Raw genomic sequence first — 72,089 nt, 5'->3', positions numbered from 1 at the left:
TAAAAATATGCAAGTGTTCGGTAAACAGGAAGTTGTTGAGTGATGAATCTAAAAACGCATCACACAAATCCTGAAACCAAATTTCAGAAATCCTTGTATAGTAGTTCCTGAGAAAAACGTGACGAAAATTTTCAACTTGGTTATCATGTGTAAAATAATTAAAGTTTTCGGTAAACAGGAAGCTGTCGAGTGATGAATCTGAAAACGCATCACACGGTATAGCAGACTTATATAAACCTTGAAACCAAATTTCAGAAATCCTTGTATTGTAGTTCCTGAGAAAAATGTGACTAAAAATATTCACGGGACAAGACAGACAGACAGACAGACAGACAGACAGAGGTAAAACAGAATACCCCCTTTGAAACGTACAATATGTTATGTATATCGTGAAAAAAAATCATAATTCCACAATTAAACTTTTTTTCATACTTTTAATAAAGATGAAGTGGACCAATCTGAATAAATTTAAATTAAAAAAAAACAAACTGTAGGTAGGTATTAATATTAGAAAGTTTGATCATATTTATATGCTATTTGCGTCAAATTTACCATGCTGTAAAAATAATAAGAATTCACTGAAAAGAGCAAGTAAGGAATACAAAAAAGAAATAAACAAATGTTTTCAAAACTATCAGTTGAAGACAGAAAAAGAGCTTCGTAATATATCAACAAATAACCCGAAAGAATTTTGGAAAGTTTTAAATAGATTCTCTCCGAAACAAAAAAACGGAAAGTCCAATTTCACTAGAAGTAATGTATGCGCATTTTAAGAAGCTTAACGAAAGTGTGGCAAATGAGGAGGAAGAGTTTCAATTACCTAACCTAGAGTTAAATGAGTTTGACGAAAGAGCCATGGCCAATTTGCCGGCGATTTGTTTCATTCGATTAGATAGGTAAATCATGCTTTAAATAGCCCGATAGATGTTAATTATAGTACATGATAATACGTCACGTCATCTATTTTCATACAGGTATTCCTACATAAACAAGGCCAAGACTATTGATTTTTAATATTGATTTTATTTTATTATTAACATCCTTTATGCAAGGTGCCATACCACGTAACATGCCAAGGAGCCAAATAACACGGATCAAATTCAAATCTTGATTGTCTCATTCTAAATATATGTATATCTGTACTTTTCCTGGTCTTGTAAGGTTTTATCGTCTATAAGATAAGATACTACATGTTTATATTTTAACCCGAGAACATCTTTAGTACCGTCAGTAAGTCATAGATCACCCTGTGTTACTGACACATGTTATATTGCCTTTTCTGTCATTTTAACAAATCGGACCTTCGTTGTGATACAGGTGCAACAGCTTCTTGTTGTTTTACCTACAATCACGATTTGTAGTGTAATTGATTGTTCTGTTGTGTTGTTTTATTTTCTGATGACTGAAGTACCGGTGTAGGGACGGTGGTAAACATTTCAGAACTAGTATCTAAACAGTTTGTGAATTGGCGACAAAGTTGTTGTTGACTGCATTTGTTACATATGATACCATGTTCAAAAAAGGTTTCGAAAAATAGTTTGTGTTGTTTTGAAACTTGTATACAATGGCCTTATTTTAAGTTATGTGTATATAACCCCCGCAACATGTAGTTTTCATTGCTATAGAATTAATTCTCGTGTTATTGGTTATCAGTTTGACGGCAGTTGGTCCTTGGATATATGTAATAAATGTAACCACATTAATAGAAAGTAAGTCAAGAGTATGGATAGTCTAGGAATGCACACAATAAGCAATACATTAGTTTTTTTCTTTGATACATGTAAAATGATAAACTAGTAAACTATATAGTCAAAATGAACCAGAATGACTCTATGAACTAAGCAAACATCCGAAAAAATATGATAGAAACATTAAAATTTAATATAACAATACAAAAAATGCAAATATTCTGAGCGAGATTCGAACCCTTTCTTTAAAACCATCATTTATTAGTGGCTCTGTGCTCTACTAATGGAGCTACGGCGATGCTTATACATATCTCTCTTATTAAGAATCTATATCGGTACAATTTATCGATGTTACAATTTTTTCTTTAAAAAGTTGTTTTTTTATGTAATAAGGACACTCTAAACCAATTTCATTTTTAAGTGAACAAGTTGTATGAATAACAACAGTCATAAAAAGTATAACTTTTTTATGGTTTGAAATGTCCTTCTTAGGGGATTCCATGTTTTTCTCACCTAAAAACACCTGAAAATCCGCATATTGGACTTTCATCCTTTTTTAGGGTCAAATTAACTTTTGATCACACATGTCATAATATATGTAAATCGAGATATTGATCAAAAAGCATTTTTATTTTTTGTTTTTATAGTAAATTTTATTCTTTCGGCACTTTTTGAAATAGGCCCTTCTGTGAAAAAAATCATCGATAAATTGGCCATACCTCTTTTAAATGGGCCTATTACCGAGGAAGAAATTATCAAAGTCATTAAAAAATAAAAAAATAACAAAGCCGCTGGATATGATGGAATAAGAAACGAGTTTATTAAAAATTCCATGTCTGTATGTTTACCTCTTTATGTAAAATTCGACACAGAGATTATACCCGAAATCTGGTCAATGGGAATAATTAATTCCATTTATAAGAATAAGGGAGCTCTTAACGATCCAGACTCGTATCGAGGTATTACACTGGTATCATGTTTAGGTAAAGTATTTACAGCTATACTAAATAACAGACTAGACAAGTTTGCCCAAGAAGTAGAATTACTCTCAAAATGCCAAGCGGGATTTAGGAAAGGGTACTCCACACTTGATAATATATTTAGTTTATACTGTTTGATTCAACTTTATTTACTCTCTGGAAAACGTTTATTCTGTACATTTGTAGATTTCAAGAAAGCCTTTGATACTGTATGGAGGGTAGGACTGTGGCAAAAGCTTATTTCTAGTAACATAACCGGCAAAATATTTAAGTCTATTTATAACATCTATTCTAATGTCAAATCATGTGTAAGACATAACTCGAGTTGTTCAAATTTCTTTCCGTGCGAAGTTGGAGTTAGGCAAGGTGAAAACTTATCACCCTTTCTTTTTTCTCTTTTCCTTAATGATCTTGAAAGCTACTTTATTCAGCATGATATAACAGGTTTAGAAAAGGTAAATGAATACTGTCTAAATGAACTAGGCATTTATAATCGAATTTTCTTGTTATTATATGCTGATGATACAATATTATTGGCAGAATCAGCTAACGATTTACAAATAATGTTAAACAAGTTTGATGAATACTGTACTGACTGGAAATTAAATGTAAACATTGATAAGACAAAAGTAATGGTGTTTGAGAAGGCGAAGCGTAAAAGAAATATGAGATTCATGCTAAGGGGCGAGGAGTTACAGCTCACCGACAGTTATAACTACCTGGGATTATTAATAAGATACAATAGTAATTTTAATTTATCAAAGAAAAAACTTGTTGAACAATCACAAAAAGCACTGTATGCATTAAACTATAAGTTAAGAATGTAAACATCCCTTCAGATCTGCAGTTTCGACTATTTGATTGTATGGTCGCTCCAATTTTACTTTATGGGTCGGAAATCTGGGGTCATGAAAATGTTGACATGATTGAAAAGGTGCACTTGAGTTTCCTAAAAAGAGTCCTGAATGTTAGATCAACAACACCAAACTATATGGTCTATGGGGAAACTGGCAGATTTCCATTAAAAATTAATATCAAAACTAAATTACTATGTTTTTGGTCAAGGCTAGTGCAAAGCAGTGGTAACAAATTATCTGGGATCTTGTATCAGTTAATGTATAACTTACATAGCTCAGGCCAATACTCATTTAAGGTTCATCATAAGGAATTGAAAAATATGGCCGTGTTTACACCTCCAAAATTACTATGAGTACAGACAAACTGGTACATCCAGGAAAGTTTTAAGGCATGGCAGGAACTAGATATATAAAAGTTATATGAAGTCTACGTTTCAGAAAATTAAAAAGTTACCTGGATTTTGATGTTCATTTTTTTCCAGTCTGCAGAAGATAGCAAAATAAACAAACACCCGAGTTTCATTTGATACGGTCCACTCAGTTACACAGTTTAAACCTGTTAAATAACCTATTGTTTACAGGTGTCTATTGTCCATCTATTGTCCATTTAAATCAATACTACTCACAACATTGATTATATGAGGGGAGCTTCTCAATCGTTTTTACTACTTAGTTAATTTTTGCACCTTCTGCAGGAACGAAAAAAAATGGATAGCAAAATCTAGAAAAGTTTATAATTTTCTGAAACATAAAATGCATTTAAAATTTATATATCTAGTTCCTGCCATCCCTTAAAACTGTTGCAGGTGTATAGGTTAGTCTGTACTCAGAGTAAAATTTGGGGTGTAAATACGGCCATTTTAGCCAAAAGGTTATGATGAACCTTAAATGGTTATCTTCCTTGAAACAAATTTTAGATGATACAGGATTTTCTTTTGTCTGGAATGCACAGGGTGATATCAAAAGTTCGGATATTAAAAAAGAAATAAAACAGAGATTGGTTGACCAATTCGGACAGAGCCTATATCTGCTGATATGACAAACTCATCTAGAGGTGTGTTTTATGCTTCATACAAAACAATGTCTTGTTTAGAGCCATATTTACTCAATCTTAATGTGGCAGATCGATACATCTACAGTAAATTTAGATGTTCAAACATCAAAATCCCTATAGAAGTTGGTCGGTGGAAAAATACACCAAGAGAAAATCGTATATGTTGTCAAGTGCGATTCAAATACCATTGGTGACGAATATCATTATTTTTTTGTATGTTCCAATAAACAAATTATGTCTTTAAGAGAAAGGTATATACCTACATATTACATAAAAAAATCCTTCCCAATTGAAATTTATTGGTCTATGATCACACTGTAATGTGCCAGTGCTAACAAAAGTGTGCATGTTTCTAAGACATATTGACAAAAATATTTTCATAATTCATAGCATGTTACAATAATTTCAAACCACGTTGCAATTAAGAATTTTGCAAACAAATCAACCAAATATATTTCAGTTTTATTGTATATCAATTATTAATCTATTTGTGACTTTCTTGTAAATGTATAAGTATGTATGTAATTTTTAATGTATAATTGTTATCGTCTTGTAGCACCATACGTGTGCCTAAGTTGTAATAAATTGTCTTGTCTTGTCTTGTCTTGTCAATTTTTTTTTTAATATTAAAATAATGCATATTTTTTCAACTTCTTTGTTGTAAATGATTGAAAAAATACATATCTAAGAAATTTGAAAAAAAAATGAGGGATATAGGATGTACATGATTCTTGTTAAATCATTTTTTGTATCTCTCACCCATTTTCTCAAAATGTTGGCTAAAAAGACAGACTTGATTGGTAATAAAATTTGAAAAATGGATTACTCAAAGACTACCTAGACGGGAGTACTGTAAATACACCATTTTTTCACAGAGTTAAGTTTGATTATAACATTTTTTAAATTCATTAATATTTTCCCCTTGTATCACATATTTTTGGAAATAATTCAAGAACGAGATTTCAAACGAGACTGAATTGTCAATCAAAGAAAAACAAATGACAGCATGAAAAAGTCGAAAAAGTATGACATACAAATAAATCTTCTTAAAATACTCTACCGAAATTTGAAAACACTACAAAAACCAGTATGGTGATAACCGTTGCTCAGGAAGGGTAATCAATCTTAATTAATTTGAATTATTAAGTTTCAGTCATATCTAATCAATCAACTAATAAAGTATATGATAATGGTTTAATATTAAAAGGAATTTGCAAGATCTGATATTGAAAAGCAGATGGTACAAATAGTTTTCGTTCGAACATTGAAGGATAATTAACTTCGATTCATGTCTTTCAACATCGGAAAACTTTTTTTTCCAAAATACACCTTTTTTCCATTAAAGTTCTTCCAATACCTTGTTTTCAAATATGGTTGATAATTATCTGCCGATATTGGCAATAATATCTTGCCAAAAAAAAAGAAGCAAAAAGATCCACATTTGCAGATGGTGTATTTTAGGACAACTGCAAACGCTTCATTAGAAGGCTAAATTTAGACCTATATCATATAAGTTGCCGCTTTAAAATGATGAAAAAATTCCCTCAGCCTATAAAAGAGGGACGAAAGATACCAGAGGGAAAGTCAAACTCATAAATCGAAAATAAACTGACAACGGCATGGCTAAAAATGAAAGGGACAAACAGACAAACAATAGTACACATGACACAACATAGAAAACTAAAGAATAAACAACACGAACCCCACCAAAAACAAGGTGACTGTGATCTCAGGTGCTCCGGAAGGGTAAGCAGATCCTGCTCCACATGTGGCACCCGTATAAAGGATACAGTTATCCTTTTTTTGACATATAAATATTCAAACTTCAGAAAATATTTAGATTTTTTTGCAATTTTATGATTTTTGAAAGTTTTTTTTCTGTGAATAAAACTCAATCAACACTTGATTTGAATTTGATTTGGAATTATGGTAATTTGATTTATATGGGCGTCAAGTTGGTTACCTATTCCCTATTCCCTATTCGTTACCTATTCCCTATTCCCTATTCGTTGCCTATTCGTTACCTATTCCCTATTCCCTATTCGTTACCTATTCGTTACCTATTCCCTATTCCCTATTCGTTGCCTATTCGTTACCTATTCCCTATTCCCTATTCGTTACCTATTCGTTACCTATTCCCTATTCCCTATTCGTTACCTATTCGTTACTTATTTGATTTTTAATATCCTTCCCCCTTTTTAATTATGGCATGGAATAGTTTAATATGGCTGCCGTTACCATGGAAACGGCACAATTGTGAAAAAAATGAGCTTTTGGTTTTTGGTGAACTGTTTGGATATGCTTCAACTCAGAATCATCATATTTTAAAACAATGTAGGTGCCCACTATATACAGGTGTTGGATGATTTTGGCGATCATTGGAACTACTATGTTGCCATGGAAACTACACCAAAATTTTCAAAATTCTCAAAATGCTCAAAATTTCATGAAACTTCACAGTAATGATGAGCAACATTGGAGTTGGAATTTCCAAAATAGGTCTTGTTACCATGGAAACAATGCAAAAAGGTCAAAAATTTCAAAAATAAGAATTTTCCGCAAACTGGATGAAACTTTACAGGAATGGTAACTGGCATAGGCAGAGTTGGATTTTGAAGTTAGAATTTTCAAAATGGCCGCCGTAACCATGGAAACAGCAAAAATATCAAAAATTCAAAATGTTCAAACTTAATGAAACTTTGCAAAAATGTTACTAGACATCTGTAGATGCTCTCTTTAACTTTGGAATTGTCAAAATGGCTGTCGCTCACCTGGTAATAGGGGGAAGGGGTGCCTTCCGTTATTGCTAGCAATTACAAATCTAGTTGTTAATAGTCTTACATATGGTAATAGTTCTGAATTGGTTGAGGTAAAATGATCTTTTTATGACCTATTTATATGTGTTTGTGCTCAACCGATCCTTTTACTTCATGTTCGATACGCATTTGTTCCTTACTTGTTTTTTATACGTTCTACCTTTTAACTGCTTTATGTCCGTATGTTTGAAGATGGATCTTGGTTCGACGGGATGAAATCACCGTGTTAGCGCTTGCGTAAAAACGAAGATGTGGTATGATTACCAATGAGACAACACTCCACATTAGACCAAAATGACACAGAAATTATCAACTATAGTTCACTGTACGGCCTTCAACAATGAGCATAGCCCAAACCGTGTAGTCACCTATAAAAGGCCCAGACATGACAACCTCATACAATTCAAACAACAAAACTGACGGCCGTATTTCATATACAAAAAAATAAACGGAAATATGTAACACAAAAACAAACGATAACTACTTAATTTCAGGCTCTTGTCTAGGGACAGGCACATACTTACATAATGTGGTAGAGTTAAACATGTAAGCAGGGTGTACATCGTTTCGGAGCATGCTATTACCTTGTTTAATTCGTTCCATCACTCGCTTATAATTCGCTTATAATACGTGTATCTTACGTTGCACCTTTTAAAACATGATTTTCAATTGTTTTGTTGTCTCTGGTGGAAGATTTGGGCTCTTAGAGGTGATATAACTCTATAAGTGCATTTGTATCCGTTCCAGCGGTCGGATAATACCCTGTTAAATATTCGTTACTAATTCGCTTTTAAAAAATTTGTTGTACGTTGCACCTTTTAGAAAAGGATTTCCAATTGTGTTCATATCTCTGGTGGTAATAATGTGTTCTTATAGATGAAATACCCCTATAAGCGCATATGTACTCGTTCCAGCGATCGGTTAATACCCTGTTACCTATTCGTTACCTATTCGTTACCTATTCACTTATAGTACGTTTGTTGTACGTTGCACCTTTTAGAAAAGGATTTTCAATTAAATTCATATCTCTGATGGTAACAATGTGTTCTTAGAGATGAAATGACCCCATTACAGCGCATGTACCCGTTCCTGCGCTCGGTAAATAACCTGTTACCTATTCGTTACTTATTCGCTTTTAATGCGCGGGGTATACGGTGCACCTTGAAATAAATCGTTTTTTAATTGTGTTCAGGTCTCTGGTGGTAAGAATGTGTTCTTAGAGATGAAATTACCCTATTAGCGCGCATGTACCCGTTCCAGCGCTCGGTTAATACCCTGTTACCTATTCGTTACCTATTCGCTTATAATACATTTTTTTATACGTTTCACCTGTTAAAAAAGGATTTTCAATTATGTCCAGGTCTCAGACGGTAACAATGTGTTCTTAGAGATGAAATGACCCCATTAGAGCGCATGTACCCGTTCCAGCGCTCAGTAAATAACCTGTTACCTATTCGTTACCTATTCCCTTTTAACGCTCGGGGTATACGGTGCACCTTGAAATAAATCGTTTTTTGATTGTGTTCAGGTCTCTGGTGGTAAGAATGTGTTCTTAGAGATGAAATGACCCTATTAGCGCGCATGTACCCGTTCCAGCGCTCGGTTAATACCCTGTTATCCATTCGTTACCTATTCGTTACCTATTTGCTTATAATACATTTTTTTATACGTTTCACCTGTTAGAAAAGGATTTTCAATTATGTCCATGTCTCAGGTGGTAACAATGTGTTCTTAGAGATGAAATTGCCCTATTAGCGCTCATGTACCCGTTCCAGTGCTCGGTAAATAATCTTGTTACCTATTCGTTACCTATTCGCTTTTAATGCGCGGGGTATACGCTGCAACTTGAAATAAATCGTGTTTTAATTGTGTTCATGTCTCAGGTGGTAACAATGTGTTCTTAGAGATGAAATGACCCCATTAGAGCGCATGTACCCGTTCCAGCGCTCGGTAAATAACCTGTTACCTATTCGTTACCTATTCGCTTTTAATGCGCGGGGTATACGCTGCACCTTGAAATAAATCGTTTTTTAATTGTGTTCAGGTCTCTGGTGGTAAGAATGTGTTCTTAGAGATGAAATGACCCTATTAGCGCGCATGTACCCGTTCCAGCGCTCGGTTAATACCCTGTTACCTATTCGTTACCTATTCGTTACCTATTCGCTTATAATACATTTTTTTATACGTTTCACCTGTTAGAAAAGGATTTTCAATTATGTCCATGTCTCAGGTGGTAACAATGTGTTCTTAGAGATGAAATGACCCCATTAGAGCGCATGTACCCGTTCCAGCGCTCGGTAAATAACCTGTTACCTATTCGTTACATATTCGCTTTTAATGCGCGGGGTATACGCTGCACCTTGAAATAAATCGTGTTTTAATTGTGTTCATGTCTGGTGGTAACAATGTGTTCTTAAAGATGAAATGACCCCATTAGAGCGCATGTACCCGTTCCAGCGCTCGGTAAATAACCTGTTACCTATTCGTTACCTATTCGCTTTTAATGCGCGGGGTATACGGTGCACCTTGAAATAAATCGTTTTTTAATTGTGTTTAGGTCTCTGGTGGTAAGAATGTGTTCTTAGAGATGAAATTACCCTATTAGCGCGCATGTACCCGTTCCAGCGCTCGGTTAATACCCTGTTACCGGTTCGTTACCTATTCGTTACCTATTCGCTTATAATACATTTTTTTATACGTTTCACCTCTTAGAAAAGGATTTTCAATTATATCCAGGTCTCAGACGGTAACAATGTGTTCTTAGAGATGAAATCACCCCATTAGAGCGCATGTACCCGTTCCAGCGCTCGGTAAATAACCTGTTACCTATTCGTTACCTATTCCCTTTTAATGCGCGGGGTATACGGTGCACCTTGAAATAAATCGTTTTTTAATTGTGTTCATGTCTGGTGGTAACAATGTGTTCTTAGAGATGAAATTACCCTATTAGCGCGCATGTACCCGTTCCAGCGCTCGGTTAATACCCTGTTACCGGTTCGTTACCTATTCGTTACCTATTCGCTTATAATACATTTTTTTATACGTTTCACCTGTTAGACAAGGATTTTCAATTATGTCCAGGTTTCAAACGGTAACAATGTGTTCTTAGAGATGAAATGACCCCATTAGAGCGCATGTACCCGTTCCTGCGCTCGGTAAATAACCTGTTACCTATTCGTTACCTATTCGCTTTTAATGCGCGGGGTATACGCTGCAACTTGAAATAAATCGTGTTTTAATTGTGTTCATGTCTGGTGGTAACAATGTGTTCTTAGAGATGAAATGACCCCATTAGAGCGCATGTACCCGTTCCAGCGCTCGGTAAATAACCTGTTACCTATTCGTTACCTATTCGCTTTTAATGAGTGGGGTATACGGTGCACCTTGAAATAAATCGTTTTTTAATTGTGTTCAGGTCCCGGGTGGTAAGAATGTGTTCTTAGAGATGAAATGACCCTATTAGCGCGCATGTACCCGTTCCAGCGCTCGGTTAATACCCTGTTACCCATTCGTTACCTATTCGTTACCTATTCGCTTTTAATGCGCGGGGTATACGCTGCAACTTGAAATAAATCGTGTTTTAATTGTGTTCATGTCTCAGGTGGTAACAATGTGTTCTTAGAGATGAAATGACCCCATTAGAGCGCATGTACCCGTTCCAGTGCTCGGTAAATAATCTTGTTACCTATTCGTTACCTATTCGCTTTTAATGCGCAGGGTATACGCTGCAACTTGAAATAAATCGTGTTTTAATTGTGTTCATGTCTCAGGTGGTAACAATGTGTTCTTAGAGATGAAATCGCCCCATTAGAGCGCATGTACCCGTTCCAGCGCTCGGTAAATAACCTGTTACCTATCCGTTACCTATTCGCTTTTAATGCGCGGGGTATACGGTGCACCTTGAAATAAATTGTTTTTTAATTGTGTTCATGTCTGATGGTAACAATGTGTTCTTAGAGATGAAATTACCCTATTAGCGCGCATGTACCCGTTCCAGCGCTCGGTTAATACCCTGTTACCTATTCGTTACCTATTCGCTTATAATACATTTTTTATACGTTTCACCTGTTAGAAAAGGATTTTCAATTATGTCCAGGTCTCAGACGGTAACAATGTGTTCTTAGAGATGAAATGACCCCATTAGAGCGCATGTACCCGTTCCAGCGCTCGGTAAATAACCTGTTACCTATTCGTTACATATTCGCTTTTAATGCGCGGGGTATACGGTGCACCTTGAAATAAATCGTTTTTTAATTGTGTTCAGGTCTCTGGTGGTAAGAATGTGTTCTTAGAGATGAAATTACCCTATTAGCGCGCATGTACCCGTTCCAGCGCTCGGTTAATACCCTGTTACCTATTCGTTACCTATTCGTTACCTATTCGCATATAATACATTTTTTTATACGTTTCAACTGTTAGAAAAGGATTTTCAATTATATCCATGTCTCAGGTGGTAACAATGTGTTCTTAGAGATGAAATTACCCTATTAGCGCTCATGTACCCGTTCCACCAGAGACATGAACACAATTAAAAAACGATTTATTTCAAGGTGCAACGTATACCTCGTGCATTCAAAGCAAATAAGGAACGAATAAGAAGCAGGGTATTAACTGAGCGCTGGAACGAGTACATATGCGCTAATAGGGGTATTTCATCTAAAAGAACACATTATTACCACCAGAGATATGAAATGAATTAAAAATCCTTTTCTAAAAGATGCAACGTACAACAAACGTAAGTTAAGTGAATAGGTAACGAATAGGTAACAGGGTATTTATCGAGCGCTGGAACGGGTACATGCACGCTAATAGGGTCATTTCATCTCTAAGAACACATTGTTACCACCAGAGACATGGAGACAATTAAAAATCCTTTTCTAAAAGGTGCAACATACAACGAAAGTATTATAAGTGAATAGGTAACGAATAGGTAACGAATAGGTAACAGGGTATTCACCGAGCGCTGGAACGGGTACATGCGCGCTAATAGGGTCATTTCATCTCTAAGAACACATTGTTACCACAAGAGACATGGAGACAATTAAAAATCCTTTTCTAAAAGGTGCAACATACAAAAACGTATTATAAGTGAATAGGTAACGAATAGGTAACGAATAGGTAATAGGTTATTAAACGAGCGCTGGAACGGGTTCATGCGCTCTAATAGGGTCATTTCATCTCTAAGAACACATTGTTACCACCAGAGACATGAACACAATTAAAAAACGATTTATTTCAAGGTGCAACGTATGCCTCGTGCATTAAAAGCAAATAAGGAACGAATAAGAAGCAGGGTATTAACTGAGCGCTGGAACGAGTACATACGCGCTAATAGGGGTATTTCATCTAAAAGAACATATTATTACCACCAGAGATATGAACTGAATTAAAAATCCTTTTCTAAAAGGTGCAACGTACAACAAACGTATTATAAGTGAATAGGTAACGAATAGGTAACATGGTATTTACCGAGCGCTGGAACGGTTACAAGCGCGCTAATAGGGTAATTTCATCTCTAAGAACACATTGTTACCACAAAAGAGCTGAACACAATTAAAAAAACGATTTATTTCAAGGTGCAACGTATACCTCGTGCATTAAAAGCAAATAAGGAACGAATAAGTAGCAGGGTATTAACTGAGCGCTGGAACGAGTACATACGCGCTAATAGTGGTATTTCATCTAAAAGAACACATTATTACCACCAGAGATATGAACTGAATTAAAAATCCTTTTCTAAAAGGTGCAACGTACAACAAACGTATTATAAGTGAATAGGTAACGAATAGGTAACAGGGTATTTATCGAGCGCTGGAACGGGTACATACGCGCTAATAGGATCATTTCATCTCTAAGAACACATTGTTACCACCAGAGACACGGACACCATTGAAAATCCGTTTTCTGAAAGGTGCAACGTACAACAAACGTATTATAAGTGAATAGGTAACGAATAGGTAACAGGGTATAAAGCGAGCGCTGGAACGGGTACATGCGTGCTAATAGAGTCATTTCATCTCTAACAACACATTGTTACCACCAGAGACATGGGCACAATTGAAAAACGATTTATTTCAAGGTGCAGCGTATAACCCGCGCATTAAAAGCGAATAGAGAACGAATCAGTAACAGGGTATTATCCGAGCGCTGGAACGAGTGCATACGCGCTAATAGGGGTATTTCATCTAAAAGAACACATTATTACCACCAGAGATAGGAACTGATTTAAAAATCTTTTTCTAACAGGTGCAACGTATAAAAAAATGTATTATAAGCGAATAGGTAACGAATAGGTAACAGGGTATTAACCGAGCGCTGGAACAGGTACATGAGCGCTAATAGGGTAATTTCATCTCTAAGAACACATTGTTACCATCTGAGACCTGGACATAATTGAAAATCCTTTTCTAACAGGTGAAACGTATAAAAAAATGTATTATAAGCGAATAGGTAACGAATAGGTAACGAATAGGTAACAGGGTATTAACCGAGCGCTGGAACGGGTACATGCGCGCTAATAGGGTAATTTCATCTCTAAGAACACATTCTTACCACCAGAGACCTGAACACAATAAAAAAACGATTTATTTCAAGGTGCACCGTATACCCCGCGCATTAAAAGGGAATAGGTAACAAATAGGTAACAGGTTATTTACCGAGCGCTGGAACGGGTACATGCGCTCTAATGGGGTCATTTCATCTCTAAGAACACATTGTTACCGTCTGAGACCTGGACATAATTGAAAATCCTTTTCTAACAGGTGAAACGTATAAAAAAATGTATTATAAGCGAATAGGTAACGAATAGGTAACAGGGTATTAACCGAGCGCTGGAACGGGTACATGCGCGCTAATAGGGTCATTTCATCTCTAAGAACACATTGTTACCACAAGACATGAACACAATTAAAAAACAATTTATTTCAAGGTGCACCGTATACCCCGCGCATTAAAAGCGAATAGGTAACGAATAGGTAACAGGTTATTTACCGAGCGCTGGAACGGATACATGCGCTCTAATGGGGTCATTTCATCTCTAAGAACACATTGGTACCACCTGAGACATGAACACAATTAAAACACGATTTATTTCAAGTTGCAGCGTATACCCTGCGCATTAAAAGCGAATAGGTAACGAATAGGTAACAAGATTATTTACCGAGCACTGGAACGGGTACATGAGCGCTAATAGGGTAATTTCATCTCTAAGAACACATTGTTACCACCTGAGACATGAACACAATTAAAACACGATTTATTTCAAGTTGCAGCGTATACCCCGCGCATTAAAAGCGAATAGGTAACGAATAGGTAACGAATGGGTAACAGGGTATTAACCGAGCGCTGGAACGGGTACATGCGCGCTAATAGGGTCATTTCATCTCTAAGAACACATTCTTACCACCAGAGACCTGAACACAATTAAAAAACGATTTATTTCAAGGTGCACCGTATACCCCGCTCATTAAAAGCGAATAGGTAACGAATAGGTAACAGGTTATTTACCGAGCGCTGGAACGGGTACATGCGCTCTAATGGGGTCATTTCATCTCTAAGAACACATTGTTACCACCAGACATGAACACAATTAAAAAACAATTTATTTCAAGTTGCAGCGTATACCCCGCGCATTAAAAGCGAATAGGTAACGAATAGGTAACAGGTTATTTACCGAGCGCAGGAACGGGTACATGCGCTCTTATGGGGTCATTTCATCTCTAAAAACACATTGTTACCGTCTGAGACCTGGACATAATTGAAAATCCTTTTCTAACAGGTGCAACGTATAAAAAAATGTATTATAAGCGAATAGGTAACGAATAGGTAACGAATAGGTAACGAATAGGTAACAGGGTATTAACCGAGCGCTGGAACGGGTACATGCGCGCTAATAGGGTAATTTCATCTCTAAAAACACATTCTTACCACCAGAGACCTGAACACAATTAAAAAACGATTTATTTCAAGGTGCACCGTATACCCCGCGCATTAAAAGCGAATAAGTAACGAATAGGTAACAGGTTATTTATTGAGCGCTGGAACGGGTACATGCGCTGTAATGGGGTCATTTCATCTCTAAGAACACATTGTTACCATCAGAGATATGAATTTAATTGAAAATCCTTTTCTAAAAGGTGCAACGTACAACAAACGTACTATAAGTGAATAGGTAACGAATAGGTAACGAATAGGTAACAGGGTATTAACCGATCGCTGGAACGAGTACATATGCGCTTATAGGGGTATTTCATCTATAAGAACACATTATTACCACCAGAGATATGAACACAATTGGAAATCCTTTTCTAAAAGGTGCAACGTACAACAAACTTTTTAAAAGCGAAATAGTAACGAATATTTAACAGGGTATTATCCGACCGCTGGAACGGATACAAATGCACTTATAGAGTTATATCACCTCTAAGAGCCCAAATCTTCCGCCAGAGACAACAAAACAATTGAAAATCATGTTTTAAAAGGTGCAACGTAAGATACACGTATTATAAGCGAATTATAAGCGAGTGATGGAACGAATTAAACAAGGTAATAGCATGCTCCGAAACGATGTACACCCTGCTTACATGTTTAACTCTACCACATTATGTAAGTATGTGCCTGTCCCTAGACAAGAGCCTGAAATTAAGTAGTTATCGTTTGTTTTTGTGTTACATATTTCCGTTTATCTTTTTGTATATGAAATACGGCCGTCAGTTTTGTTGTTTGAATTGTATGAGGTTGTCATGTCTGGGCCTTTTATAGGTGACTACACGGTTTGGGCTATGCTCATTGTTGAAGGCCGAACAGTGAACTATAGTCTTCAAACATACGGACATAAAGCAGTTAAAAGGTAGAACGTATAAAAAACAAGTAAGGAACAAATGCGTATCGAACATGAAGTAAAAGGATCGGTTGAGCACAAACACATATAAATAGGTCATAAAAAGATCATTTTACCTCAACCAATTCAGAACTATTACCATATGTAAGACTATTAACAACTAGATTTGTAATTGCTAGCAATAACGGAAGGCACCCCTTCCCCCTATTACCAGGTGAGCGACAGACATTTTGACAATTCCAAAGTCAAAGAGAGCATCTACAGATGTCTAGTAACATTTTTGCAAAGTTTCATTAAGTTTGAACATTTTGAATTTTTGATATATTTGCTGTTTCCATGGTTACGGCGGCCATTTTGAAAATTCTAACTTCAAAATCCAACTCTGTCTATGCCAGTTACCATTCCTGTAAAGTTTCATCCAGTTTGCGGAAAATTCTTATTTTTGAAATTTTGGACCTTTTTGCATTGTTTCCATGGTAACAAGACCTATTTTGGAAATTCCAACTCCAATGTTGCTCATCATTACTGTGAAGTTTCATGAAATTTTGAGCATTTTGAGAATTTTGAAAATTTTGGTGTAGTTTCCATGGCAACATAGTAGTTCCAATGATCGCCAAAATCATCCAACACCAGTCTGTATATAGTGGGCACCTACATTGTTTTAAAATATGATGATTCTGAGTTGAAGCATATCCAAACAGTTCACCAAAAACCAAAAGCTCATTTTTTCACAATTGTGCCGTTTCCATGGTAACGGCAGCCATATTAAACTATTCCATGCCATAATTAAAAAGGGGGAAGGATATTAAAAATCAAATAAGTAACGAATAGGTAACGAATAGGGAATAGGGAATAGGTAACGAATAGGTAACGAATAGGGAATAGGGAATAGGTAACGAATAGGCAACGAATAGGGAATAGGGAATAGGTAACGAATAGGTAACGAATAGGGAATAGGGAATAGGTAACGAATAGGTAACGAATAGGGAATAGGGAATAGGTAACGAATAGGCAACGAATAGGGAATAGGGAATAGGTAACGAATAGGGAATAGGGAATAGGTAACCAACTTGACGCCCATTTGATTTATCAGGTCTAGATAATTTTTAGAAAAAAAATCCATACAAGTAACAGAAAATGGCATTTTGTTTAATTCTGGTAAACTTTAGGAAAGTTCAATTTTAACCTTTGACCTTGATTTTTACAAAAATTGCACCATACGAATTATGGACGACCGGGCAAAACAACTAGAGGCTCTAAAGAGCCTGTGTCGCTCACCTCGGTCTATATGCATATCAAACAAAGAAAACAGATAGTCAGATGGATTCATGACAAAATTGTGTTTTGGTGATGGTGATGTGTTTGGAGATCTTGCTATACTGAACATTCTTGCTACTTACAATTTGTCTATCTCATACCTGTCAACCTGTGACGATGAAAATGCAGGTCATAACCTGCATTTAAGAATCAAATCTCAGGTCATAACGCGTACGATCTTTTTCGAGCTGAATTTCAGTATTTATGGTACATTTTCTTATAATGTATATCAAAGATACCAAAACATCAATGCATGTTCACTTTGTTAAGTCATTTTAAATCTTATTAAATATTATTTCATTGCACTTTTAAAGATTTTTATAAATTGTGTAACTCAGTCTTATGTGCTTTACTTTTTGAGAAAAAATACTACAACCAACAAACACTAGAATTTAATGTAATTCTTAAAAGTTTGAGTCTATTCACTATGTAGCCTATAACCATAATATTTTCGGTTTATTAAGGAAATTAGACTATGATAAAATATAGTAATACAGTTAAAGAAAGTATAAATGTAAAAAATAATTTTCAACTTTTTAAAAAAAATTGTATAAAGGTATAAAAATAATGAAAAGTTATTTTTCAATATTTATTTGAATTTTATATTTTTATGATTTAATCTTTGTCACCCATTAGACGTAAATATAAGGAATAATTTTGAATGGTGAAAAATAAGGGGAAGTAACTCTAGTACAGTTTGTAAACCAATGGTGCAATTTATTTACGACCTAAAGCTAAGGTAATTGGTGTTAATTAACAGTGTGTGTTGACACCAATGCTGTCAGGTGAAGCCATGCACTTAATGGGTCACTTAATTTGACAGTTTACATAGCTAGATGAACTTCTTGTTCATGGAAGAATTACGAATTTGCCGGAGGAATATTACTTATGAAATCGATCTCAAGGCTAAGAAATACGGGTGAAATCGGGTCATTTTCGGAATTCCCGGGTTATTTCAATGACCCGGCGGGTGTTCCGGGTGATCCCTCAGAATTGTGAAAATCTCGGGTCACACCCGCAGAATACGGGTCAGTTGACAGGTATGTACTATCTATAATGAACTTGGTTGGCCCTTTAGTTCCAGAGGAAAATATTTTGTAAAAACAATTAACTAATGAAAATTGTTAAAAATTGACTATAAAGGGCAATAACTCCTTAAGAGGTCAACTGACCATTTTTGTCATGTTTGACTTATTTGTAGATCTTACTTTGCTGAACATTATTGCAGTATACAGTTTATCTCTATCTATAATAGTATTCAAGATAATAACCAAAAACGACAAAATTTCCTTAAAAATTACTAATTGGGGGGCAGCAACACAACAACCAGTTGTCAAATTCATCTGAAAATTTCAGGGCCGATAGATATTGACTTGATAAACAATTTAACACCTTGTTAGATTTGCTCTAAATGCTTTGGTTTCAAAGTTATAAGCTAAAACCTACATTTTACCCCAGTCCTATTTATAGTCATGGTGGCCATCTTGGTTGGTTTGCCGGGTCACCCGACACATTTTTGAAATTATATGTCCTAATAATTATTGTGGCTAAGTTTGGTTAAGTTTTGCCCAGTAGTTTTAGAGGAAAAGATTTTTGTAAAAGATTACAAAAATTTACGAAAAATTGGTAAAAAATGATTATAAAGTGCAATAACTCCTTCAGGGGTCAACTGACCATTTTGGTCATGTTGACTTATTTGTAGATCTTACTTAGCTGAACATTATTGCTGTTTACAGTTTATCTCTATCTACAGGTTGCACTTTGTAAATACAGCTGTTTCTCAAAACACGAATATTCATAGAAAATTAATTTTGTTTACATACTGGTTCCCAGTTATGCTCTCTGTGTTCCATATCGCAGAGACAGAACTTGGGAATGTTACCAGTAAATAAACACGTGCATATTGTTTACATTGAAATCTGTGGTAACCTTTCATTCGAGGTAGGGGTAGTTAAGAAAATTAGTGTAAGTTTAAACTCTGAGAAGTTCAGGTCATATAAACGTTGAAAATATGCCGCACAGCCCTATATTTTGACCTTTGAAAAAAATTGTGGTGCATATGAACTTTCAATTCTAGGATAAGATTTTTTTCAAAACTTCATAGTAAAAGTGGTACAGTTTTAGCTGTAAAAGGAGTTCCTATGGGAAATTGCATTGTCAATATTTACAGAAATGCAACCTATAATAATATTCAAGGTTATAACCAAAAACAGCAAAATTTCCTTAAAATTATCAATTCAGGGGCAGCAACCCAACAACTGGTTGTCCGATTCATTTGAAAATTTCAGGGCAGATAGATTTTCACTTGATAAAACAATTTTACCCCATCTTAGATTTGCTCTAAATGCTTTGGTTTCAGAGTTATAAGCCAAAATCTACATTTTACCCCTATGTTCTACTTTTAGCCATGGCGGCCATCTTGGTTGGTTGGCCGAGTCACGCCACACATTTTTTAAACTAGATACCCAAATGATGATTGTGGCCAAGTTTGGTTTAATTTGGCCCAGTAGTTTCAGAAGAGAAGATTTTTGTAAAAGTTAACTGCGACGCACGCCGACGCTGGACGCCGGACGCAAAGTGATGAGAAAAGCTCACTTGGCCCTTTGGGCCAGGTGAGCTAAAAAGTACATGAAATAAGCTTTCGAATGATATATAATACAGCTGTATGTCAGGTAGGTGCATTAAAGTTGTTAACTAGGCGTCTTTTTGAAAAATGTCACTTGCCTATCATTCTCGAAGACGAAATAAAGTTTCATAAAAAAGTTTAGCCATTGCGACCAGACTATTATTCCTAAGGTTGTATGCTGCGACTGCTGGTGAACAAAGCGACTAGATTATTATTCCTAAGGTTGTATGCTGGGACTGTTGGTGAACAAAAAACAAATAAGTAAAAGTTATCATTTTCAGTTCTTTAATACTTGAACAAATAGTAAAAAGAAAATGCATATATTTGCACAATAAGCTGATTCTCACAATACTCATCACATCAATATTTTGACTAAATATACTTAAAGCGTGTACTTTATAAACCAATAACATTCAAAATAGCTTTAATTGAATCAGCATGCTATTATCAATTTAGAAGGTCTTAAATAATATTTAACTTTAAAAACATTAACACATGAGGCCTTTACATATCAAACACAGATTCATAGATCCATTTCATAAAATAAACATGTAGCACCTCTAAGTAAATGGAAGAGACAATAAAACTTGTTTTATAACTTCTCAGTGTAGTATCAGAAATTCATGAAAAGCACAATAGAGGTTATCTGAATACATATAAACCAGTCACCAATGTCATGATATCTGCTCAAAGCTTTGTCCAAAATCTGGAAAATCCCCTTTTTATAAATAAAATCATATAACTCTGAAACCTAAAATCTAAAATTCATAAAAATCAAAAGGGAATTCACATCAATATATATGAACAATTCACTAAAGTTTCATAAGAATTGGTTCAAGCATGTTTGAGTTTTTGTCCAACATGTTGATGAGAGACGGAAGGACGGACAGACAGACAGACAGACAAGGGTTTACCATGACGTGTCCTGTAAATGGGCGTATAAAAACCTTCAACACAAATTTACATGTTTTAAAATTACAAAAGTATTACAACTATTGCACAATTTTAATTCCTGAATGGTTATTCATTTATTTTTAAACATATTTTCAAGGCAAAAACAAGAGTGCACACGTTAAAAAGTCTCAATTGTTTTACTGACCATTGATTTTATGTTGCAAGTCTTTAAGATAAGGGTTTTACTACAAGTATCACATAAACTTGACATTTGTAAAAGATGCAGGTCAAATAATTCCTCTCACAATTATTCTATACACCAAATATAGTTGATCTATTGCTTATGGTAATTAAAAAAGTCTTGAAACACGTAAAACTTTACAAATTTAGAAAATTAGTCAAATTCAGATTATACATGCCAAACAGACATTTTCACTGAATAATCATGCCATGCACCTATCATAGTCGACTTACTGCTTATAATATTTGACTAGAAGCTCTAAAGAGCCTATGTCGCTCACCTGGGTATATATGCATATTAAACAAAGGACACACATTATAGACAAGAATAGAATTGATGACAAGATTCTCTGTTTCAGTGATGGTGACTTGTTTGTAGATTTTACCTTACTGATTATGCTGTTTACAATTATCTCTATCTATAATGACATTGGCCTAGTAGTTTCAAAAGCTAGATTTATGTAAAAATTTACAAAAATTCATTTAAAGGGCAATAACGCTGGGAGGGGTCAATTAACAATTTTGATCATGTTGACTGGTTGTAGAACTTACTCTCAGTCTTCATGGTCTTTGCATATCAAATTTGCTGTTTACAATTTATGTCTTTCTATTATAATAAATATTTAAGAAAATAACCAAAAACTTTAAAATTTCTCAACAATGCAGGGGCAGCAATCCAACAAGGGGTTGTTTGATGCCTCTGAAAACTTCATGGCAAATAGGCCTTGACCAGAGGAACATTTTTTTTCCTCAGATTTGCTCTAAAACCTTTAGTGTCAGAGATATAAGCCAAAAACTGCATTTTACCCCTATGTTCTTTTTTAAGCCATGATGTAGGTTACCATTAATGGCCAGGGTCATCAGATACATTTTATTAACAAGATACCAAGTTTGGTTTAATTTGATCAAGTAATTTCAGGAGAATATTTTAGTAAAACATTTTTTTTAAAGTTAACGGAAGACGATGCCAAGTGATGAGAAAATTTCAGATGGCCCAAAAGGGCTAGGTGAGCTAAATAACAGACCAGAGTTGTAACATATACAATAATGAATACAGCTGTCTTAATTAAGTAAATCATGATTAGTGTATATCCTTAATATAATATCATTTTAAAGGCTTTAAATACAAAAAATAAAGCAAAAAATAAATGAATGTTGGCACACACCTGGGATCTTTAATAATATTTTACACATTATACAGAAGGTATGTACTGTAAATTCAGAAATTATTGTGTGCATTTGTTATTGCGATTTTGTCATTTAAGACTTAACTGCTATTTTAATTTTTACAATTTTTGGAAAAATTCTGCTTAATTCATATAAAATATTTTAAAATGTGAGTTTAAATGATTGCGTTTACAACTCTATCGCAATTTTCGCAATAAAAACCTCGCAATCATTTCTGAATTTACAGTATATAAATATTTCATTATTATCTAAATATCAACATATACTTTCACTTTGTAAAATACATTGGACTTAAAAAAAAAAAAAAAGTTCAACGTCTATCGGAGATGAGAATTAACAAGTGGCATTTGAGATGTTTGATTCTAACATTTCTGAACACAAGTTGATATTGCATAGCGTGATATATAAATGACTAGTTCTACTCAGCTAATTATTTATGTTATTTGTGTTTAATCAAGAGTGCAAAAGCTGAAATGTCTCCTGCTTTACTGACCATGATTGAACTGAAGTCTAAAGTCTTAAACAAAAAGATTATACAACAAGTATATCATAAGTGTATATTATAGTTGTCTTTAACACAACTCATCTTGTCAGACAATGATCTGTTACTGAGGTCAGACCAGATGAACCCTTTTAGATGGAAATTTTTGTTACATATGTTCTGCTCTGTATTGATCTGATGATTGCAGCTGATTTTTAATAGTTTGTTCATCTGTTGTGCTGTTACACCACTCTTGAATGAATATCTCTGATTTGCAACTACTGTTATACATGTAATTGAAACTTGAGAATCCTATTTATAGTTAACTTAAAAAAACGTAGAGAAATGCTCTCTTCAGTTGGACTATACCTTCACCAAATTAAGTTTGCTTTCTAAGCGATGTTGTGTAGTCCCCATAAAATTAATCAAATGTATTGGTACAAATGTATGCAACACAAGTGTTATGAGTACAGAATAAAATAAAAACTCAAACAGTATTGAAAGTAATAGTGTTGGTGTTAAACCAAGATGCAACTGGATGTACTTATGAACTTTACCAAAAAGAAGTTGTTGTTTAAATAATGAATTGAGGATATTGGGACAGAGGGTGTTTGCTGTTTGTCAACAAAAAAACGACAGCCATCTAAGATCTAAGGTAAAACTAAGGGCTTGCTATAAAATGCATATGTCAATAAAAAAAAAAAAAAAATCGGGAAAATTTCCCGAATTTTTCATTCTACTAATGAACTCAAAATCGTTAACTTTTTTTTTCAGATCTACTTCCTGTTCCGGTTTTCTCCGCTTTTGTGCAGATATCTGTCTTGTTTGCATGAGACTTTGAAAAAATTTATATTTATCAGTCTAGTAAAATATAAGATTGGATCTCAATACAAATTCAATTTTAATAATTGTTTGATATGAAAAAACGTTACCTGATGAAAGCGTTTCTTTTGTTTACATCGAATATGACGTCATAACTTAAAGAACGTCACAGCTAATTCCCTTACAACAGAATCAAAATCGGGAACGTTACGTACAGTATTTCGGTTTCTTTTATCAACGTGATTGAATTAAAAAAATAATACATACAGACTTCGTCCCCATTCACAGGTTATGCCTGCCTCATATTAGACTTTCTGTTTAGCTCAATATACGGTCATAAATCTAACAAGTTCGTGCTTGTGTCAATTTCTTTAAGCCAGTCATGCTTTTGTACCAGTGTGTTCCACGATTCTTGCGCTTTGGATATCATTCACAGTCCAATTTCCTGACACAAAGTCATTGTAATAAATAAAAATAAGAACGGTTTTCTAATCTTTTGTGACATACCGCGATTTGCGTTTTTAGACACATCGTTTTACTCATAACCCGAATATTTCATGCCCTTCTCGTAATCAATCTCTATTTTCGGTAGATGTTGATGTTATCATTGAGCAGCAGAATATATGTCGACTTAATCATTTTCGCTAGATTACTCGAAGAAATACAAAACCAAAGTTTGAAACAGGAAGTTTTGAATGAAATGAAACTATAGATGGTTACCGGTAACGGACATGAACAAAATCCGGAAATCGTAATTTTTTAAAAATAAAAAAATTCGGGGCGGGACGATTTCAGAGGGGCGGGCGGGGATGAAAATCTATCAATTAATTTTAATTGGCCTTATTGGAGAAGCAGCAAATACCAATTTTAATATGTCTTTGGTTTAACCCTGCCAGGTTTTGAACCCACCACCTCCTGCACAGGAGACAAACATGCTACCATGAGACTACTAAGGTAGTTATATTTTTTAACAGAAAAATTTGTTGTTCATGTTGTGCACTTTTGCTCCTTCTGCTAAGATGGTAAATGTTCTTTTCTTCCAATTTTAAAGAGTCTTTGTAGCATCCTAACATACACTTTGTCTTCAAGTCCTTTATTTTTTGTTTTTTTATAGTTGTAGTAGTTGATTGGAATCAATGAAGCAAACTCATAAGGAATACACTCAGGTCCATCCACAGATACTGGAATAACACGGTAAAATTTGTCTGAATCAGATAATGAATTCACTAAAAGGCTTTCATTTTTAAAACATGGCATCATTTCTGAACTGGACTTTTTAGTTTAAAAAATAAATATATATCTTGCCACATCAAAAAGGTTCTCATCACTGCTGATTTTACTACCTTTAAATAACATTTCTCGACTAAAACAAATCTTTATATCTAACTGCCATTCTTTATCTAACTCTTTAATATGCTGCAAGAATTCATCTGCTTCTTTTTCATCTTCTGTATCACATACTATTACAGCATCATAGATTTCTTTTTCTAAAAAAAAAATATAAAGATAATTTAATTTCAGTTCCATTTGTTCTTTATTATTGATTACTGGTTTATCTAACAGCATTTGTGTTGTTAAATAGCTTGTGGCTATTAGAAAAATATACAACCATTGAAAGGTTAAGAGTTTTAGATAATTAATGCGTAACAGGACTTGATAATTGGACTGGAAATCTGAGAGTGTACAGTTTTTATCATTGATTTTTACAAAGGAAATAAAACATGATTGTCTGTCCCTCAGGTTCTTATTGCAAATAAGAGGCTCGTAAGAGAGTGAATCGCTCATCTGTAATTTTTTGCTTTTAAAAAAACTTTCTTTAATGATTATTTTTGCTTTTAAATATATATTAATGAGTGGCTTAAAAATTTAAATGTTCTTTGAATCTGTGATATTTTCTTCAAAAGCAAAAAATGCATTTTACCCCTTTGTTCCATTTTAGCCACATGGCTATGTTTCTTGACAAACAAGGAAATAAAATACAGAAATTAATACTAGATACTCTCAACTCATTAAACCTAAGTTAGGCTGAATTGATTTAGCAGTTTAAAAGGAGAAGATTTTTTCAAAGAAATCAAACTAGATAAACAAATTATGAAAAATTGTCTCTGAAGGGCATTAACTCCTAAGGGGTCAATTGAAAGTTTTGGTCATATAAACTTATTTGTAGATCTTTATTTTGCTAAACATTAATAAGGGATTAAAAGCCTTTTTAAAGGACTTTATTGGTTTATAATTTGACCAATTCACTCACAAACAAATACAAGTTCAAAGGACTTTTATGATATGTTTGTGAGTGACTTGGTCCAGTTTATACACCAATAAATTCCTTTAAAAAGACGTTTAATCCTTATAATTCTTAAAAATGGGAGATAAAGAATATTTTTTTTTATACTAGTGCACGAATATATTTTTTGGTTAACGCAAAAATATGTATTCCATGAAATTTGCTATCTGATGAAAAATGAAATACAAAAACTCTTAATCCTTAAAATTATTGTTAGTGTTTATTATCTAATTAAACGATTAAAGCGAAGTGAAAATAAATGTTGTTAACATTGAGCCAGAATGTGTTATTATCCCCACCATCTTTTTAACATTTGTTATGAAAAGAAGTTTGGTCAAACAACGTCAAGAACAACTTCCGGAAGTCCCCTGGACTAATCATAACAACGCATTACCTAATATGCAAATCATATACAAATTATTGCTGTTTACAGTTTATCTTTAATTATCATCAATAGTATTATAGGTATTAACCAAAAACAGCAAAATTTCCTTAAATTTACCAATTTAGTGACAGCAACCCAACAATGAGTAGTTCGGTTTGTCTGAAATGTTGATAAATCTTGACCAGTTGAACATTTTCACCCAAAAACAGATTTGCAGTACAATTTCAGAGAGATCCATACACTTCAACACAAGTTATTGTCTGGAATCTAGAAAAATGCTTGTTTTTGCCCCCCCCCTCTTTTATTATTTAACATATTTATTTATAGTAAATTGGGAAACAAATCATTGCAAACTAGATACCATTGAGCTGGGAGCCATCTCTGTGGGCCCCGCTGTCAATAACGTGGGGTAAATAAGTTGTATGGATAATCTGATATGAAGCATTATTTGAAGTTATTACATAGTCTCCATACCTGCCAACTTTTCAAAATGCCCATGGGAGTTTTGCGTTCAAGATGGCTGTCATAGTCCTAAAAAACCTTCAAGGGGGCCTGCAAATACATTTTAATGTTGTTTTTTGGCTTCTTCATATTTTTATAAGCCTACAGTCATTGTAAAATTGTTTTGTTTAAATTGTGGACAAAATTGCTCTTTCAAATTTTCGATTTGTAGCCTCCATGGGGGAAATCCCCCGCAAATAGTGACAGTTGGCAGGTATGAGTCTCATGTGTGATTTTATTCTAAGATTTTAAGTTAAAACTGATAAATATTCTCAACTTACTTTCATAGTATAATAGTGATATGACTGCATGATGTGAACTCATTGTTGACTACTCTAAGGTGACTTTTGGATATATGGATTGATGTTTGAACAATATGTTTAAAGGTGCTGCCCAATTGATATTTGTCACATATTTTTAGAATTATGACTTCAATATATTATGTCCCACCAAAAAAGAATGCCAATTAAATGTTAAAAAATTAAAAATTGCTGGGGGGCTTCAACTTTTTGAAAAATATGGATTTTACTTTAAGAAAAATATAACACAAAGAAGCAAATTATTTCACCCTCTGGTGTTGGTTAAAATGGATGTCAAGTATAATATTTGAAATCATAACGGTTCTCAAGATACAGAGCGGACATGATCTTCACCACAGGACACGGGGTTGTTAACTGCTACCAACGTTTTTTTTACCTTGACCTTTGACCTAGGAAGTTGTACATACATCATGACACGCCCTCTGGTGGTGGTTAAAATGGATGTCAAGTATAAACTTTGAAATCATAACGGTTATCTAGATATGGAGTGGACACGATCTTCACCACAGGACACGGGTTGTCAACTGAAACCAAAGTTTTTGACCTTGACCTTTGACCTAGGAAGTTGTACATACATCATGACACACCCTCTGGTGTTGGTTAATAAACATGTTAAGTATTAAGTATAAAATCATAACGGTTATCTAGATATGGAGCGGACACGATCTTCACCACAGGACACGGGGTTGTCAACTGAAACCAAAGTTTTTGACCTTGACCTTTGACCTAGGAAGTTGTACATACATCATGACACACCCTCTGGTGTTGGTTAAAATGGATGTAAAGTATAAACTTTGAAATCTTAACGGTTCTCAAGATATAGAGCGGACACGATCTTCACCACAGGACACAGGGTTGTCAGCCGAAACCAAAGTTTTTTTACCTTGACCTTTGACCTAGGAAGTTGTACATACATCATGAAACGCCCTCTGGTGGTGGTTAATAAACATGTAAAGTATAAAGTATGAAATCATAATGGTTCTCTAGATATGGAGCGGACACAAAGTTAAAGTGTTATGGACGGACGGACGGACAGACTGATCACTATAGGGCGGGGCCCTAATTATATTAATCCTTTTCCATTTTGCTACCCCTCCTTCCTGAACATTTGGGGCAACTAACCCCAATATTCAATCCCAGCTTTCTTTTTCTATTATGCTACATTGCATTACAATTTCAGAGAGTCAATAATCCATACACTAAAACAAAAGTTATTGTCTGGCAACTACAACAAGAGGCTGTCACAACGACAGCAAAACGGATTTATTAACATTTATTTGTGTCCTGCCAATATCAAAAGAACCATAACCGATGAACAGTGAAAGTGAAAATTGTCAATATCAAATTTGACCTAAATTTTGTCATAAGTATCAACATATTAAAATTTAAAATGCTTAGGTTGAATGGTTCATGATTAAATGCAACAACATGAATGGAAACGCCATTTGTCGATCTTTCAAGAACCATAACTCCTGAACGGTAAAAGACAAAATCGACATTATTGAACTTGACCTCCATTTTGTCATCAGTAACAACATATTAAAATTTGGGAAGCTTTGGTTGAACAGTTCATGAGTAAATGCAACGACACGACTGGAATAGTCATTTTTCAATCTTTCAAGAACCATAACTTCTGAACGGTAAAAGTCAAAATCGTCATTATTGAACTTGACCTCCATTTTGTCATCAGTAACAACATATTAAAATTCGGGAAGCTTTGGTTGAACAGTTCATGAGTAAATGCACGGACACGACTGGAAATGCCATTTTTCAATCTTCCAAGAACCATAACTCCTGAACGGTAAAAGTCAAAATCGTCATTATTGAACTTGACCTTCATTTTGTTGTCAGTAACAACATATTAAAATTTTGAAAGCTTTGGTTGAACGGTTCATGAGTAAATGCACAGACAACATTTGGTTGTGACCGCCCGACAGCCTGCCGTACATCTTCAAATCAATAACCGACCATTTTTCTCACAAAAATCCGGTTAAAAATGCTTATTTGGGCCCCTTTCTTGCCCCTTTTTCTTAAACTGTTGGTACCATAACCCCCAAAATCAATCCCAACCTTCCTTTTGTTGTTTCAAACCTTGTGTTTTAATTTCATAGATTTCTATTAACTAATACTTAATATATTGCCCAGAAACCAAATGTCTTTGGACTATCCAGACAACGACATGATACTTATAAAAGACAGCAAAACAATTTGCTTTTGTGGTTGTATAAAAACTAACTTGACCAACATTTTTAACCTAAAGTGGGACAGATGGACAGACAGACCAAAAATCATTATGCCTCTTGATGGGGCATGAAAACGATGATATTTTTTTTACTTCAGTTTGTAGTTTAATTAAATCCCATTACATTCCATTCCTGGTACTTGGCTAGTCAGAAATAAATAAAGAACAGGTTTACAAAACAAAACAAAAAAAAATTATTTTGCACTGGATTTTGGTTATTTAGATATCAAATTACATGCGTTTAAAAATTTAAACTCATTATATTTCCCTTTTTACCAAGTCTGACTGAAGTCTTGTCCCACTATCTAAATGAACTCATACTAACGACTTTGGTCAATATGGGTTACAAATGGTTAGTTTTTTCCGCAGTTTTAGTAAAGACCATTCCATAACATGAAGTTTTTACCTGTTTTTTTCAATGAAGGGCTTTCCGTCTGACTTGTTCCAGTTTCTTCTTCAGAAACAAATATATTGTTTTTTGAAGCACATGCATTTGTATCTGTGATTTCGGTCTTTTCTGAAATATAGACCTTGTGTAAATGCAAGTATAACTTAACTATGCAAGATAATAAAATAAACCAGATGCTCTGCAGGGCGCAGCTTTATACGACTGCAGAGGTCGAACCCTGAACAGTTGAGGCTAGTATGGACACAACATTCAAACTGGATACAGCTTTGAATTTGGATTGTGATTAAATAGTTGACACAGCATAGGTTTCTGACACAGAATGAATGTGGTCTAATGAACTTAAAATGTTTTTTTTTGCTTTTGAGCAATTCACTATGCTGTTGGATATTAATCCTTTGATATTTGAAGAAATTTTCTTATTCATTTCTGAAATCTGAAATAAGAAAAATTGAACCCCACCAATTTTTTTTCACCTTCCCCTTTCCCTTATTCCAAAAATGATCTCAATTCAAATTTCTAATGTAGTTTTCAACAATAACTATTCATTTAAATACATCATAATCTATAAAATGTCATACAGTCATGATTTAAGTTGATTCGACTACTATTCTGGACAAAGAAAGATAACTCCAATATATTGGCAAATTTACAATGAAGTTCATTAAACTAAAGTTTTTTGCAAATTTCCAATGAGTTTATTAATAACAAAGTTTTTGGCAAATTTCTAATATACATAGTTTAAGAGCAGTTTAGGTGAGCTATTAAAATGAGTTTCAATTACCAACCTTTTAAATTATGTTTCGTACTTAAGTAATTGTCCATAAACCTGGAAACCCTTTTCCCCCCTTTTTTGCACGTTATTCCTAAACAGTTTGAGCCATAACTCCCAAAGACAATTCTTACCATCCCTTTGTGGTATTCCAATATCCAAAATCTAAATACATGGTTAGATTCATCATATCAAAGAACCCCAAGGCAAAAATTCAATTTTTGTTAAAATCAAATAAAGTTCAATTTTGGACCCTTTAGACCTCAATGTGGACCAATTTGATAACCGGTCCTAAATATTAAAAATCTAAATACATGGTTAGATTCAGCATGTTGAAGAACCCCATATATTGAATTTTTGTTGAAATCAAACAAAGTTTAATTTTGGACCCCAATTTGGACCAACTTGAAAACTTGGCTCATAATGAAAAAAATAAGTACATGTTTAGATTCAGCATATCAAAGAACCCCAAGAATTCAATTTTTGTTAAAATGAAACTGAGTTTAATTTTGGAGTCCAAAATTTGGACCCTTTGGACCTTAATGTAGACCAATTTGAAAACGGGAACAAAAATTAAGAATCTAAATACATTTTTTATGGTCATAAATCTTGTGTTAAAATTTCATAGATTTCTATTAACTTATACTAAAGTAAGTTATTGTGCAAAAACCAAGAAAAATGCTTATTTTGGGACCTGTTTGTGCCCCTAATTCCTAAACTGTTGGGACTTTTACTCCCAAAATCAATTCCAACATTCCTTTTGTGTTCATAGACCTTATGTTAAAATTTCATAGATTTCTGTTTACTTATTCTAAAGTTATTGTGCGAAAACCAAGAAAAATGCTTATTTGGGCCCTTTTTGGCCCCTAATTCCTAAACTGTTCGGACCAAAACACCCAAAATCAATCACAACCTTCCTTTTATGGTCATAAACCTTGTGTTTAAATTTCATAGATTTCTATTAACTTTTACTAAAGTTAGAGTGCGAATACCAAATGTCTCCGGATGACGACGACGCTGGATGACAATGCCAACGTGATACCAATATAAGACCAAAAATTTTTCAATTTTTGCGGTCGTATAAAAATTACCTCTCCTAATGTCAATTTCTATTTTGTAAAAGATTGAAACTTTCATTCCTAAATTGTATACTTGTTTTCATCATCCATTGTTATACAATTAATCTAAAGCATTATTCAGCTGCTTTCACCATGGTAAGTATTGGGTCAACAGTTGATAAGCATGCTATATCAAAATAACGATAACAAAAAATATGATTGCCAATGAGACAACTATCCCACAGTGTGGGAACGGAACTGTATGGTTTTTTAATATTTTGATCATTTGGGAGACTGTCAAGCAGGCTCTGACATTTGAACAAACAAGTTACTTGATGAAAATTGATGTACTCAAATGTTACTATACAACATTTCTCCTGCAAATTTCGGTAATCAAAACATTCTATATGTGAATATGAACCAATCAAATTAAAAAAAAAACAATATATATGCATTCAAGCGTTTTCCTTAGAATGATGGAGCTATGAGTAAATCCATCAAAATTGTCACACAACAGCAATAAACAAGAATGTGTCCCAAGTACACAGATGCCCCATCCTCACTATCATGTTCAGTGGACCTTGAAAATGGGATTAAATCTCTAATTTAGCATTAAAATTAGAAAGATCATATCATAGGGAACATGTTTACTAAGTTTCAAGCTGATTGGACTACAACTTCATCAAAAACTACCTTGACCAAAAACTTTAACCTGAAGCAGGACGAATGGACAATTGGATGGACGAAAAAACAAACAGACGGACAGACACACAGACAAGAAAACATAATGCCCATAAATGGGGCATAAAAATGACCAAAAAACAAAAACTTAACTTTGACCACTGAACCATGAAAATGAGATCAAGGTCAAATGAAATCTGCCAGTTGGACAATTGTACACCTTACACCAAATATGTAGACCTAATGACTATTGAATCTGATAATATGGACTTGACCTAGAAAACTTAACCTTGTTCACTGATCCATGAAATGAGTTCAAGGTCAGATGAAAACTGTCTGACAGTCATGAGGACCTTGCAAGGTAAGCACATACTAAATATAGTTTTCATATTACTCAATATTAGAAAGAAATTAACATTAATTACAAAAATCTTAACTTTATCCAAAGTACCAGTAGTCACTGAACCATGAAAATGAGGTCAAGAACAATGATCATATGACAGACATAAATTGGTAAAAATCATCATTAAAGGACAATAACTCTAATAAAAAGTTGTATGACAATGTTAAACTTGTTAAAGTCATATGAAACGAGTGACTTGTGAAAAATAATGTTTATCCAATTCTTGAACCAATGCATGTATTATATCATAAACTTAGTCCTCTGTGCACGATTTTTTACGCAAATATATAGTATAATCGTAATTTTTTTTCTTCTCTGTCTATTATGATTTAACAAATATTGCTGCTCATTAAATGCCGTGTTTTGAAGCCGAAGTTTACTGATTGTCACCTTATAGTAAACAATCAACAAAAAGCAGGGAATTGAGCACCTGTTTAACATGAACAATCTGATAATTACTTATTTAAATGACAGATCCATGCACATTGTGATCACCAGATTTTTTAAGAGGAGGGTCACGCTAAGGTCACTATGCATACGGAACATACTTCAGCGAATTGCTTCCTGGCAGCAAGCACTTAAAAATAAGTGAACTTCTTCTAAATGTGGACAAATTGAAGAATTTTCCTCAGAAAAAAAGTATATGTACATAAGTTGTATAATGAAAACTACCCATTTAGTAAAAAACATAAGCATCATTTTTTTTAATTTGAGGTTTCATATGACTAATATTTTTTGTGTTTTTATAAATTTATGGTCATTTTTTATCATTTTTTCGGATAATAGGCCAATTGTTTTATTTAGGCAATAACTCATGTAAGAAGTCGTCTGACAGTTTTGACATAATGTAAATAAGTAGTTTTTAACATTCTGAATATTTTTGTCCCCTTTTAGGAAATCAATCTAGGAATACTGAATAAGTAAATGATTTCTGAAAAAAAATGCCTTAAATGTAAGATAAAGTATGATATCTCTAACAACCAAACTGGAAAATTAAAAGAATCACAAGAAGCTTCTTTTCAACATTTCATACATCGTTGAGTGCGGGATTTGTAAATAATGAGCTGCACCATGAGTGCATGATAGGCAGGTAGCTTTTTCAACGAAAACTGTTCCATAACTCCTTCTTTCCCAACCATTGATTTTATGTTGATAGTCCTAAATATAAAGCTTTAATACTTTTAACACATAAACTTAACATGATCCAAGAAAATGAGGTCAAGGTCAGATAAACCAAAGAGACATACACAAACACCTTACAATCATTCAATAAATTAAACATGGTTGACCTATTGATTATTATAGTTCTAAGAAACAGTCTTAGTAAAGAAAACTTAACATTGACCAATGAACCATGAAAATGAAGTCAAGGTCAGATTAACAACGCAAGACGGACATGCGCACCTAAAAATTAATCTATGCATTAAATATAGTTGACCTATTGCTTATAGTATCTAAGAAACAAACTTAGCCATGAAAACTTAACATTGACTAATGAACCATGAAAATGAGGTCAAGGACAGATGATACCTGCTAGACAGATATAATACACCTTACAATCCTTTCATACAACAAATACAGTTGATCTATTGCTTATATTTAAAGAAAAACAGACCAAAACAGAACCAGTTGCTTCGCAGGGCGCAGCATTATATGACCGCAGAGGTTGAACCCTGAACGGTTGGGGCAAGTATGGACACAACATTCAAGCTGGATTCAGCTCTAAATTTGGATTGTGATTAAATAGTTGACACAGCATAGGTTTCTGACACAGAATGAATGTGGTCTAATGAACTTAAACAAAAAATTTTGCCTTTGAGCAATTCACTATGCTGTTGAATATTAATCCTCTCAAAAAAATGTTTGAAGAAATTTTCTTTTTATTTATGAAATCTAAAATGAAAAAAATTGACCCCCAATTTTTTTTCACATCCCCCTTTCCCTTATTTCAAAACTGATCTCAATTCAAATTTCTAATGAAGTTTGCAACAATAACTACTCATTTAAATACATCATAAAATATTAAAATGTAAAAAAAGTGCTTGTTATTACTGAATGGTAAAGATTGTTTTAATCTATCAGTTGGTAGTAAAAGTGAATATACATTGTATATTGTATAAAACAATGATTTAAGTTGATTCAACTACTATTCTGGACAAAGAAAGATAACTCCAATTGGAATTTCTTGCTATTGCACAATATTGTGCAATTAGATATTTCTTGCTATTGTGCAATACTGTGCAATTGAAAATATTTGCTATTGCACAATACTGTGCAATTGAAGATTTCTTGCTATTGCACAATACTGTGCAATTGAAGATTTCTTGCTATTGCTGAATACTGTGCAATTGAAAATTTCTTGCTATTGCACAATACTTAATATAATAATTTTGGATCCTGATTTGGACCAACTTGAAAACTGGGCCCATAATCAAAAATCTAAGTACATGTTTAGATTCAGCATATCAAAGAGGCCCAAGAATTCAATTTTTGTTAAAATCAAACTTAGTTTAATTTTGGACCCTTTGGACTTTAATGTAGACCAATTTTAAAACGGGACCAACAATTAAGAATCTACATACACAGTTAGATTTGGCATATCAAAGAACTCCAATTATTCAATTTTTGATGAAATCAAACAAAGTTTAATTTTGGACCCCGATTTGGACCAACTTGAAAACTGGGCCAATAATCAAAAATCTAAGTACATTTTTAGATTCAGCATATCAAAGAACCCCAAGGATTCAATTTTTGTTAAAATCAAACTAAGTTTAATTTTGGACCCTTTGGACCTTAATGTAGACCAATTTGAAAACGGGACCAAAAATTAAGAATCTACATACACAGTTAGATTCGGCATATCAAAAAACCCCAATTATTCAATTTTTGATGAAATCAAACAAAGTTTAATTTTGGACCCTTTGGGCCCTTTCTTCCTAAACTGTTGGGACCAAAACTCCCAAAATCAATACCAACCTTCCTTTTATGGTCATAAACCTTGTGTTTAAATTTCATACATTTCTATTTACTTATACTAAAGTTATGGTGCGAAAACCAAGAAAAATGCTTATTTGGGTCCCTTTTTGGCCCCTAATTCCTAAACTGTTGGGACCTCAACTCCCAAAATCAATACCAACCTTCCTTTTGTGGTCATAAACATTGTGTTTAAATTTCATTGATTTCTATTTACTTAAACTAAAGTTATTGTGCGAAAACCAAGAATAATGCTTATTTTGGCCCTTTTTTGGCCCCTAATTCCTAAACTGTTGGAACCAAAACTCCCAAAATCAATCCCAACCTTCCTTTTGTGGTCATAAACCTTGTGTTAAAATTTCCTAGATTTCTATTCAGTTTTACTAAAGTTAGAGTGCGAAAACTAAAAGTATTCGGACGACGACGACGACGCAGACGACGACGCCGACGACGCCAACGTGATAGCAATATACGACGAAAATTTTTTCAAATTTTGCGGTCGTATCAAAATTGAATTCAATTTTTTTAATCACATCCCCCTTTCCCTTATCCCAAAACTAATCTCAATTAAAATTTCTAATGGAGTTTGCAACAATAACTACTCATTTAAATACATGATAAAATATTAAGATGTAAAAAAACTGCTTGTTATCACTGAATGGTAAAGATTATTTTAATTTATCAGTTGGTAGTATTAAGTGAATATACATTGTATATTGTATATAACAAAGATTTAAGTTGATTCTGGACAAAGAAAGATAACTCCAATTAAAAAAAAATCTTGCTATTGCACAATATTTTGCAATTAGATATTTCTTGCTTACTATTCTGGACAAAGAAAGATAACTCTAATTAAAAAAAAATTTGCTATTTCACAATATTGTGCAATTAGATATTTCTTGCCATTGCGCAATACTGTGCAATTGAAAAGACTTGCTATTGCACAATACTTAATATAATAATTTTAGATCATGATTTGGACCAACTTGAAAACTGGGCCCATAATAAAAAAATCTAAGTACATTTTTGGATTCAGCATATCAAAGAACCCCAAGATTTCAATTTTTGTTAAAATCAGACTAAGTTTAATTTTGGACCCTTTGGACTTTAGTGTAGACCAATTTGAAAACAGGACCAAAAATGAAGAATCTACATACACAGTTAGATTTGGTTTATCAAAGAACCCCATTTATTCAATTTTTGATGAAATCAAACAAAGTTTAATTTTGGACCCCGATTTGGACCAACTTGAAAACTGGGCCAATAATCAAGAATCTAAGTACATTTTAAGATTCAGCATATCAAAGAACCTAACTGATTCATTTTTTGTCAAAATCAAACTAAGTTTAATTTTGGACCCTTTGGACCTTAATGTAGACCAATTTGAAAACGGGACCAAAAGTTAAGAATCTACATACACAGTCATGACAGTTAGATTCGGCATATCAAAGAACCCCAATTATTCAATTTTGATGAAATCAAACAGTTTAATTTTGGACCCTTTGGGCCCCTTATTCTAGCTGTTGGGACCAAAACTCCCAAAATCAATACCAACCTTCCTTTTATGGTCATAAACCTTGTGTTTAAATTTCATAGATTTCTATTTACTTAAACTAAAGTTATTGTGCGAAAACCAAGAATAATGCTTATTTGGGCCCTTTTTTGGCCCCTAATTCCTAAACTGTTGAAACCAAAACTCCCAAAATCAATCCCAACCGTTCTTTTGTGGTCATAAACCTTGTGTCAAAATTTCATAGATTTCTATTAACTTAAACTAAAGTTATAGTGCGAAAACCAAGAAAATGCTTATTTGGACCCTTTTTGGCCCCTAATTCCTAAAATGTTGGGACCAAAACTCCCAAAATCAATAACCTTGTGTTAAAATTTCATAGATTTCCATTCACTTTTACTAAAGTTAGAGTGCGAAAACTAAAAGTATTCGGACGACGACGACGACGACGCAGACGACGACGCCAACGTGATAGCAATATACGACGAAAATTTTTTCAAATTTTGCGGTCGTATAAAAACGTAACACTGAGAAATGAACTGTGTCAAGGTTAAATAATAACTGATATGTACAGCATAAAATATTTCCATACACCAAACAAAGTTGACCTATTGCATATAGTATTAGAAAAAAAGACCAAAACTCAAAAACTTGACTTTGACCACTGAACTATATAATTGAGGTCAAAGGTCAGATAACACCTACCAATTAGACATGTACACCTTACAATCATTGCATATACCAAATATTGTTGACCAATTGCTTATAGTATCTGATATATTGACTTAACCATCAACCTTGTTCACTGATCAATGAAATGAGGTTGAGGTAAAATGAAAACTGTCTGACGGGTATGAGGACCTTGCACATACTAAAAATTATCCTATTACTCATAATAAGAAAGAAATTAACATTACAAAAAAAATACTTTTTTTTCAAGTAGTCACTCAACCATGAAAATGAGGTCAAGGACAATAGACATATGATAGACAGAAACTTCGTAATATAAGTTATCTATATACATATAATGAAGCATCCAGGTTTTGTAGCTTCCTTAATATAAAGCTTATAAGGAGTTAGCTAACGCCACTGCTGGATCACTTTACACCCATGTCAAGCTTTCTGCAACAAAAATTGTAGGCTTGACAAAAAACCTAAAGGGAGGCAATTTTACTAAATATAAACAGGCAATCAAGTGTTATGAAAACTGGTCAAAGCATTTTGAAGTTGTTGACCAAAAACTGGAAAAAATCCTGAACAAAAATATTAAGAGAACGGAAACCAATTTTGGGACGTACAGACGGACAAGGGTAAAGTTTAACGGCCCCTTCCCTACAGCAGGAAATTTGATACACACTGATTTGCCCGCATAGCTGGTTATTACAAAGTGTGTACTACATTTTTTATGTTATTTCAAAGACAGAAAAATATTAGTCATTCCTTATCACTTAATTTTAAATTTCAAATTAAGCTGGAGTAAGTCATGAAAAAACATTGATAACGTCACAGTCACATGACAAAATTATGTCTATAGGCTGATAGACAAAACACTGTCAGCCAATCATATAAAGACATGTTACATCCAAAATCAAATTATTTAATTTCTACAGTGGATTCATATCTATTTGTCCGACATAAATTTTATAATGGTTTCATGTGCATGAACCACAAATTTAAGTATTAAATGAATTTTTTTAAAGGCTCATTATTATTCAGATTCTGGCAAAACCACAAAAGACAATATCAAGGACATTACAATATCAAATTTCTGTAATAACTCTCAAAAGATTGTGATGTGGTTGGAGAAGGTATAATAGCTATAAGTAAGTCATTTACCCCTTTCCTCCATAATGATGCCTTTTGACTCCTGTGTAGTACCTCAGTTGAAACGCTTGACTACGAAATGTCTGCATCAGACTTAATAAAATTTGTTTCCAATATGAAAAAGATATTCATAAGAATATCTGACTTAAATCAATTTGATCAAAAATTTGTTTTTTTGCAGTGCATTAATACTTTAAAGCATATTTTCAGCATTAAATTGAAAAATCCTATGCAAATCAAGTGAGCAAAAAAAATTCCATTGAAGAAAGGGTTAAAACTAACAACGAAAAAGCATTATAACAGTTAAAATATTTTTTTACCATGATGTTTAAAATGAAAGAATGTAGCATAGCTATGTCTTTTTTTTGCTTACATTTGTCACAACTGTACTTCTGGAAAAGGAATACAAGACTCTATTTTATAAATAAAGCATGAGTATAACAGGATCAGGGAACACAGTAGGGTATACATGAATATGACAGCATTATAAAGTTACAATACTTTAAGATGTTTTTGGCTTAATATTTTAATTCTAACATATTGATATATAGTTTTTTTAATATGCAAGTGAAATATACTATTAGTATCTACATATGCAATTTGCAAATTAGGAATTCATGCAAATAGAACAAAGTGCTTGTAAGCTCAGTTTGTATGATTTAATGAGAATAAATATGATAGTGTTAATGAATGAAATTTCTTCATACACATGCAAATGATTTGTGTAATTGGAGTCAACCTTTGAATGACACAGTCAAACCCTATTGTGTATTAAAAGCCTGATACATCTTATGAATATATATGCTATGTCAAACTCAATTTCCAGCTATTCAAGGTTTTTTTTATACAGTAGCATTTGATTAGACACACATTTCAATTGGCATGTTATACTAGTATGACATTATAATTATGACACAACTATAGACTAATTTCTAAATCAGATCTGAAAATTGTTCTTACGCGGGTGTGTTCTCAACGAGGCACTGCGGAAGATGTTTTAGTGGGTGTAAATAAATGAGGAATGTGGACATAGAACAAACATGATGCCCCCACTTGCATATAACCTTATAAAGGGACGCAACTCAAGAACATTAAAAGTGATGCTACCAAAAGTTGAACTTGATCTGAGTTTTCGGGTAAATAATAATGTGTACCAGTTTCATTACATTTGGTTGAGGCAAACTCAAGTTAGAGAACAAAAACCAATTTAGGTACATACAGACATAGGTACAGATGGACAGGGGTAAAACTTAATGCCCACTCCATTACGACAAGGGCTTAAAACAAGGATTTGACTATATCCATAGGTAATGACTCCAATTATACTGACCAGCTTCACAGCTATTCTACGTTTCTAATTATGCTCAGTTTTATACATGTTATATACCTGATTTCTATCAGATGAACTAATCCATATATGAATGTGGACTGTATAGAATAATTTAAGACCAATAGCTTATATATTTGATTGTAGCACTGTTTTACCAGGCATTCGAATAACTTCTGTTTTTCTCATTGCATTTTAGATGTTCCAAAGTATATTTCACCTCCTGTTAAATAAAGTTTATCTTTGTTATTTGATCTTGATATCTGATTATCTGAGCCGTTGTTAGGAGCCGGATAAAGACTGTATTTTCTGAAAAGAAATGTTTTTGTATGAGAAAATTTCTATTACTTTTACTTAGAATAAATTAATCAACCTTATAAGAAATCTAAACATGAATCAAGAATGATTGAATAGAACAGCTATTAAATTGACTTGTTCTTTTTACATTGTTTTAGTATTCATGAATGAGGTTTAAAAACATTTTTAAAACCATTTTGAGTATTTCTGATGCCAAATCATTTGGTTCCATAGAGAGACCTCTTTACATAAAGTATGTCAGAGTGTGTGTTGAAAGAGGTAGTGGTCAATAGATCAGACACTAATTATAGATTATTGCTATTTTTACGAAATTTTCCTTTCATCTTACTGACTGATAATTTCCTTTCTCATCATGATATGAAAAATTATCACTAGAAACTTAGGGTGCACCAGTCTGTTGTCAATGAAATTAACAACAGCATCACAGGTAAAATAGCAATGAAAAGATTATCATTGGTCATCTCAACTGTATTGCTTTTCTAACTTTTGCCATACCAGCTTAAGAGAGAAAATCAATCTCATTAAGATGACTAAAGATAATCTATAATTGTTGTTTATAATCCCAACGAGATTGATTTTCTCATTTGAGGTGATACAGTGAAAGTGAGAAAAGCAATTGAGTTGAGAGGACAAATGATAATGCCTTTATCGCTATTTTACTTATGATAATGCTAATTTCATTGACAACGGGCATGTGCACCCTAAGTTTCTAGCAATAATTTTTCATATCACTCTACTGAGCTGAGAAAGGAAATTATCAGTCAGAATAATCAAAGTAAATTTCATAAAATAGCGATAATGACTATAATCTTTGCCATAAATTTCCAAATAAATTATTCAAAAAAAGTAAAAACAGGAGACGTACAATGCCATAAAACACAAAAGGTTTTCTTAAAGTATCATTGACCTTAACTTCTTTAATCTTAAGGAGTTACCAAGGCAAACAGCTACAATAGATGATATAAGTCTAGACAGAGTATAAAACTACATGTATTACATTGCGTAATCTAATTAAACACTGTTTATAAATGAGTTTAATCTTAAAATGAAAAAGAAAATAAATCAAAATATGTGTTTAAAAATTGATTACTAACATTCTTCCTTAAGTGAATGATCTAATTATATAACCTTGCAAGAGAAAACATGCAGTATGTGTAAGGCTATACATACATGCATGCAATTGGCTGATTAATGTTGCAAAAAAAAACCCTAAAGGAAATATCTGACAATAGTTATTAGATAAGGATGGCAGATTGTAACAGCCAATTAATAACAATGATGATTGTTGCAAAATGAAAACATTTCTCAAGATAAATACATATCCATAGCTGAAAATAACACTCTCACCATGCTGACTTTTTAAAATTTATTGATAACTTTACTTTAAAAAACTAATTGTTATTAAGATGAAGTATATATGTCATTCATGTTATTGGGTAGTATTTTCAATTTTTAGGAAGTTTGTACATAATATAGATTAATTTCAAACTTTCCTGAACATTGCTTGTAAAAAAAAGTTGGTATGTCACAGTAAGAACCAATTGTTCAAGGACTTTATTTATACATATTGGTCTTGGGTCAAAATGTGTAACTCATTCATAAATGAAAGCCTTAATATGAAAGGCTGTTAAACCAATAGCTGCCAAGTAAGTTTTCCTGTGACTTTTAAGTTTCATCCTCCATGTCCACATGCATACCTATGTAAAACAATGAAACCTGAGGCAAACTGGTGATTGAAATCCAATTTTTGAGATGTACTGGACAGACAGACAAGGGTAACACTTAATGTCCCATCTGCTATTTTGAGGGCATAAAAACCTTTTCTACAGATTGTGTTTTTTCCCTTTTCGCTAATAATGAAGCTTTATACTGATGTCTTTACAAGCTGAACTGTAAGCTATATATGGCTCATGATCAATGATGACCCCCCAAAAAGTTTTGTATAAACATGAATCTCATGAGGGATTTATGTGAAAATGGTAAATCACAGCAAAGATGAAGCTCAATAACAAAAGTTCACACACTGGAAAACCAGTATCAACATATAATGTATTAATTTAACAGGAAATTGATGAGCCATGCATGTGAAAAATCATTACACAGTGTAGCAAGGTCATAAGAAACTTGATACCTGATTTGCAGTGCCTGAGAAAAAGGCAACAAAGATTTTCATGGAATAGTGGGAATAATGTTCTAAAATCTAAACCAGGATTCTCCCCAGAATATGAAATATAAAATCTGACTGTATGGAGATGTAAATACAATAAACTAAGTCTGTCAATTTTGAAAATATGAAATATATTTTTTTTTAAATTTGCTCAATATGCTTTCTCTTGATACCAAAGGTTTGTAACAGTTACCCGTCTCTCCTAGGATTGCAGCTGTTAGTGTCAAAATGTTATGAGGACTGCCAAATATTGAGTTCATTTATCAGTAAAATACCAAAAAAATATAAACATGATAAAATAAAATGCTTTGCTGAGTGCAGCCTTAAATGATCACAGAGGTCAAAGCAAGAACAGTTCCGGCAAGTTTTGACATAATATTCAAACTTGATACTGTCTTAATTTGAATTGTGATCAAATCATTTACATTTATAAAGTGCCTAGAAAATCAACCTAACGATGTTAGAGTAGATTTGATTCGTAACTTCCTCCCCGGCGCCGGGGCTGGAACCTGTACTTTATTTTCTAACTTCTACGACAACACCGCCTAGCATTGCGCAGAGACCTTATCCCCTCCTCTAACTCTAGCTTATAAAAATAAGCTTTCGTTTCCGGAGGTGTTACCTTCTTGTAGGAATTAAACAAGGATCTCTGATACAGTACACGAAGTATTTATTTTTAGTGTACAGAAATGATCATCTACTCATCTCTTCAGTATAATTGCAGGATGCTAATCTATTTTTAGAAGCATACAATCACTGTAAATAAATATATGTATATGTCTGCCTGTGTGTAGTGACAACTGCAAATTATACCTTGTCCATCGGATTTCTTATGATTAAGAAATACCAGGCCTTAGAATATGTATAAAGTGCCTAGAAAATCAACCTAACGATGTTAGAGTAGATTTGATTATTTTCATGGGGAGTCTCGAAGAACGCATCCTTTCGAATGTACCATACAAACCCTTGTCTTGGCTCCGTTATATTGATGACATCGACATCAAATGGAACGAAACTGCAGAACGTCTGCAAGAATTTCTCGATTTCTGTAACAACTTTCATCAATCGATAAAGTTCACATCTGAAGTTTCAAATGAGAAAATTGCGTTTCTCGACACCACCATAACTTTAGAAAACGGAGTCATGACAACCGACCTTCACACCAAAAAAACTGATAAACACCAATTTCTCTCTCCGAAGAGTTGCCACCCGAAACACTGCTCCCGGAGCATTCCGTACAGCCAAGCCATCAGGTTAAAACGGATTTGTTCATCAGAATCAAAATTTAACCATCGTTTGGGGCAACTCAGACAGCAACTTAAATCAAGAGGTTATAAGAACAAAAATATTTCAGAAGCTTTCGGTAAAGCAAAAGAAAAAGACCGAACAAACCTACTTGAATACAAAGAAAAGACGGCCCAGACAAATACAATCCGGTTTGTTGTTAGCTTTCATCCTGACCTGACAAATCTTTCATCAATTGTCCACAAACACTGGCGTCTTATTGAAAATGATCCTTCCTTAAAAGAGATTTTTCCATCACCTCCCGTTATGGCTTACCGCAGACCCAAAAACCTCAAAGACATTCTAATAACATCCAAAGTATCTAAACAGGAGATATCAACAATCGGATGTTATACACCATGCGGAAGGTGCAATTGTAAGTGCTGCAGAGTCGCCACTATCGAAACCCAATTCGTCAGCACAGTCACAAAGAAAAAATACAACATATTCATAACATCAAATTGCAAAACGCAAAATTGCATTTATGTTCTAACGTGTGGAACTTGCAAAATACAATATGTTGGTGAAACAGAAACACCATTTAACATCCGACTAAATAACCATCGGTCATTTTATACAAAAGAAAGGAACTGCCCAATTACAAGACACCTTTTAAGAGTAGGACATGATTTTGAAAACGTCACATTTCAAATCATTGAGAAAAATCAAAATTGGGATACACAAGGAAGACAAAAAAGAGAGAGATTTTGGATGCACCAGTTACGAACTCTTGAACCTGATGGACTCAATGAGAGAGACGAAAAAAGATTTAAAAACAAATCAAAACCATAATTATCTTGAAATCATACAAATTAATTTATAGAAATTCATACAATTAATCGAACATCTATAAATGTGTTAAACTTTTATTCCAACTTCATGTAGTTGTAGCTACAAACATATTTTATGCAACATCAATCAATATGTTACACTTTTCCTCAACTCTTGTATAGATTAAGCTACAAAAATATTTTTTTGTCATGCATCCGATTTCACCTTGAGAGATGCACACGCCTGATGAAGCTAATTTGTTTAGCGAAATATTGCGTATTTCTATTTAACATCTAATAGAACTTTTTAATGTATTAATTAGTGTGTTTAAGTTATATTCTTAGACATTTATATATATATGATTTGGTGTCACGATATCACAGTAGCATGGGTTCGAATCCCGGCGAGGGAAGAACCAAAAATTTGCGAAAGCAAATTTACAGATCTAACATTGTTGGGTTGATGTTAAGACGAGTTGTATATACATTACGTACACAGCCATGTATCACCATCATTGATGGCGATCCGATGGATACATCTGTTGTAGGGTTGTCACTGACTCAGACGTACTTATGAATATAATTATTTTCTGTGACTGTATCTTACATTAATTTGTAGGATCCTTTACTATAGATAATTTAGCTGATCTGTAACAATAACATCTTCATGCCTTATATATCATGTACTGTAGTACGCCGCTAGATTAAAACTGACGTGGAAAGGTAACACATGGCCAGCGAAAGCTCTTTTTTTGAGAGCCCAGGTGGTCGTGTGGTCTAGCGGGACGGCTGCAGTGCAGGCGATTTGGTGTCACGATATCACAGTAGCATGGGTTCGAATCCCGGCGAGGGAAGAACCAAAAATTTGCGAAAGCAAATTTACAGATCTAACATTGTTGGGTTGATGTTAAGACGAGTTGTATATACATTATGTACACAGCCATGTATCACCATCATTGATGGCGATCCGATGGATACATCTGTTGTAGGGTTGTCACTGACTCAGACGTACTTATGAATATAATTATTTTCTGTGACTGTATCTTACATTAATTTGTAGGATCCTTTACTATAGATAATTTAGCTGATCTGTAACAATAACATCTTCATGCCTTATATATCATGTACTGTAGTACGCCCCTAGATTAAAACTGACGTGGAAAGGTAACACATGGCCAGCGAAAGCTCTTTTTTTGAGAGCCCAGGTGGTCGTGTGGTCTAGCGGGACGGCTGCAGTGCAGGCGATTTGGTGTCACGATATCACAGTAGCATGGGTTCGAATCCCGGCGAGGGAAGAACCAAACATTTGCGAAAGCAAATTTACAGATCTAACATTGTTGGGTTGATGTTAAGACGAGTTGTATATACATTATGTACACAGCCATGTATCACCATCATTGATGGCGATCCGATGGATACATCTGTTGTAGGGTTGTCACTGACTCAGACGTACTTATGAATATAATTATTTTCTGTGACTGTATCTTACATTAATTTGTAGGATCATTTACTATAGATAATTTAGCTGATCTGTAACAATAACATCTTCATGCCTTATATATCATGTACTGTAGTACGCCGCTAGATTAAAACTGACGTGGAAAGGTAACACATGGCCAGCGAAAGCTCTTTTTTTGAGAGCCCAGGTGGTCGTGTGGTCTAGCGGGACGGCTGCAGTGCAGGCGATTTGGTGTCACGATATCACAGTAGCATGGGTTCGAATCCCGGCGAGGGAAGAACCATAAATTTGCGAAAGCAAATTTACAGATCTAACATTGTTGGGTTGATGTTAAGACGAGTTGTATATACATTATGTACACAGCCATGTATCACCATCATTGATGGCGATCCGATGGATAAATCTGTTGTAGGGTTGTCACTGACTCAGACGTACTTATGAATATAATTATTTTCTGTGACTGTATCTTACATTAATTTGTAGGATCCTTTACTATAGATAATTTAGCTGATCTGTAACAATAACATCTTCATGCCTTATATATCATGTACTGTAGTACGCCCCTAGATTAAAACTGACGTGGAAAGGTAACACATGGCCAGCGAAAGCTCTTTTTTTGAGAGCCCAGGTGGTCGTGTGGTCTAGCGGGACGGCTGCAGTGCAGGCGATTTGGTGTCACGATATCACAGTAGCATGGGTTCGAATCCCGGCGAGGGAAGAACCAAAAATTTGCGAAAGCAAATTTACAGATCTAACATTGTTGGGTTGATGTTAAGACGAGTTGTATATATATATATATACATATATATAGGTTTCTAAGACAAAATGGATGTGGTCAGAAATCTTGATAATCTATTGAAAAATACTGTGCAGTTGGAGATATCTTCTTGAAACTTTAAAAGAATTTGAAGTTTCAAAAATTTTGAAGAAAAAAAATCCCCCCTCTAGTTTGAACCCCACCCCCCACCACCCCCACCCCTTGGAGTAATTACACCAAAACTTAATCCCAGGCTTCCTGCTGAAGTATAGAACCTTGTAGTGCAATTTTAGAGAGATCTATACACTTAAAGTTATTGTCCAGAAACCAGCTGTTTCCTTCAGACGACAACAATGCAGACAATGACATCATAACATTATATGAATGCACAAAATGTTTTATGGTCATATAAAAATTAGTCTAAACATTTTGCTTCAGATGTTCTTTCTTGATCATAAAGATAATTTGAAAACTCTAATAAGGTTTACCAAATTTATTGATGTCTTAAAATTATCCACCCACAGTGTTCCTAAATGAAAAATGCAAAAATAAAAATAAGTGTATACATCTCAAAGGTTCTCACTTTATTGCATGGAAAAATTGGCTATTTTCTAATCAATCAAAGAAGAATCATAACTCATGAATTGTCAATACCACACTTGACCTTATTGTTTCTGACATAAGTAACAAAACTTCAAAATTAGAAGGCATAATTTAATTGTCAATACCACATTTGACCTAATTAATTTTGATATCAGTAATGTCCATAGTACACACAATTGCATCATTCACACTGTCATTTTCTATGTTTAGTGGACTGTGAAATTGGGGTCAAAAGTTTAATTTGGCATATTAATCAGAATGATTGTATCTTAGGGAACATGTGTACTAAGTTTAAATTTAATTGGACTTTAACTTCATCAAAAACTACCTTGACCAAAAACGTTTACCTGAAGTGGGACAGACGAACAGACAGGCAAACAAACAAACTAACGCACAGATCGAGGTCGTGCATAAAAATATATGTTAATCATTGTTTTAACCTATATATAAGAATGAGTTTTTGTGAATCGAACCAGTCAATCAAATAATTTACCTTTGTTTCACTTTCAATATTCAGATTCTTTTCCTGGTAATATCTGAACACTCATAATTCATGTGTAATTCATCTTTAGCTAAGGAATAACATCAAAGGTAACATGAATATGGATATCATTATCGATGATTTTAAGCTTATTTTGACAAAATAGAACCATACTGGCAGCTAAAAAGGAATTATTTCACTATTTCCCTTTCATTAATGATTGAATTTTTTTTTATGTATTTTAATTTTTGTTATATACAGTCTGCCAAAAGTTAAGCACCACCTGAATAATTAATGGCAATATTTTTTAAAACTATTGCGAACAAATTATTTATGTTTGGTGTTATGAATCGCCTTTAACCATGTTAACATACACTAAGAAAATTCATTGAACTCCAGTAAACCCTTGAAGCAACTTTTTATTAAAAGCCATCTGCACTTTTACAAATACACTGTTTCGATACCTCCAAATCATCTCCCTACTGTCCCGCATACAGGTGAAATTTGACCTTCATCAAGTCATTGTGTAATATGGCAAGGCATAAGTCATCTGTGGCTGAATGTTGACGAGCGATTGGCAGGGCAAATGCCGGTAGGAACACTAGCAGCATAGGTAACGATTTCAATGTTAATCACGACGTCATTGTCAGACTTTTACAACGTAATGTTGACACAGGAACTGTAAATGATAGCCTAAGGTCCAGAAGACCCGGTTTAACTACCTGTCGTGATGACAGACTGGTTATTTGTCGTGCTAAAGCCAACCCATTTACTCCTGTCCCGCAGCTTAGACACCACTGGTCTATATGTGGTTGTGTTAGTGGTTGAACATTGGTCCGTCGACTTCATAGAGGCAATCTAAGAGCATGTCTTGTTACAGCCAGGAACCATTTAATCAGGTTCCAAGGGCTAATGACTTTCGACGCTGGAACATGAGAAGCTGGCAAAAAATGCATTGGTCAGATGAGAGTCGGTTTCTGTTACAATCAACATTTGCCCAACGTCTGCATTTGGTGCTGGTGGTGTTACAGTATGGGGTTGCTTCTCATACCACTGTAAGCTTGGTGTGCATATTCTGCAGGGTAACATGAACAGACAGACATACAGGGATTTAGTGCTTAAAAACACTGTAGTCTCTCATTTTGATAATCACCCACTTGCGTCAAGACCCTTGTACATGGACGACAAGGCTAGACCACACAGGGCAAGGATTATAACAGAGTACAAAGAGCAAGAAGCCATTGACACTATCTTTTGGTCTTCCATGTCTCCAGACATGAATCCTATTGAACATGTCAGGGATGCCATTGGCAGAAATCTCAATCGCAGAGATCCACCTTTGCAAAATCTTGGCGATTTAAGAGTGGCAATTGTTGATGAATAGGATAAACTTCCTGAAACTAAAGTTCAGAAGGCTTGTACAGAGTATGAGACGCTGTGTTATGGAACTGTACCAGAAGAGATGTTGTTACACATCCTATTGACTCAAATGTTGTCATAAAATTTGCCGAACATACCAAAGATTATTTGTAGAGAATTTGAACGATATTGGATGATTAATTGATGTAAAAAAATAAAATCACAGTGAAACTTAAATTCCGTTTCTGATTTGTGTAATTTGCACTATTTCTTTAAATGCAAAATTTAAATGCATAGAAACTGCATAAATGATCAAACTTGAGTTTATGGTTTGTTTATGGTATATATGTTACCAAAATTGCTACATTCAAGTGCTACTTTTTGAGAAAAATGAAGTCAAATATTTTTAGCTCAAAATCGGATTTGTGGACGTATTTTCCCTTTCGAAAGAAAGACATAACTTTTTTGTTTTATAAGATAAACACAAATTGTTTTTTGTTAGATAAAGTGTAATTTCTGTGTTTTAAAAGTATCCTAAAATTTATACATTTTTTATTCAGAAATATCTCATATTTATCAATTGTTCGTGAATGTAGAAAAAAACATAATTTTTTGCTGTATATTTATCAAATTTTTAAAAAATGCACTATTTATGTGTTCATGAAAATTGCCACACATAATCTTCTCGCGTAATCAAACCAAATGGCATTTTAAAAAAGAGGGGTCCATGAACTCGTTTTCAAGTTCAATAAGTTTGAATGACAAGAGTGCACACGCTGTAATGTCTCGCCTTCTTTACTAATCATTGATATTATGTTGATAGTCCTAAATATAAAGTTTTATAACAACTGCCACATAAACTTAACATAAACCAAGAAAACTGAACACTGACCAATGAACCATGAAAATGAGGTCAAGGTCATATGAACCATGCCAGTCAAACATGTACAGCTAACAATTTGCTCATGCAACATATAGTTGACCTATTGCTTATAGTTTAAGAAAAACAGACAAAAACACAAAAACTTTACACTAATCAATGAACTGTGAAAATGAGGTCAAGGTCAAATAAATCCTGTGCGACTGACATTTAGATCACAAAATATTTCCATACACCAAATATAGTTGACCTATTGCATATAGTATTAGAACAAGAATGTGTCCATAGTACATGGATGCCCCACTCGCACTATAATTTTCCATGTTCAGTGGACCGTGAAATTGGGGTCAAAACTTTGATGTGGAATTAAAAGTAGAAAGATCATATCATAGGGAACATGTGTACTAAGTTTCAAGTTGATGTGACTTTAACTTCATCAAAAACTACCTTGACAAAAACTTTAACCTGAACTTTTGCACTATCATTTTCTATGTTCAGTGGACCATGAAATTGGGGTCAAAACTATAATTTGGCATTAAAATTAGAAAGATCATATCATGGGGAACATGTGTAATAAGTTTCAAGTTGATTGGACTTCAACTTCATCAAAAACAACCTTGACCAAAAACTTTAACCTAAACTTTTGCACTATCATTTTCTATGTTCAGTGGACCATGAAATTGGGGTCAAAACTATAATTTGGCATTAAAATTAGAAAGATCATATCATGGGGAACATGTGTAATAAGTTTCAAGTTGATTGGACTTCAACTTCATCAAAAACAACCTTGACCGAAAACTTTAACCGGAACTTTTGCACTATCATTTTCTATGTTCAGTGGACAAAGAAAATGGGGTCAAAACTATAATTTGGCATTAAAATTAGAAAGATCATATCATGGGGAACATGTGTAATAAGTTTCAAGTTGATTGGACTTCAACTTCATCAAAAACAACCTTGACCAAAAACTTTAACCTAAACTTTTGCACTATCATTTTCTATGTTCAGTGGACCATGAAATTGGGGTCAAAACTATAATTTGGCATTAAAATTAGAAAGATCATATCATGGGGAACATGTGTAATAAGTTTCAAGTTGATTGGACTTCAACTTCATCAAAAACTACCTTGACCAAAAACTTTAACCTGAAGCGGGACGAACGAACGGACGAACGAACGAACGGACGAACGGAGGCACAGACCAGAAAACATAATGCCCCTCTACTATCGTAGGTGGGGCATAAAAATAGACCAAAACTTAAAAACTTAACTTTGACCACTGGACCATGAAAATGAGGTCAAGGTCAGATGACACCTGTCAGCTAGACATGTACACATTACAATCATTCCATACACCAAATAGAGTGGACCTACTGCATAAAGTATAAGAAAAACAGATCAAAACAAAAAAAAAAAATAACTATAACCACTGAACCATGAAAATGAGGTAAAGGTCAGATGACACCTGCCAGTTGGACATGTACACCTTACAGTCCTTTCATACACCGAATATACTAGACCTATTGCTTATAGTATCTGAGATATGGACTTGACCACCAAAACTTAACCTTGTTCACTGATCCATGATATGAGGTCAAGGTCAAGTGAAAACTGTCTGACGGGCATGAGGACCGTGCAAGGTACGCACACACCAAATATAGTTATCCTATTACTAATAATAAGAGAGAATTTAACATTACAAAAAATCTTAACTTTTTTTTCAAGTAGTCATTGAACCATGAAACTGAGGTCAAGGACATTGGACATGTGACTGACAGAAAGTTTGTAACATGAGGCATTTATATATATACAAAGTATGAAGCATTCACGTCTCCCACCTTCTAAAATATAAAGCTTTTAAGAAGTTAGCTCACACCACTGCCGTAGCCGCTGGATCACTATCCCTATGTCGAGTTTTCTGCAAAAAAAGTTGCAGGCTCGACAATAAAAATCAGTCAAAAACTGAATCCTTTCCCGATAAGCCATAGTTTGACATCGCGAAAATAACAATTTACGTTAGCAACGTCAGTTCCTCTCCTGTAACTGTATCATATGCCCTTGATGATATCTCTTTTTCAAGGAATACCTGATTTTTGTAAATGAAAAATTCTTCGATGCAATAAAAATAGGTGGTGCTTAATTTTTGGTGCATTATATATCTCGTAGCTAATGCACTTTTAAGGGCAATAACTTCTATTAGAAGCTAAAAAGATGGTTAAACAAAAGGCAGATCTCATCATTCTGAACATGTTTGTGTCTATTAGATTTTCAAGGACAGACCTGGGTTGAAAAACACAGTTGACTTTACAAAATAGGTTACAACTTTGTACTTTGTGGAATTCTGCATAAATAATCAGAAAAGGGCTATTTTACAGTACTTTGCTCATGAAATTTCAAAAGTTCTGTATTGGGCCTACATGATACAACAACTTTATAGATAAGGCTTACAAAAAACCTTTTTAATGTTTGGTTTGCTATTTTTTTTACCTCAATATAAATTTATTTGATTGACAAGAAATTAAGGAATTCTTAAATATTATAACTTCAGTGATTTAAAATACCTTGTTCAATTGGTAAAGGCTTGGTATTTCCCATCAAAACAGCAGGCAAATGTTCATCATCATCTGAAAATGTCTAAACTATTAGATTATTATAAAGTAAAGTAATATTTGCATCAGATGTAATTTCATTTCATATAGCATGTAAAGGGACAACTTTGATTTGATTTGTTAAATTAAAGCTGTATTCTACCTGATAACCATAGGAAGACAGGGGAACAGGAGCAGCAAACATCTAAAGTGAATGCAGTATATATACCACTCACTCCTCTGGTATATCAAAATACTTCCTTCAGTACCATATGTATAAACAGGCACTTTTATACAAATGATAAACAAATTACAGTTGACACAGTCACAAAGATACTTCTCGCCTGCATGCATAAAATTCAGAAAAAGATAATTAGATGGATAGTAACATTGCTCATTATTTCAAATATGCGTCAAACTGATATATATTTTTCTCTAATTGAATTTATCCCTTTCTGCACCCATTGTATAAAAAAATTTAACCAACGTGTGGTTAGTTTGATCTCAGTTCTTCATTGGTTAAAATCCGATTATGACGTCGAATTTTCTTGCTTTCCTCTGAATTTCCTATTGTGACGGTATGAAAAAGGACGACCATGCCTGATGACGTCACATAAAAGAATACATCTTTTTGCAGATCATCTGAAAAGAAGGATTAAATTTGCCTGCATATTGTTTGAAAATTATTAGAGAAACAGATTCCACCACCAAATCTTGTGTAATACATTATTTATCCACTCTCGACAGTTAAATTTTAAATATTTAAAACACTCGGCGAGCCTCGCGTTTTAAATTTGAAAATTTCACTGTCTCGAGTGGATAAATATCGTATCACACTCGATGCAGTGGTAGAATCTATATATATATATACTGTTAGTAATGAAACTTTATTTCAAATAGCCATGGCTTTATCAGTTTATTTTCAACTTATGCGTTGGAATTTTCCTTTGCAATCTTTTGCCTCCCCTTTTTTCTCTCTTTTACAGGTTTCAAAATCATAGGTTAAATTAAAAATATTTAATTGTTTGTACCAATGTGTTCCTCTTTTCTTTGCAAATTGACAAATTTACCACTGTCTGCATCTTTATTTTCCATAGATGGAACTGACTGTGGTTGCGATGATTCTTCTGAAAACAAAAGAAACAAGTTAAAAAGCTGCACTGCAGTATACCACTCACTCCTCTGGTATACATATCAAAATATTTTATTCAGTACCATATGTATAATCAGGAACTTTTATATATTAAAATGATATATAAATAAACTGTTGACACAGAGATAAGTATATATATGTCTCGTCTGCCTGCATTAATTCAGAATAGGACAATCTGATGCACAGCAACATTGCTTATTGAATCTAATATCCATTTAACTGATATGTAGTGTTAGTAATGCAACTTTATATCAAATATCATTTATGTATTGCAAGTAGTTCCCATCAAACTGAAAACTGCTAGTCAACTCACAGTCACCTGACCATGACATAGAGATCAGTGCTTCAAAATAATCATCAAACTGATATATATATACTGATAGTGATGAAACTTCATACTAATATCAATGATATATCACAAGTACAATTTCAATCAAACTAACTTAGGCAGAAAACTTTACATTGAAAATTATTTATTAATTTAACGTCATTGGACCATGACTTAGGGTGCAGTCCCTTGATGTTATTGTCAAACAGATATGTACTGATAGTAATGCAACTTTAAAGTAAATATCTATGATTTATCACAAAAAGTTCCTATTAAATGGACTTTAAACAGAAAACTTAACAATTGCTGACGTGAAGGCCAGAGACAAAGCTGTTGTCACTGTTAAAGCAGTCCTTTATATGACTTTCCGCACAGGCAGATGAAAATTTCTATCAAACTTTTTCATCAATTTAGATGTTTGAAGATTCTCTCCAAAAGATCAAAAGATTATAATAGATCATCATTGAATGGCAATTTTCTTGTCTTATTTTTGACCTATTTTGTACATTCTGTTTATCATAAATATATCATTTACATTGAGAACAGGTTTCGAAAAGTGTTAAGCGTAAAACATAGTGACTGTTAATTTAAATAAATAAAATATATTTCAAAAGGTTTCTCATATCCTTTAAAAATGCTATCGATACTCATAGATCTAGAACATTACATAAGGTATACTTATTTGATTCATTGTCATTGAAGCTATCATTGAAGATATCTTGTCTATTTATCATGTTCAATGTAGTTGGACTGCTGTCAATTTATGGAATACCTGATGCCTCTTTTTCAATATTTAAATAAAGAGAATCCTTAACTAAAGAGTTTATTTTGAGAGACTATTAATTCAGTTTAAAGCTGTTGTAAGCAACAAAAATTCAAAACAAAGTCGTCTTGGTTAAAGTGACACCATCAAAATTCAAACTTGATCTGTATTTTGTGGTTATAACCATTGTATATAGGTTTCAGTACATTTGGTTGAGGCAAACTAAAGTTAAAGACCTGAAACCAACTTTGAGACGTAAAGACGAACAGACAAGGATAAAACTGAATACCCTCTCTGCTACAGTGGGGGCATAAAAATTACAAGAAACTAATTTGGGAGCGGCATGCGGACCAATAATTTGTGGAAGTGGTAATTTTATTTTTTCATTGTAAGTCAACTTCTCAAAAACAGAAAGGGAAAAATCCAATTCATTCATATCCCGATCTGTTTCTGGTATCAACTTGAAGCAGTTATATCATATAAAAGTTATCTTGTTCGGCTCATTGGCAGTAAGTACAGAATAGAATAGAATAGAATATTTTATTACCAAATTAGGGCCCCAGGAGGGCATATGATACAGACAATATTATTATAAACAATAACATATGCAATACACACACAGTAAAAGATATGTAACAAGTGTTATAAAAATGATAAAATAAAATAATATAACACAGAAAATACACTCAACAAAATAGTAGCAATGTATTATTATTCAATGAATACTATGTTGAAAATGACTCAAGTGCACCCGGTAAGTGTATCTTTACTTTGAGAAGACAAACATGAGGCATTAGTAGTTTGTGCGGAGAAATGTCAATATATATAAAAAAAAAAAAAAAAAAAAAAAAAATCAAGAGTACATATTTGACACTTATATTTATAAAGCAAATAAGTTTTAGAACTGTCCTTTTAATCTTTATGTTTGGGATGAATATAATAGTTTTTCAAAAGTATGTTGAATTTTAAACAAGCACATTTTTTATCATATCTCACCTTTCCTCAATTTTCATGATTTTCATCATTTAAATATTAATTCCATGCATAAAATTACCTTCTTTGAAAAGCGTTGCAGAGCTAAACTTATCCTCAATGATAACTGTATATGTTCCAACATCTTGTAGGTTTGCCTTTTCAATTTTAAGAGAATGAATATTCGCTTCTGACTGACAATCATATGACATGTCTGAAGTCTGAATCTGTTTGCCATCTTTCAGCCATGTTGCTCGACTTTTTTTCTTAGACACTGTACATTCAAACAATACAGAATTTGATTCTTCAAATTTGATGTTCTTTAACTCCTCAGTAATCTTCAGTTCTGCAAAATAACAATTCATAAAAGATTGCTATGTTATTGCAAAATGTCAACCACCACTGTGCAAAAAGGGAAAAAAGACAGAATTGTGTACACAGTATACATGTACATTCTTAAGTGTATATCAAACTTTTGTATTTTTTTCCTGTTATTCAACTGGCAAAACAATGTTTCTTTAAGTCATAATAGTCTTATAACTTTAGACGATTTGAAAAGATTGTACAATATGGTCAAATACACATAATCATGATATAAACAGCAAACAACTCTAGCAAGCTATCTGCTATACAGCCTCAGAGGCATTGTGGCTTTTTGCAAAGTGTTCCCCAACTTTGAAAATTGAAAAGGGCAGGGTGCAAGTCAGAAAAAGGGCAATTTTACACATAAATGTCATTGAAAAAAGGGCAATTTTACGCATAAATGTCACTGAAAAAAGCAATTTTACACGTCATTTTTTTAAGCCTCATTACTTATTATAAGCACATAACTTGTATTATGCATTCTTGTAAATTCAAGTTTCAGTTAAAATGGAGTAATATATTTCAATACTTTTGGCACAATTTTATATGGTTTATTTCATTAATCTATGGTCATGATGCTGAGACCCTTTTAGGAAGCTGTTTCCTTCATATTATATAGTTGATGTTTCAATAATAGTTTCACAAAGTGTGTAAACAGAAATTGTGAATATTTTATACTTCATTGTACTTGATAGATCAGTTAATGGAAGTAGAGATGTAAATTATAATTTTCAAAATATTTATTTTTAAAGTGTATTCAAGTGAAAATAATTTACACGAATATTCTAAAAGAGGGACAATTTAAGATACCAGAGGGTATTCATTCAAACTCACAAATTGAAAACAAACTGACAACTCCTTGGCTAAAAATGAAAAAGACAAACAGACACACAACAGTACACATGACACAACATAGAAAACTAAAGAATAAGCAACACAAACCCCACCAAAAACTAGGGGTGATCTCAGGTGCTCCAGAAGGGTAAGCAGATCCTGCTCCACATGTGGCACCCGTCATGTTGTTTATGAGATAACACATCCGGTAAATAGTGTAATTCGGTAGGTCACATTCATTCCCTTATATGCATTTGCATTAAATAAATTTTATATATATTAATCCTTTTACGAAAAGAAACATAAATTTAAGGAATATATTGTGAACATGTGATAAATAAGGGGAAGTAACTCATTTTATTAATTATACACAAATTATGTATGACCTAAAGCTTTAAGTAATTGGTGTTAATCAACAATGTGTTTGACACCAAAGCTGTCAGGAGAAGCCATGCACTTAATGGGTTACTTAATTTTACAGTTTGCACCAGTAGTTGAACTTCCTGTTCATGGAAGAATTACGAATTTACCGGTATTTCAAAGGCAGAAATTGCTGATTTTTCAGCGATTAAAATGGCAAGTCACCCGAGGGACGGCAAAAAAAAACATGGGCGTCAATAAAAAAGGATGGGTGCTGCGCCCTGTTCAAACTTTGTAGCTAGAACACTGAGTCAACTCTTGTTACTAAAAAACTGTTATCACAGAGATATGTCTCACTTTTTGATTATTTTGATTATGCAAATGTTGACATTAACATAGCAATACTTAAAACATGTTACATAAGTTAGTCAAATACAAAGTCAATGAACCATGACTGAGGCACATGGGTAAACAATCTCCATGTTAATGAGATGTGCCAATGCTAATAGTAATACAACTGCATACCAAATATCTTTGACTTATTATAAGTCATTCACTTTAAACAAACCTAAACAAAAACATTAACTTGTAAACCATACTGACCGACTTATGAAATGCAACAATAGATTATTCTTTTTAATTCTCATTTTCAAATATGCATTTTTTTGTAAAAAAACTTATGAACAGAAAGTTCTTTCATAACTCCAATGTTAAACTGTCTGTAAAAAACGCCAAATATTTTTGTCAGAAAGGTCAACAAATACTGTTCAGCATGTTTAAGTTGTTTTGCACTTTCTGATTTTGCTGTTGTTCCTACCAAAACTGTTACAATGGGTTTTGATAATTATGCCGTTGAAACTTTCAGTTAATGGGAAACATTTATGGCATAAATCTGTGCAAAATGGCATTCAGCAATTTGATTAGAAGTTGATGTTGCATTGACACTACATGTTGTTTTGGTCATTGATGGTCTTCAACAAATCTCATCAACTGGCATCATTATCGGAAGGACAGTAAGACAAGTATTTGACGTCAAATTGTCTGGTTGCAACACATTCACATTTTCCTGTTTGCAGTATTTTAGTGTGTTGAGTCAGTTTTTTAGGTGTAATACCACCATTGATTTTCCCCTATTAGTCTTTGTTAAATTTGCACTCTTCAAAAAAATGTGGAGAATTTATCTTTGTTTCAAATAAAGAAATACTTGGCATGAGTAAAGTTTTATCCTGTCCAGTACTATGAAAAAATTCCTATGACATTTCATTGCATATAAGAAAATAACCATCATTGGAAGTTAACCAATCAAATTTCTCCCCTTATTTTATCTGTGTACAAGGTTTAGTCACCATGTAACCTCAAGATTACAAAATTTTCATTAGAAATCCTAAGAAAAATAAATGGTGTTTTGAAATACCCAAGACATATGTTTATGACACAGAAATGTTTTCACTGCAATAAAATGTAGGATAAATTACCTACAACTGTCAAATTCAAGGGAATATTTTTTTCTACCTACTTTCGTATAAAACCAGATGTGACGTACCATGATTTGGTGGTATTACACCTAAATTTATTCCTCAGTCTTTTCAATATGTAACATGTCTTAACTGATTTAAGTGTGGCCAAGGATTGAAAGAACTGTTTCACAAAGAAAAAAAAATGAAAAAATCTTTTATTTCGAAATTCCGCTTTCTGAAATTTGTGCAATCCCAATAATCTTGTATGTACAATAACCACAGGTAAGTCAGATGTTGATTTTTTAGAAAGAGAAAGAAGATTGATAAGCATGAATAGTAGTTGTATGAGGATCGAGCACGATTTGGTAAAATAAATCTACAAAATGAGTGTGTTGTGTTTTTAAAGTCAGTCAGTATATCTAAAAGTTTCAGAGTCAATGAACAATGAAGAGGGGGTAGAGCTATATAATCTCCATGCAAACAATACTAAAATTCTTAAAAATTTCTATACCAAATACCATTGACCCTTCATTAATTTTTCATCTTAAACCATACCTGTCAACCTATGACAATGAAAATGCGGGTCATGACCCTCATTGAAGAATGACATCTTAAGTCATAACACATACAAACATTTTTTGAGGTTTGTGTTACACTGCCTCAATTTCTTTTCATATTCATTCCATGACATACAATGTGCCATTTAGTTTTTTTTCTGTACAAATTGAAGTTTTTAAACATCATGTTTTCTTAATTGCTATTTAGGGGCGTATGACATTTGCGCCGATTTTGAAATTTTTCATTCTTTCATTTGCGCCAATTTCATTTTTTCATTTGCGCCGATTTTATATTTTTTCCTAATTGGATTTACAGGTATAAATCAAGTGACATTGCAATTGGTAAATGGCTATCCCAGTATTTCGGGTTACCATTCCTTTCCCTAAATGAAATCGATGACTGCTTCACGTTTGACATTGTCTGACGCTCCGCCCCTTCTGATGACAAATGTCATACATTCTTAGACAACGTACAAGTACACCTTCCATAACGGTCAACCAATTCGTGATGGCGTCCTTAAATTAACCAAGGGATGAATTCAACTTCACCATTTGGAACTCTTGGTTTAATAGCTTCCTTGTGAGAAAATGCGAACTCTAGAAATGCCCCCACCAGTACGTATGCCAGACAAAGAAAAGATGGCCTTCGTTATCGACAATTACGCCAAATATAGAAGAGACGAAATCGTAAGAAAGGAATATGTTAGATGTGTTGCCTATACATACTCGGCAAGAACAGATTTATGATTTGAATGTATTCCGTTTTTATGGATTTGAATGCTGTACATATATTTTTAATTCGTCATTTTAGTATAAACAAAGTGCTTTTATCTTAAGTTTTTACTTCTTGATTTTAAGCAGGAGACAACATGCAGTTATATACATGTTATGATTGACAATTCATAACATATGTACAACTGGCTAACGGAAGAGGTCTTAAATGATAAATGAAAATAACATTATTGGGATGGAGAGTTGTCTCATTGGCACTCATACCGCATCTTCTTATATCATTTCACCTGTAATTTACCTGTAAAAAAATCGGCGCAAATGAAAAAAAAAAATCGGCGCAAATGAAAGAAAAAATCGGCGCAAATGAAATGCAGATCGGCGCAAATGCAAAACGCCGCTATTTAGAGTATAGATGAAAAGATGAAAAAGGTAATTTAAAAAAAACATATTTTTTAATTGTTCTAAGATAGAAAATAAGAAAAAGTATTATTCTGCTATGTTTTAACAATCAATTCATTTTAGATTTAATCTTTAAAAAAACAACATTAGTTTAAAGCGTAGGTGAAAAAAAGGGGAAGTAATTTAAATTGTTTTTAAAACAACTTTGAAATACACACATTATTTAAGACCTGCAGCTAAGGTAATGAGTGTTAACTAACAGTGTGTTTGACACCAAAGTTGTCAAATGTAGCCATGCACTGAAATGGGTCACCAATTTGAGTTTACACATGCAGCTAGCTGAACTTCTTGTCAAGAGAGAATTACAGATTTGCCGGTATTTCAATGGAAAATCACTTATGAAATCAATCTGAAGGCTTAGGAATCCAGCTGAAAACGGGTCATTTTCAGAATTCCTTGGTTATTTCACTATCCAGCTGGTATCACGGATGACCCCTCAGATTTGTAAAAATCTCTAGTCAGTTGACAGGTATGCTTTAACTGATTTAATCACAAACTAATACATATGAATTAAGCAAAAGTTTCAAAGTCAATAGACCATGACTGAAGGGGTGGGGTCAAATTATAAGATTAAAAGAATGAAAAATGAGAAAAGCCCTGGATCGGATGGATATACAAATGAATTCCTAAAATTTGTTTGGATTGATATAGGTAAATTCATACATAGATCAATTAAATATGGCTATAATCAAGGGGAAATGTCTATTACCCAAAAACAAGGTATTATAACTTGCATACCAAAAGGTGACAAACCAAAACAATACATGAAGAATTGGAGGCCAATCAGTCTTTTAAATAATATTTATAAATTAGCATCAAGTTGCATTGCAGAAAGGATACAGTCAGTTTTAACAATCCTAATTAATAATGACCAGACAGGATTTATACCTGGTAGATTTATTGGTGAAAATACCAGACTAATATACGATTTACTACACTACACTAAATTGTCTCGCCTTCTATACTAATCAATGATATTATGTTAATAGTCCTAAGTATAAAGCTAAGTTTTAATACAACTGTGACATAATTACTTAACATTAACCAAGATAACTAAACAAAGACCAATGAACCTTGAAAATGAGGTCAAGGTCAGATGAACAATGCCAGGCAGACATGTACAGCTAACAATGCTTCTATACAACATATATAGTTGACCTATTACTTATAGTTTAAGAAAAATAGACCAAAATACAAAAACTTTACACTGTGCAATGAACCGTGAAAATGAGGTCAAGGTCAAATAAAACCTGCGCGACTGACATAAAGATCATAAAATATTTCCATTAACCAAATATAGATGACCTATGGCATATAGTATTAGATAAAAAGACCAAAACTCAAAAACTTAACTTTGACCACTGAACCATGAAAATGAGGTCAAGGTCACATGACATCAGCCCGCTAGACAGGTACACCTTACAATCATTCCATACAACAAATATAGTAGACCTATTGCATATAGTATGAGAAAAACAGACCAAAACACAAAAATTTAACTATAACCACTGAACCATGAAAATGAGGTCAAGGTCAAATGACAACTGCCAGTTGGACATGTACACCTTACAGTCCTTCCATACACCGAATATACTAGCCCTATTGCTTATAGTATCTGAGATATGGACTTGACCACCAAAACTTAACCTTGTTCACTGATCCATGAAATGAGGTCGAGGTCAAGGGAAAACTGTCTGACAGACATGAAGACCTTGCAAGGTACACACATATCAAATATAGTTATCCTATTACTTATAATAAGAGAGAATTCAATATTATAAAAAATCTGAACTTTTTTTTCAAGTGGTCACTGAACCATGAAAATTAGGTCAAGGACATTGGATATGTGACTGACGGAAATTTCGTAACATGAGGCATCTATATACAAAGTATGAAGCATCCAGGTCTTACACCTTCTAAAATATAAAGCTTTTAAGAAGTTAGCTAACGCCGCCGCCGTAGCCGCCGTAGCCGCCGCCGCCGGATCACTATACCTATGTCGAGCTTTCTGCAACAAAAGTTGCAGGCTCGGTAAAAATGATATCCCAGGCATTCTCCTCCTCATTGACTCTGAAAAAGCTTTTGATACAATATCCTGGATTTTCATAGAACAAGTTCTTGATTTTTTCAACTTTGGAAATTCCATAAAACATTGGGTTAAAACTTTTTTTTACAAATACCAAATCAGCAATAACGCAGAATAACTTTCTATCAGATTTTTGTCGAGCCTGCAACTTTTGTTGCAGAAAGCTCGACATAGGGATAGTGATCCGGCGGCGGCGGCGGCGGCGGTGTTAGCTCACTTCTTAAAAGCTATATATTTTAGAAGGTGGAAGACCTGGATGCTTCATATTTTGTATATAGATGCCTCATGTTACGAAGTTTCCGTCAGTCACATGTCCAATGTCCTTGACCTCATTTTCATGGTTCAGTGACCACTTGAAAAAAAAGTTCAGAATTTTTGTAACGTTGAATTATCTCTTATTATAAGTAATAGGATAACTATATTTGGTATGTGCGTACCTTGCAAGGTCCTCATGCCCGTCAGAAGGTTTTCACTTGACCTCGACCTCATTTCATGGATCAGTGAACAAGGTTAAGTTTTGGTGGTCAAGTCCATATCTCAGATACTATAAGCAATAGGGCTGGTATATTTGGTGTATGGAAGGACTGGAAGGTGTACATGTCCAATTGGCAGGTGTCATCTGACCTTGACCTCATTTTCATGGTTCAGTGGTTATAGTTAAGTTTTTGTGTTTTGGTCTATTTTTCTCATACTTTATGCAATAGGTCTACTATATTTGTTGTATGGAATGATTGTAAGGTGTACATGTCTAGCGGGCAGATGTCATCTGACCTTGACCTCATTTTCATGGTTCAGTGGTCAAAGTTAAGTCTTTAAGTTTTGATCTTTTTATCTAATATTATATGCCAAAGGTCAACTATATTTGGTGTATGGAAATATATTATGATCTATATGTCAGTCCAGCAGGTTTTATTTGACCATGACCTCAATTGCACGGTTCATTGGACAGTGTTAAGTTTTTGTGTTTTGGTCTATTTTTCTTAAACTAAAAGTAATAGGTCAACTATATTTGTTGTATGGAAGCATTGTTAGCTGTACATGTCTGCCTGGCATGGTTCATCTGACCTTGACCTCATTTTCATGGTTCATTGGTCTATGTTTAACTATCTTGTTTAATGTTAAGTTTATGTGACAGTTGTAATAACGCTTTATACTTAGGACTATCAACATAATATCAATGATTAGTAAAGAAGGCGAGACATTTCAGTGTGTGCACTCTTGTTACAATTGAAAGAGGTTGCAGACAAGGGGATCCTCTATCCCCTTACATTTTCTTGTTATGTGCAGAAATTTTAGGAATATTGTTACGCCCCGGTGATTTGAAAGCTGGTATTTTTACTGTAGTCTCTGTTCCACACTTGATCAATACACGCAGATGTCCGTTGTTGTGTTCGGATTCCTATTTTACAGGAGAAATAGCTGACTTTGACCTTATATTATATGCTAACTTCTTTAAATCTATATATTGACTTTATTTGTGTGTAATTGTTTATTTTGTATTTGTTTATACTTAGTTTCAGTATAATGCGCCAAATGTAACATTACATGTTCTTGTTTATGAATAACCTGTGTATTACGTCACACGTTGTATAAAATATGGAACGCATGTTCTTACGTTGAGATTCTCTCCAAAAACCTCCATGCAGTTAGTAGTTTCTCTTAAACTAGAATTTTCTGCACCAAGTAAGAGCACTTGGTGATAATGCAGTGCACCAAGTAGATTTGCTGCACAAAGTAAAATTGCTTGGTGAAAATATCTAATGCTGATGTACTGTTTGCTCCGGTAAATAGCTTACCATGCACTGAGTATGCCGAGTATTTGAATACACATTGTGTTAACTTTTCTTTACTTATTGACAGTTGTGTGGGACTTTTTCTGTCATTTTATATATAAATTATGTTTCAAACTATTTGTGTCATTTATACTCTAAATGAAAAATAATCTTATTCAGATTGTCTCATACAACTGCCAAGGACGTAATTCAATTGAAAAGCGAAGAGATGTTTTAGACTATCTAAGAGCAAAAGATTGTAGCATGTATTGTCTTCAAGATACACACTTTTCTGAAAAAGATGAACAATTTGTTAAGAATCAATGGGGTGGAGAATGTGTCTTTAGTTCCTTTTCTTCAAATCAAAGAGGAGTGGCCATTTTATTTAATAATAATTTTGAATATAAGATTTTACACAGTAAAAAAGATCAAAATGGTAATCTATTATGATTGAATATTAAAATTGAAGATAGCAATATTACTTTAATTACATTATATGGTCCAAATAGTGACAGCCCTGATTTTTATGATAAAGTTAGTGAAATAATTAAATAATTTGATAATCATACCGTCATTGTGACAGGAGATTATAACTTAGTGCAAAATCAAGACCTTGATACTTTTAATTACTTAAATATAATTAATCCAAAAGCCAAGGAAAAAGTTTTAGATATAAAGGACATTTACAACTTAACTGATCCCTTTAGAGAACTAAATCCAGAAAGTAAAAGATATACTTGGAGGAAACCAAACCCTATAAAACAGGCCAGACTCGATTTTTTTTTAGTTTCACAGAGCTTTTATCCAAATGAAGACTCACTACATGACTTAAAGATACAAAATTCCCTTGCGAAAATGGTGCAGGATATCTCAGGATAATCTTGAGAAAAATCACAGGGCAATCTTGAGATATCTTGATCCTGAGATAGGGTCAAACATGGGACGGTATTGGAACAAGGATATTCCAGGGATATCCAGGGACCATCCAGAACATAAATTTCCTAGTAGAAAATCCTGTGATAAACCTGTGCGCAGGATTCTCAGGTCCTGGTCTCAGGAAATTATCCTGATGTCAGGATTTACAGATATGCTTGCATTGAGTTGGCCCTGGGATAATCCTGGTATATCCTGTGAATATCCTGAGAATGTCCTTAGTTCTTACGTTGAGATTCTCTCCAAAAACCTCCATGCAGTTAGTTCTCTTAAACTAGAATTTGCTGCACCAAGTAAGAGCACTTGGTGATAATGCAGTGCACCAAGTAGATTTGCTGCACAAAGTAAAATTGCTTGGTGAAAATATTTAATGCTGATGTACTGTTTGCTCGGGTAGATAGCTAACCATGCACCGAGTATGCAGAGTATTTGAATGCAGCGCACCAAGTAGATTTCCCCTAGCTGCACCAAGTAATGCAGTGCACCAAGTAGGAGTACTTGGTGATAATATTTAATGCACCGAATATGCTGAGTATTTGAATGCAGTGCACTAAGTAGATTTTAATGCACCAAGTATGCAGAGAATTTAAATGCCGTGCACCAAGTAGATCTTCTTGCACCGAGCAATTGTTTTATTAATCTTAGTGCAAGTAATGCACCTTGCCGTATTACTTATTGTATATAATTATTAACGTATTTTGTTTAAATAGAAATAATACAATTAACGAACTTCCATTATGATTTTTATTATTACTTCCTTCACCGGAGGCCCACAAAAGTAACTACGGGTGTATATTCTGACCAGAAAACCCCGGAACGTTACCATATTACTTTGAAAAAACGAAAATATATAAGGTATTACTATTGAAGACTCAGAATTTTTGATATCACAATATGCTGATGACACCACACTTATCTTAGATGGTTCACCGGAATCCTTAGATGCATCACTTTGTGTTTTAGAACTATATGCTGAATGGTCTGGTCTCAAGATGAATTTAGAGAAAACAAAGGTAGTCTGGATTGGGAAAAGGAAATATAGCCAAGATACAATGTGTGTAAAGTGGGGATTGGAGTGGGGTTCCAACAGATTTACGCTCTTGGGTATTAGATATTCAGTAGACTTACAAGAAATGGGAACACTAAATTTTGAACCCAAATTTAAAAAGATAGAAAGAACAACGAAAAGCTGGTCTAACAAATACTTATCCCCAATTGGAAAAATTTTATTTGGGATGGTAAACCAGACAAAATTAAAAGAGAAACAATTGCTCAAATATATGAACTGGGTGGACTTAACATGTTAAATCTAAAACAATACATCAAAGGATTAAAACTAACTTGGATAAGAAGAATATTAATCAAACAAACTAATAATTATTGTAAGTTACTAACTTGTACCGAAAAAATTGAATTAAATGAATTATTCTTGGTAGGTCCAAGAACACAAGTAAGAAATCCTTTCTGGCAGGAGGTTTTTAATGCTTGGACTGAACTACAAACAAAAGTAGCTATTAAGAAAGAGTACGATTTTATCACATCTAATCTTTAGAATAATAAAGAAATTAAAATTGGTAATCAAATCCCTCTGTATAAAAAATGGACTGAAAAGGGTGTCTGGCTAATAAATGATTTAATTGATAATGATGGACATTTAAATGATGATTTTATAAGTTAACTTTCACGTAATAAAAATATATACCCAATCCATGCTACCTCAGATTAAGATTTTCTGTTCTTTTTTAAAATTATTATTAATAATATTATATGTTTATAGAAGGATTCAAAATATCAACTTTATGTACTTGTATCGATTTTGCTGATGTACTATGAACATATTTACTATTGTTAATATATATGTGATTCTATCTTTGCCAATAAACACAATACAAAAAAAAAATTATTTATACATGTAAACTAAGCAAAATTTTCAAAGTCAATAGACCAGGACTATTTTTAGAAAATTTAAATATAAACCAAAATAAATCATTAAAAAAATCCTCTCCTTACAATTTTTTTAAAACTAATTACCCCAAAAACTCAATCTCGGCCTTCCCCTTGTGTCATAGAACTTTCTTATAATTTCTAAGAGATCCTTACACTTACACACAAGTTTTTGTTGGAAACTATGAAAACTTTACTTTTTGGCCCCTAAATCCTTAACTGTTGATGCCATAACCCCCAAAATCAATTCCAACCTACCTTTTTTGGTATTGATTTCATAGAGATTAATCCATTTTAACTTAGGTTATTGTTTGGAAACGAAATGTGTCTCAGGACGACGCTGGTGCTGATGCTGCTGACAAAGACATCATTTATTTTATGTAGGCAAACAAATGTTTGCGGTTGTATGAAAATTGGGGGTCTTTCACCTAATTTTTACAAAGTTTATTCACACTATTCATGTGACATAAAACATTATAATAATTTCCAGACTAGGGTTTGGTATGGGTATGAAAATACTTTTCTCTTAAATCCTACGATTTCTCATAACTAATAACTTAGTTATTTTTATGATATATTATTATTTAAAGACCTTAAGGCCAATAAGAAAATGCTAAAAGGGGTCCATATATTTTTTCTCTATCTATCCAACCACATTAAAGGTTTTCAGTCTGTCTCTCATTAATGCCAAGTTAGATTTTACATGTGCAGATGATGCTATAGAAGAATGCAGAACACATCAGATAGAACTAAGATGGGACTTAAAAACAAAACATCACATGGATTTTAAAAAAGCCATTTAGAAAATATATACCTTTATAATAGGAACTATTGATGTCATAAACTTACCACTATATTCATGATATTGCTGGTTTAAACACGAAGACATACAACTGGACATTCGTTCAACATATGCATACCCTGAAAAAGAAAGCATTAATCAATTTTAATTCAAACATAGCTTGATTAAAGTCAATTCTGTATCTTAACATAAATGTTTTGTTAGTTTGATTAATCTTTAAATGAATTATTTCAATATTATGCTAGTATCAGTAAATGAAATTGAATATTTTGGACAGGAATAGTGTTGTCTTCAATTTTCTTTCCATTTTCTGATCAATGTGTTTCTGACCAAGATAAATATTTTTTTAAACAGAAATATTGCTCAATAAATTTTCTTTTTGCATTCTGACATTTGCTTAGGATATGGTGGAAATACAAAATATCACATGGTAAATGTTCAGAATTATTCAGTTTATTCTTGAACATAATATACTGCATGAACAACTACTTATACTTTTCCAAGGTTTATTGACACAATGCACAATAGCAGCTTCAGTAAGTGTATTTTTAAACTACACATAGAAAGTGTACAGGGACAGTCTCAAAACCTGAATTATATAATAGTGTCTTTAATACTTGATCCTTAATAAACATTTACACCAAAAGGCATCTGTTCTGTTAAATAGCAAAACGTTTAGTCTTTATTACTTTGATCTTTGAAGTATACAATGTCACATGGTAGTCTATTTATAAAGGGACTGGATGAAAGACATAGATCACTTCCTGTATAAATGATCGAAAATTTCAAGACGTTCCAAAAAACTTGATTCAGAGGATATCTGAATGGCCCATAGATGCTAATAAAACTTGCCAATATATAATGATTAATGCAAGCAAAAAACATATACAAATACTTACAAATAATGAAGTTGGTTGACAACAGAATCAGCAGAACAATAGTTATTGTGATCACTAATTTGACATCTTTCCTTCTTTGATTACCTAAAATCATTGAAAATAAAGTTTAATTTATAGGTTTTATCAGCTCTTCAAACTTTTGCAATTAGAATTTTTATTTTTAATTATTTTGCCTTAAATATCACTGAAGAGACATTAATTGTCAAAATTAGCATCTGGTGAAGTAAAATTGTGACTGTTTATTGTATGAATTGATAAGCATATGGTTAATTTGTAAGTCACTCTAGTATTGTATGTACATTTTATATTGAAACAGATAAAAGTATTTTGCTGTATTAAATGTTTTCGCACTGTATAATACTGATTTCCTATATTGTAAACATGAGAGTTTTTGATAGAAATTTGAGGGAAAGTTGTCTCAATTTCATGTACTTGTTTGTTATACCCATTCAAACAAATCAATCTGAAGAATCGGATTTGTTCCTACTGTAAAGCCCAACACAGATGACGTGAGTCTTTGAAAGTATAAATAAATGTCCATTCAATGTAGTCTTCATATTGCTTGACAGCACAGCAGTCTTATCCATAATAAACAGCTGTGCCATGAGAACATGATATACTCGTCAATTAAACAATGAACAAAGTTCAATAACTTCTCAGTGTCATTTCAAAAATTTATAAAACACCTAAAGATAGGTTATTTTTATAATCATAATAGAACACACCCATGATATCACGGGTCTGTGAAAGAATTAAAGTATATAACTGTGTGTAAGCCTTATTTTAGCCTGGATTTTTAGTATTGGTATTGTCATCTGATAGTCCTGCTGAATATAAGATGCACAGTTTTCTCTGCTTTCAAAATCAACAAAACATAATGAATGATGTCTGTAAAAGCCAACAGTTGAAAGTAACTTTCTAAATAATTCTGCAAACTTTGAAAATGCATTTATTGTATCATATTTTATTTTTGCTTTTTACTGAAAATATACCATTGAGGTGTAATTTTTGGGAATTTGTAGAGTAAACAGAGAATGCCATACAATAACATTAAAAACGATCCGATTCAAGCTCAAATATGAAAAATCTACCCAATATGCCGAAAAATGTCACTTTTCAGATGTTTTTTGGTAAATATGAAAGTGGCCGCATCCGTGTTCATCCTCAACCTTTATATATGATATGTATTATCATAAAATACAACTTACATTTCAATATTAAGGATGAACACGAATGCAGCCACTTTCGTTTTACACGAAAACCGTCTAAAATTTAACTAAAATGCTAGAATTATGAGGATTTCAGTAATTTAGCATGACTTAATGGTGCTAGTACCTGATATATGTGCATTGTATTGTCAAAAACAGCCCATATTTATGTAGCAGAAGCATTCTACTGTCCAATAAATAACTAAAGGTTTACATTTTAACAATTTTGTAAAACTGCTATATTTTGGGGCCAAAAGGGGTCTTACTGAACCTACTCCTTTGCCAGATTTCATCCAAATTTAGGACAATGAATATATCAAAATGAATTTCAGTTTGATATATACCATATATACCATAAAATTGAGGGGAAGCAAAAGATAAAACTTTAAATTATAAATACATACATGTACAAAACGGAAAGGAATTTATATCTTTATTATTGATTTTCTTCTTGGGGATATCCGGATCTTCTGTGCTGCAAACAGATAACATGTTAATGTTTCACATTTTTCCAAAAACTATAAAAAGCTTAAAACCATACTTTGGAACCATTGAGCTAACCAGATGCTCCACAGGGTGCAGCTTTATACGACCGCAGAGGTTGAACCCTGAACGGTTGGGGCAAGTATGGACACAACATTCAAGCTGGATTCAGCTCTAAATTTGGATTGTGATTAAATAGTTGACACAGCATAGGTTTCTGACACAGAATGAATGTGGTCTAATGAACTTAAAATATTTTTTTTGCCTTTGAGCAATTCACTATGATGTTGAATAATAATCCTCTCAAAAAAATGTTTGAAGAAATTTTCTATTTAATTTTTTATTTATGAAATCTGAAATGAGAAAAATTTCCCCCCCCCATTTTTTTTCACATCCCCCTTTCCATTTTTCCAAAACTGATCTCAATTCAAATCTCTAATGGAGTTTGCAACAATAACTACTCATTTAAATACATCATAGAATATTAAAATGTTAAATAAAGTGCTTGTTATCACTGAATGGTAAAGGTTGTTTTAATTTATCAGTTGGTAGTAAAAGTGTAATTGAGAATGGAAAATGAACATACTAGTTCAGTGATAATGAACGCCATACTAATTTCCAAATTGTACACAAGAAACTAAATTTTTTTTTTTTTTTAAACGTAATAATATCTTTATTGCATATTTGCTGTAACAATTTACTAAGTTTACAGCTTGTAACTTAGTATCCCTCATGTTAGTTTACCTAATAGTTTAGGGAAGCACTATTTGGTAAGATATAACTTATTCATAATATTAGTATCTATAGTACAATTGATTTCACAATTATATA

At 33.4% G+C, this 72,089-nt stretch overlaps 1 protein-coding gene across 2 annotated transcripts; it reads right to left on the bottom strand.

Annotated features, from left to right (window-relative positions):
- Positions 1-20,445: 20,445 nt before the first annotated feature.
- LOC143067790 (uncharacterized) lies at positions 20,446-68,782 on the bottom strand. 2 transcript variants are annotated; one of them, XM_076241326.1, is made up of 6 exons: positions 68,716-68,782; positions 56,452-56,715; positions 54,185-54,280; positions 53,127-53,189; positions 29,941-30,051; positions 20,446-25,289 (listed from the first exon to the last, which is right to left on the bottom strand). In XM_076241326.1, exons 1-6 carry the CDS (start codon positions 68,765-68,767, stop codon positions 25,084-25,086), a joined length of 792 nt encoding a protein of 263 aa, XP_076097441.1. In that variant the 5' UTR covers positions 68,768-68,782; the 3' UTR covers positions 20,446-25,083. The 2 variants fall into 2 exon arrangements, with proteins under 2 accessions (XP_076097441.1, XP_076097442.1); XM_076241327.1 differs by lacking the exons at positions 20,446-25,289; positions 29,941-30,051 and adding an exon at positions 40,168-40,797.
- Positions 68,783-72,089: the final 3,307 nt, after the last annotated feature.

The sequence above is a fragment of the Mytilus galloprovincialis genome, chromosome 3 (assembly GCF_965363235.1).
Source record: "Mytilus galloprovincialis chromosome 3, xbMytGall1.hap1.1, whole genome shotgun sequence".
Classification (NCBI taxonomy): domain Eukaryota; kingdom Metazoa; phylum Mollusca; class Bivalvia; order Mytilida; family Mytilidae; genus Mytilus; species Mytilus galloprovincialis.
Note: the sequence above shows the minus strand (reverse complement) of the source record. Positions and strands in the feature narration are given on the sequence as shown.

Coding starts and splice junctions, on each gene's coding strand:
- LOC143067790 (XM_076241326.1), bottom strand. CDS start 68,767: ATGTCCAGTTGTATGTCTTCGTGTTTAAACCAGCAATATCATGAATAT. Junction 54,281..56,451: donor TGCAACGCTTTTCAAAGAAG/GTAATTTTATGC, acceptor TTTTGTTTTCAG/AAGAATCATCGCAACCACAG. Junction 53,190..54,184: donor AAGAAAAGAGGAACACATTG/GTACAAACAATT, acceptor AGACATTTTCAG/ATGATGATGAACATTTGCCT.